Source organism: Eulemur rufifrons, chromosome 7 (assembly GCF_041146395.1).
Source record: "Eulemur rufifrons isolate Redbay chromosome 7, OSU_ERuf_1, whole genome shotgun sequence".
NCBI classification, from domain to species: Eukaryota; Metazoa; Chordata; class Mammalia; order Primates; family Lemuridae; genus Eulemur; species Eulemur rufifrons.
In genome coordinates this window covers 283262505-283331259 of record NC_090989.1, presented here as the reverse complement: position 1 = coordinate 283331259, position 68755 = coordinate 283262505, and the positions used below count along the sequence as shown (strand labels likewise).

The 68755-nt window shown below is 55.1% G+C and overlaps 3 protein-coding genes across 4 annotated transcripts; 2 read left to right on the top strand and 1 right to left on the bottom strand.

Moving 5' to 3' along the window:
• Positions 1-39714: 39714 nt before the first annotated feature.
• PPP1R26 (protein phosphatase 1 regulatory subunit 26) lies at positions 39715-45532 on the top strand. Its single transcript, XM_069477043.1, has 4 exons — positions 39715-39801; positions 40588-40724; positions 41090-44792; positions 45132-45532. Exons 3-4 carry the CDS (start codon positions 41152-41154, stop codon positions 45238-45240), a joined length of 3750 nt encoding a protein of 1249 aa, XP_069333144.1. The 5' UTR covers positions 39715-39801; positions 40588-40724; positions 41090-41151; the 3' UTR covers positions 45241-45532.
• A 5744-nt stretch (positions 45533-51276) lies between these two features.
• Positions 51277-54844, bottom strand: PIERCE1 (piercer of microtubule wall 1). Of its 2 annotated transcripts, none has more exons than XM_069474789.1 (3): positions 54691-54844; positions 53543-53621; positions 51277-51998 (listed from the first exon to the last, which is right to left on the bottom strand). In XM_069474789.1, the coding sequence occupies exons 1-3, from the start codon at positions 54831-54833 to the stop codon at positions 51810-51812; spliced, it is 411 nt and encodes a 136-aa protein (XP_069330890.1). In that variant the 5' UTR covers positions 54834-54844; the 3' UTR covers positions 51277-51809. The 2 variants fall into 2 exon arrangements, with proteins under 2 accessions (XP_069330890.1, XP_069330891.1); XM_069474790.1 differs by having other exon boundaries at positions 51831-51952.
• A 603-nt stretch (positions 54845-55447) lies between these two features.
• MRPS2 (mitochondrial ribosomal protein S2) lies at positions 55448-59255 on the top strand. The gene is made up of 4 exons (XM_069474788.1): positions 55448-55642; positions 55927-56049; positions 56926-57055; positions 58103-59255. The coding sequence occupies exons 1-4, from the start codon at positions 55600-55602 to the stop codon at positions 58770-58772; spliced, it is 966 nt and encodes a 321-aa protein (XP_069330889.1). The 5' UTR covers positions 55448-55599; the 3' UTR covers positions 58773-59255.
• The last annotated feature ends 9500 nt before the right edge of the window (positions 59256-68755 follow it).

The following is a 68755-nucleotide window of genomic DNA, read 5'->3' as shown; positions in this document are numbered from 1 at the left end:
CACCGAGTGTCCATCGATGGGTGGTGGATAAATAAAGCACGGTCCATCCACACAATGGAATGTTACTCAGCCCTAAAAAGGGAGGAAATTCTGACTCATGCTCCAACTCGGGGGAACCTTGAGGACGCTGTGCTCAGGGAAGTAAGCCAGTCACAAACGCAAACCACACGACCCCACTCACAAGCAGCCCCTAGAGAAGTCAGATCCATGGAGACAGGAAGTGGAACGGGGTTACCAAGGGGCTGGGGAGGGGGCAGGAGTCCGTGTTTCACGGGGACAGAGCGTCAGTTTGGGAAGATGGAAAGTTCTGGAGAGGAAGGGGGCGGTGGCTGCACAACAATGTGAGTGCACTTAACACCACTGAACTCTGCATGTGAAAACGGTCAAGGTGGCGAACTTCATGTTATGCGGGTTTTGCCACAATAGCGTGTGATTATTTTTACCAAAGTTCTCTACTGAGCACAGGCCAGGGCTGGCTGCCGCGTGTGTCCATCCGTTTCTGCCCGTGTTTTCTGCACGAAGGTGCATTACCTGAGTCGTAAACCAGCAGAGGCCGCTGGCCAGAGCGTTCAGTGTAACAGGGGGGGTGCAAGGAGCCAGACTGCCTGGAGACCCAAAGATGGACGTCGGGGGACTGACCCTGCCCAGGCCCACAGGTCAGCCTCGGAGCTGGGGTCAGGTCTATCTTGAGTGACCCGATGCGTGACTAAGCACTTGGAGAAGAAGCAGAAAAAATACTCTCTGGGGACCGAGAGGACAGCAAGGGTCAAGGTGCAGGGTCACTGGCCCTCCAGGCAGCCCCCCACCCCTCCACGCCCACACTGTGGGTGGAGCCACCAGGCACTGGCGCAGAGCCAGCAAATGGCCCCTGCTTGTTTGAGCAAGTGGGCTCCCAGGCCATCAATAAATGATGAGTGGTTGCCACGGCAACAGCCCCGGCCCATATTTCATCTCCCAGAGATTCAGACAAGCTCCAGCAATCCCGCAAAAGCCAGGCTGCAAAGGAAGGAGCGTCAACCTTGGCGTTAGCAAGACCACAGAGCTCTGCGTGGGGGGCCCGGAGAGACCGGGGTTTGGAGGGTAGAGAGGGATGGATGTGGGACAAGAGTGGTTACAGTTTGGGTCCAGCTCTGGGCTTTGACCCCTTGCAAGATGTGTCTGGTCGTGTCACGCGGCCCCTCCAAGCCTCAGTCGCTTCATCCGTAAAATGGAGACAGAAGTTGCACCTGCCCCTGCAGGTTCTCGTGCAAACGGAAAGTGATAGGATACGTAAAATGCTGGGCACATATACGCATTCAGTAAAGGTTACCTAATGTTGTTATTGTTTGTAAGGAGAATTAAATTATTAAAAAATCTCTTATGCATACGTATGAGAGAGAGAGAGAGAATTTGCTCACATGTTACCATTTCTGATGGTTTTATTCCATCTGCATTGTTTTCCTTCTTCCTGAAAGACATCTTTTAACATTCCTTGTACTGCAGGTGATGATGTATAATCCTTTCAGCTTTGCATACCTGAAAATTCTTTATTGAGCCTTCATTTTGGAAAGATATTTTCACTGGGTATAGAATCCTAGATTGACAGGGTTTTCTTCCCATGCTTTAAGATATGGCTCCATTGTCCTCTGATGGAAAAATCTGCTGTTGCCTTTGTTCCTCCGAATGTAATGTGTCTTTTCTTCTCTGACTTCTCCCAAGTCTTTCTCTGCATCACTGACTTTGAGCAACTTGCCTGTCACGTGCCTTTCTGTAGCTTTCTTCACGCTTCTTGTGCTTGGGGTTTGCGGAGCTTCCTGGATCTGTGGGTTTGTGGTTAGCAAATTTGGAAATTTATCAATCGTTATTTCTGCAAATATTTGCCTGCTCTCATCTCTCTTCTCCCTCTGGGAGGCCAACTGACCCCGTCTCGGGCTGCCTCACACCGTTCCTCCACTCTCTGACACACAGTTCACATGTTTGAGTCATTTTCTCTCCGTGTGTCACTTTGGGTGCCTCCTACTGCCGTCTGCAAGCTCACTCATCTTTTTCCGTGCGATGCCTGATCCAATCCAGTGCATTTTCCCCCCTAGACATTGTAGTTCTCATCTCCAGAAGTTTGATTCGGGTCTATTTTATAGTTTCCACACCTCTCCTTAATGTATTCTGTCTCCTCCAGCTTTTTGAACACATGGAACAGTTATAACAACTGTTTGAATATCTCTGCCTGCTAATTCTAACATCTGTGGGAGTTCTCAGCTGGTTTCAATCGATTGATTTTTCTTCACTTTATGAGTCATATTTTCTTGCCTTTTTGTTGAATTTTTTATGAAATGCCTAACATTGTGAAGTTCACTCTGTTGGGTGCTGAATATTTTTTGTTCATCTAAATATGCTGTAGCTCTGTTTGGAGATGAGTTTATTTTGAAACAGTTTGATCCTTTCAGGTCTTATTTTTCGGTTTTATTGTGCAGGACCAGAACCACGTTTAATCCAGGTTCGGCTATCCCTCAGTGCTGAGGCAAGACCCTTCTGTGTGCTCCCCCAGTGACTCACGAGCTTTTCCAGTCTGGCGGGGGGGGACAGACACGAGTCCTGGCTCAGCATTGGCTCTGAACGCTGTTCCCCCTGCTTTGCTCAGACGGCTGGTGCCCTCCTCCACCTCCGTGCTTTTCTCACACTCGGGCGGTGACGGGTACTCGGGCGAGTCCTCAAGGGCCCCCACAAACCCCCTCTGTGCTGCTTCGTCCGTGCAGCTCTCTCCTCCCCGGCACTCTGCCCTGCTCCGGACACCTCGGCCTCCCTGATGAGCACAGGGACGTCTGCCAGGTTCCTCCTGGTTCTCCCTCCCCGTGCCAAGGCCTCGAGACTCCCCAAAAGCAGTAAACTAGGGCGTGCAGAGGCTCAGCTCATTGTTTACACCTCTCAGAAGTCACTGTCCTTCATTGCCTGATATCCAGTGTCACGTGCTATGTCTGGATTTGGGGGACAAGGGGATCACTGAGGCTTTGGGCAGATTCCTGCTGGGACCACAAATGGTTCTGAGTTCCAAGTGTGGGACCACTGAGCCCCCAGAGCCGGCCCAAGCCCACCTCTGGGCTACACCGCCACGCCCAGTAGCATCACTGTCATCATCATCTATAGCTTAAGGAGAGAGGAGGATGACGTGGAAGGGGATCTCACCTCCACCGCGTCTTGTCTTCCAGCCTTGTGACCTGTTGGCAGGAAAGGCTGGTCCTCACCTCTTGGTGCTCTTGAGAAGGCGGAGGGTGCAGAGCCCACAAAGGCTCTCTGCAAACTCAAGTCAGCTCGCGCTAAGACCGCTCGGGGCAGCAGTGGCCAGGTGGGCCCGGAGCTCGGCGTGTCCAGATCCGTCAGAAGGAGGGAGGCCCACGAGGCAGCTGGAAATCCGTCCTGTGTCCTGGCAACGCCAGGCCCCGGGCCGGGGGAGGGAGGATGTGTGCCTGGGCAGTGATGAAGACGGGATGCTCAGCACACCCCGGGGGCTGCAATTATGCCTTTCTTCATCCTCGTTGTCATCATCGTTGCGCAGGGACTGCTGCTGGAGACGGCAGGAGACGGCCGCGGCCTGAGTTCTCGCCAGGGACCTGCTCGCCCTCCCTCCCGCGGGCGCCGCGGCACCAGGGCGAGGTGGGGGCTGTGTCTGGACAAAGGGCCCGGCACCTTCTCCCTGGTTCTGCTTCTCCTGTGTCTCCTCAGCTTCTCGAGCCCCAGGGGACACGAGCAGCCACTGGGTCTCTCTGACATTAATACAACATCCGCCGCAAGTCCAAGGAATGTTTCAAAGCCATATTTTACTACTAACAAGGGAGGCAGATGGCAGCACCTTCCGAGGAAGGATTTTCCAGGCATTTTATAAATCAAAGCAATAGAATAAAACAAATAGACCAGAGAGGGCTGCGAGGAGTCTGTTGAAGAAAGAGCTTCTCAGAGCACAGGGTGGGAGGCCAGGGCTCGAGGGGCCACTTGCAATGCGGGCCCCTCCAGTGCGACCCCCACCCCCTGTGCAGACTGTGAGGGCAGGATTAGGGTGAGGGTTGGGGGGAGCCTCTTCTCTCCCTCAGTTGGTAGTAACCGTGTCCCACGACCCACAGCCGGGCTATTCTCATCTCCGATTCCCAGATGAAGAAACTGAGGTCCCAGGAGCTCCAGGGATGTGTCCAAGGCCCCAAAAATCTCCCTCCCAGAGTCCAGCATCCCTGCTACCTCCTCTCCCTTGGATACTTAAACGCTCTGCCTGTCTGATGTGACTGTCACTTTGCCCACCCCAGACACTTGAAGACACTGGGAGTCTGGAAGCCGAGCCCCAGGCCAGCATGTGCCTCCCGTCCCTCCTCCCCTCTTCTCCTGCCCCCTCCCCTCACCCAGAAACCAGTTCCCCAAGCCCAAAATACTCCTCAGAGTGCAGAGCCTATGGGCCATCCTGGGAGGGAAGCTGGGTGCACACGTGTTAGGAAATCTTGTCCCCAACACACTGGAGGACACTGATTTTCTGTTTGTCCCCCCGTGTCACAGGATTAATGGCCAGTCCTCGGGCCCTGCCCCATCTCCTCCAAGACAGCCCTTAGAGATAAGACGGTTTCGACCTGGAACATCAGGACCAGCGGGGCCAGGAGACAGGGAACAAGAGGAGCCTGGCCAGCGGCCAGGAGGCGTCCTGTAGGCAGGACCTGCAGCCCAACTCCACACCGGCTCCTCCTCTGAGGGCCGGAGTCTCCCTCCACCTCTCTCCGAGAGGAAGGGGGTGGGGAGTGCCACGGCCCCTGCCCCATCCCACCAGCTCTTCAGTAGAGAGGAGAGAGGTGCCAAGGTGCCTGGATGACCCCACTGCCCCAGCCCCAGTGAGGCCAGCCTGCCCGCCGCCCACCCACGGTGGCAGCATCCGCAGGTGGGGACCAGAGGGGCACAGCCAGTTCTCACCCAAGTCAACACGCCTGGCCCGGGCAGTGAGGCCAGCGACTAATTGCCTTCCCAGGGAAGGTGTCTGTGCTTTGTATTATCTTTAATAAAGCTGTGAGTCTGAGCCTCTAATTATCACCTTCAATTATCTCCAGCAGGTCAGGCCGCCTTCCGGAGCCCTGACAGCACTGTCTTCTTCCTGCAAGAGGCTGGTCAGGAACTTCTGAGAACAGACCTCGAGTGGTCAGAGCAAGGAAAGGGGGAGAGAAAAGGGAGTCGGGAGGCGCGGGGTGCCCTGGGCAAGGCCTGCCCCCGTCTGGGCTGAGGGTCCTTTCTGTCCGCCAGACAGTCGTGCCCGACACCCGCCCCTTCTCCAGGGCTCCCAGCCCAGAGAGCCCCTTCTCCTCCCCTGCTTTCCCAGCCCATCCCAGCCCCAGTCAGACCACATGGGGGCCTCCTCAGGGCCCCCTGCACCACTCTGGGACTAGCCAGGCCCCCTCAGCCCTCCAACATCCAACCTGACCCCTGCCCGTGACACCTCACTCCTATCCCCAGGCCGCATGCTGTGCCCACAGCCCAGAGTGCCTGTCTTCCTGTCCCTTCCTCTGAATGCCTCCTGCAGAGCCTCCCCTTCCAGCTGAGCAGGGGTGCCCCAGGCCCCAGGGGTGCCCCACGGCCCCCAACACTCCCTCCATCCTCGAGGGCACCACCCTACTGGGCAATCATGCAATTTCATCCCTGTCCCCCACCGACTGTGAGCACCAGGAAGGCAGCAGAGGGTCTGCCGTGTTCACTGCAGCAAATACGACCCTGGCGATGTCTGTGACACTTCAGTTGTCACAGCTGAGGGGTGCTACCTCGGGGCACCAGGTGGGCAGAGGCCAGGATGCTGCACAAGCCCCTGTGACGCACAGGCCATCGCCTGACAACAAAGAACTATCCAGCCCCACATGGCCACGGTGCCAAGGCAGAGAAACCCGCCACGGCCCCCACCAGGCCCAGGGCCAGGCACACAGTAGGAGCTCAGGAAAGGTGCACGGGAGAATGACTGAAAATGGATTTCATTGCTAGCTTATGAGTGAACGATGCTTCCCAAGGTCAGGGAGGGATTGGCATGTATTTTAAGAACTCTCTCTCTCTCTCTCTCTCTCTCCCCCATACACACACAAACAAACATTGTTTGCAAAAGTAGCAAGTTTGGTCACTGTTCCCAGGCACATACCTCCCTGCACCATCCTGTCCTGCCCGGTGCCCACACCCCTGACCCAGGCCGGCCACACCCACCTGGCCGGTGCTTTCAACCCAGCAAGCCCTCGCACCTTCTGGCTGCACCTGGCCCTCGTCCCGAGGAGGAGGAGGCTGAGGGAGGCTTAGGCGCTCGAGGCACCGTCTCGGCCCTGCTCCTCACAGATTCTTGGTGTGGACGCGTCCCTGACTCTCAGTCCCCAGCGTCCACTGCTGTGAGGCAGCCCTGGGCCCTGCCTCGCCAACTCCTGGGATGGTCACAGGAACCGAACAAAACACTGAATACGGAAGCACCTCGTAAACTGTAAAGTGCTGTACCCCGGGAGGAGCGGCCCACTGGTCCTGTTGAGCTCACCAGGCCTCTCCCTTCTCTGCCAGAGCACGAGAGCACTGGGCACCTCGTGGGGCAGCAGTCCAGGGCCCACGTGTGCAACTGGCAACCGTGCTGGGAGCCAGGCAGCCCACGGGCTCCGTTGCTCGGAGAAGGGAAGGAACGAGGCAGATGGCTTGTGGGCAGGCTGGTGGCACCACCCCCATGTGGGCGGCCAGCACAGACTTCTCTGTGCTGTCTCCTCCGCACCGTATCTGGAGACGCCATGGCGAGAGCTGGTTTGGCCCAGAAGACTAGGCCTCAGGGTCTCAGCTTTGCCATCTGTCCCCCAGGAGTCCCCATCCCCTCCACAGGGCATGGCCCCTCTGTCCCTCTAAGCACCATGGAGCCCTCATCCCACCTTCCCCACATCGATGGATGCAGCCATGTTGCTTGTCTGTCATGCCAGCAGATGATGGCTCTGTGAGGGCAGAAACTGTATCTCACTCTCCCTTTCCAGCTCTCCCTCCCCACTCCCAGCCCTAGACTGGCGTATTTGAGCAGTTCAAGCAAAAACACTGGGAGGGAATGCATGGGTAGGTGGCTAGGGGGGTGGATGGATGGATGGATAGATGGATGCATGGATGACAGATGGATGCATGGGTGGATGGGTGGATGGATGGATAGTTGGGTGGGTGGATGGATAGATGGGTGGATGGATGGATGGATGGATGGGTGCATGGATGATGGATGGATGCATGGGTGGATGGGTGGATGGATGGATAGTTGGGTGGGTGGATGGATAGATGGGTGGATGGATGGATGGATGGGTGCATGGATGATGGATGGATGCATGGGTGGATGGATGGATGGATGAGTTGTGGATGAGTGGATGGACAGGTGGACATGCTTAGCACACAGGGGGAGGGATGGTGAAGAGTGCAGAGGAGCAGGAGGTGGACACAGGCAGGGCGTGGAGCAAGGCAGGCGGCCTGAGGACAGTGATTCCAGAGGGGAAGGACCACATGCCGTGCAGAGCCAAGAGCCCGGGGGATCCACCTGCAGGCACAGCCCTGCAGCCCCAGCAAGGTGCTGGCAGGGAAATCTCATCAGAAATAGAAACCGAGGCCTGAGCTGCTCGCAGCCCTGGCACTGCCACACCCCTGACAAAGCGCCTCACAGTCTGGCCACAGCCCTGGGCCACTCTGAGTGTAGAGTTTCCAAGGCTGAAGAAACCCTCGAGCCCAGAGCAGGACAGAGTCCTGCCTGGGATGACTCACGTGTCCCCTTTCTTCACCAGGTAAAATTCAAGGATCCAAATGCCAAGAACTTCCAAAAAACACCAAGATTGGGGCTGGGCTGCTCAGAACCACCCTCGGGGGGCTCGGCCAGTCCCCACAGCACCATCCCCCACCCCACCCCCCATCTTCCCTCCTCCCGTGGCCCTGCAAGTCCTGCCCATCGGAGCCCTACGTGACACTGTGTGTGAAGCCTCCCTGTCCTTGGACAAGAGTGCACAGCCCAGGAGCCCACCCTAGACGCAGGCGCTCCCCAACTGCCCAGTCGCCTGCTGAGTTCCACTCGCTGACTTGAGGGACTTGAACGGCCACCTGATGAAAGTGAACAGGCCAAGTCTTGGACCCTGAATGCTCCTGGAATCCTGGTGGCAGGAGGGAGGCCCAGGGATCGGCCAGCACCTCGAGCCCACTCGCAGAGCCTGCTGGTGCCTGGGACACACAGGCTCCCCTGACAGGCATACACCTGAGAGGCAGGTGGGGTCACCTCACATTTTACAGGTGAGGGAGCCAAGACCAGAGAGGTCCCGGCACCTGGCGCAGAGTGAGGCACAGCCAGTGCCTGCAGGACGGAGGTTGGGAAAATGGCCCCTCCCGATGCCCCCTCACTAGGGGTCAGGACTTTGCTGCCTTCTTGGCTCCAGTGGGCTGAGTGACCGCAGGCAGGTCCCTTCCCCTCTCCAAACCCCACCTTCGCCCTGTCTAAGGTGGAGGAGGGGAGACAAGCCCACCGCTGAGGCCCCTGGGAGCTGCGAGGGTGGAGGACTCTGCTCCTGGGCTGCCCCGCAGCTCCCCAAGGCCCATCCATTTCTGGAACTCTCTGAGCACGGGACTGGGTGTCCCAGGGGACAGCATCCCAGGAACCTTCCATGTGATAGAAAGAACAGGGCTGTTTTATGGAAAAGGATTGTGAGTTGGAGCCAGCTAAGGATTTCTTTGCTTGGTGACCCAGTTTCTCAAGGGGGATTTTTGTGTCAAGCCGAAACAAATTAAAATGCATTTGTCTTCATTCCGAAGGGGTCCAGCCCAGCAGAGAGGCAGGCACAGTCTGATTCCAGTATGCCCGGGGCCGGGTAATTTGCAGGGAGCAGCACATTTCTGGTTGGGGGACAGAGGGGTAGGTGCTCGGGATAGGGGCTGTGGCCCATCCCCAGGCCTGTCCCATCAGCTGGGAGCCCTGGTGTCACTCCCCAGGAGAGGCCGGCCCACACTCTGCCCACACGGTGAGGACCTTTGCTTCCTCGGAGCGCCTCGCCTGGGTGGCCTCCTCCACCCCCAGCGCAGGTGACGGCACACAGAGGGCCTGGCACATAGCATCCCAGACTAAGATGTTACCTGTGGTGGTAGTAAGACAGTGGCATTACGGCTCACATCTACGGAACATGACATGCCAGGCACGGGTTAAGCACTTCACGTGAATTAACTTGTTTCATTCTCGCGACAAATACGAATATCCGCATGCAGATGGGGACACTGAGGCACAGTGTGGCAGACCACACCAGGAGCTGTAGAGACTTTTTCATGCATTCATTCAACAAATACTTTTGTGCACCTGCTACAAGCCACATCCTGGGCTGGGGGGCTGGATTGGATGGACAAGGCAGACAGTCCCACGCTTGGGGGACGCACTGGGGGACGGGCACAACAACAGGGACACAAATAGCTTCATATCTACAGCAAGGCCACGGGACAGAAACCCGGCAGAGCAGATGGGCCAGGAGCAAAGCTTGTGTGGGGCCAGGAAGTGACCATTCAGCTGGGACCCAATGGCTGGAGATTCACCAGGCCTCTGCAGGGGCAGGGGGACAGCGTGTGCAAGGCCTCGGCACGCCAGGCCAGGGCCTTAGAGTGTCCCAACTCCACAAGGTCTTCTCCACAGGACAGGAGAGGACATCTCAGGCTTGCAGAGTCCTCCTGGCCACTGCGCAGAGGAGGGCCCCAAGGGGCACAGGAGAGGCAGGAGGTGGAGGATGGGGAGCGGCTTCTAGAGCTTGGAGGGACACCCCTGACCTGGACTGGGGTCACAGCATGACCAGACAGAAGAGGAAGCTGTGCTTGGAGTGCGCCAGGCGATGGGCTGGTTAGGGGCCCCCAGCGCCCTGCCCCTCCCTCAGCCCTCTCCCACCCCGGAAGCCGGGGAGCGATCCCCCTTGGCCACCAGCTGTGCGCTGAGTCCTGGGCTCAGTCTGCCGTCCTCGTGGCTTTGCCAGGGTCCTCACTGTGCACGGAGGGTGCTGGGGCCCCTCGGGATGAGCGGACTTTTCCTTGCTGGATGTGGTCACCCACAGATCAAACTCGGGGCCTGCCCTTCTCTCCCTGGAGCCACGGAGTGGCCTCCCCTGGGCCCTCACACTCCAGGTTTTCTTCCCGCGTGAGAACTTAGACTCAGCTTCAGACAGAAGCCGAGTGTCTGCTCGTCTGGCCCCTTTGCCACCACCCAGCCCCACCTCCCCAGCCGGGCCCACCCCAGGGTCTGCTCTCCCGGCCCCATCTCGGCCACCCTGCACCTCGGCCCAGCCCCTCGGATGAAACAGATGGCAGAGGTGGCCAACCAGGGCTGAGGGCACATGCGACCCACCATGCCCTGCCCAGTCGATGCATTTCAGGGCTCGGGGTGCAGGTGCCGAGTGTGCTCCCCTGGGAGGGACCCCAGACTGGGGCTGGAAGGACCTGCTGCCGACAGGCAGGGGCAGGTGCTGCAGGGGACGCCAAAGCCCCTGCCTGGCTGGGAGGAGGGAGCCTCCAGGAGCCCAGGGAGGGGCTTTGGGGTAGAGGGTTCAGGGCAGGCGAGGGGCGGGGGGGGAGGGGGGTCTTCCCCAGTGGCCTGGACAGGACCGAGCAGGAAGCTGAACCGCTGCTGTGAGGACTGACCTCCACTGGAGGGGAAGGCGAGGGGAGTGTCTGCAGACAGGGATGGGAGAGAGGGCAGAGGGGACCCAGTGCTGCTCCCAGGGCCCTGAGCTGGCACAGGAGAAAGACCCCCGGGAAAGAGCCCTCAGTGCCAGCTTCCTGGGGCTCAGGCTCGGTCTTCCTTCCACCCTCATGTCCACCCACCCACAAGTCCGAGCTCCGAACGCTCCTCTGAATGCAGAAAGAGCCCCCTTCCCGGCATCCACCTGGCTCATTCCCTCCTTCCTGCAGGAATATCACTCAGCCATCACCATGTACAATGACAGCAGCCCCCACCCAGGGACCCCCACCCTGGCCTGCTTTGGTTCCCCTCCCGGCCCCTTCCCGCCTCCGTGTGTTATCTGTCTGTGGTCGTTCGTTCTGGGCGTGGACTTGAATGACAGCTCCGAGGGGCGAGGACCCCCCTTCTTTGTTCACTGCCGCTTCCCCAGAACCCACCACCCCACACTCGAGGGGCATCTGCCGGAAGAGGGAATGAGCTACCAGAAAATGCCACCTGAGGTTCGGGGTGGGAAAGCGGATAGATACGTTTTCTCACGACCATGATGCCATCAATCCTGGTTGGCTGAGCCAGCCCACGGAAACCTGCCCGACAGGGACAGGGTGCGAGGCCAGCTGGGGTTTTGCTAGGAAAACACCCACCTGCGACCCAGCGGACCTGGGGCAGACCGGCTCCGTGTTCTTCCTGGAGGCCTGATGAGAGGGGACAAGTGGAACCACGCAACAAGCACCAACAGCGGGCGGGGTTCAGCTGAACTTTGTTGTCTAATTTCCCTATTTTTCACAATACAGGGAGATGCACACTTCTGCTTTTCTGTGGCTCGGACAATAACGGGGTCACTTTCCTACTCACTAAAGCACAGGAAGTGGAAGACGGGAGGAGGGGCAGGAGCTGGAGCCGCTTTGGGACGAAGGGCAAGGTTCCGAGGAACTGCCCACCCACGCAGGACAGAGAGGGCCGTGGGCGGTGTCGGGAGAAGCAGAGGGAAGCGAGCAGGCCTGAAAGGGCCGGCTCCTCGGGCAGCCTTGGGGCCGGCACCTGGAGAGCAGCTCAGCTGTTTGTAAGCCGACACTCGGGGGGCACCGACCCTGTGCCGGGCCATGTGCCAAGCCCTTTGCAAACACCAGTTTGCCTAATCCTGGTGACCACCCTACGAGGTGGGAACGGTGGCTAGCCCCATCCTACAGACACAGAAACTGAGGTGGGCAGAGACACTTACCCCGGGTCATGCAGCCTTGAGGTGGGGCTTTTCATCCTGGCTCCTTGGATGGGGGCAGCCCCTGCCCTCCCCCTCCTCAGCTGTGCAGGGAGCAGGGCCCCGTCCAGGGACGGGGCGGGCAGAGACCTCCCGGGTGGCATTTCCTGGTGGTCCCCCAGGCACCTTCCCACGGAATGTCCCCCAGGCCAGGCAGTCTGGGACACACGCCAGGCTCAGCCCTTTCTGCAGCCCCCAGGTTCAGGAGCACCCGCGGCCGGAAGCTCTCCCACCGAGAAGCACGATGAACTTCATCTGAGACGACGCTTCCCAGATTCATTCGATTGGATTTATTTTCTCCTTTCACGTCCCACCTATGAACATGCCGCAGAATAAGCGTTCTCAGGAGCACACTTGGGAAGCCGCCAACATGCACCTCGGAGCCAAAGACGGTGAGCTTTGCGCTCCCTGTCGGTCTTCCAAATCCCCGTCCCTCCCCGCAACCCAGTTCTGACACCCCCCGTCCTCACAACCTCCTTCCCCTGCAGCCCCTTCAGGGTTGGGATTTGTTATGTGAATGAGCCGCCCGCGCCCCACCCCTGAGTGGTCAGAACAGAGCCCTGCGGGACGGACTTTCCAGAAAAAGAGAGACCGGCTGTCTCCCCTCAAGCTAGTGACGGGAGGGGACTGCGAATGATTTAAGTGATGTCAAGAGAGAAAAGTCACTGGAGTTCCCTATTTCCCTCTTAGACTGAACGGGGGCCTCAGAAATTCCATGAACACAATTTTAAACTTGAACCTTTCACCCAGAGCTTCTCCCCCGTGAAGTCATTTCTCTCCTGCAAACTGGGACTTGGAAAATGACTCGGAATGGGAGGCAGCAGGCAGGGTTCCGGCCACACGGCCACCAGGTCACCGTGCAGCCTTGGGCCGGCCCTGCCCTCCCGTGACCAGCGTCCTCAGCTGTGGACCCGAGCTGGACACTGGGGAAACCCAGAAAAGCAGCTCCCAGCGGGGCCCCGAGAGGTGGGACAGCCAGTATTTCCTTGTGTGTTACGCTGTACTGAGTCTGCGCCCTAAGCAGGCATCGGGTGTGCCGAGGGTGGGGGTTGTGTCCAGTTGCCAACCGGACTCGGGCTTAGAAGCAGATGGCAGTCCCGGGACCAAGACACATCCATCTCTCGTTCACACATGGCTGCTGCCACTGTCACTTGTCCATAGGCTCATTCATGTGTGTATCTGTAACAAAATGAACTCCCCAGGCCCCAAATCCAAGAACAGAAGCACTAGTGTGTGCTCTCTCCGGTCCCACCTGCTGCGGCCCCCACCCTCCAGAGGGAAGCACAGCCTGGACCGTATGTTTATTGGACTGCTTTGACACGCAGACACAGTTTTATCACATAAATATGTACCGAAGTCACATATTGTTTTGTTTTAGTTGTGTTTCAGCTGAACCTGCGGCAGGTTGTGTTGGGGACTCGCCTTTCCCACTGAACTCCGCCGCTAAGCCCGCCCCTGCCTGGCTGTGTCTCCAGCGCACCTGTGCCCGCGGCCGTTGCTATTCCATCGTGTACACGCGTCCGCCCACCTTCCCGCGGGTGTACTTTGGGGCTTCTCTGGTTTTTTGCACAAACTGTGCTCCTGGGCATTTGTTCAAGAGCTTTTTGGGCCTTGGGGCCTGTGGATGTTCAACTTTACAACATGAGCCCACATTTTTCTGAAGCAGTTGCTCAAATTTACCCTTCCCAGGAACAGATGGTCCTACAGACCCCACTCCCATCCGTCACTGGGGGACACCGTGGACCAGATGAGGTCTGAGGGGGGCCCCTCCGTGACCCTCACCTGGCTCTCTGGCGTGCACCAAGGCCAAGCACCTCCTGCCGCGCTGTCAGCCCTCTGTCCTCCCTCTTCTCTGAGACACCTGCTGACGTCCTTTGTGGATTTCGCTGTTGGGTGGTGTGTCCCTTCCCTACTGGTCTGCAAGTGCTCTTCATCAGGCTGGCACCGATACCTGGCCAGGTGTCTGTGAGGACAACAGCTTCTCCCAGTTCATAGCTTGTCTTGTTGCTGTCTTGGATCTGTCTCTTAACGAACAGAAATTCTTAATTTTAATATCTTCACATTGAAATATTCCCCGGACGCCCCAGCAAACCCGGCGTCCCATGCTTGGGCTGTCCCGCCCAGGGGAGTGCAGCCGCGTTTTCGAAGGCAAGAAGAAACAGGGACATCCATCCCGATCATACATTAATATTGTATTAAGCTGATACAGCCAAAGTAGTGTCATTCCCGCATGGAACCAACATAAAAGTTATTAATGAGATGTTCTCGCGTTTGTTTTTCTACTCTCTTCAAAGTCAGGCATGGACTTGACACCTGAACAGCACACCCCGCCGGGCCCAGCGCGACCGGTGCTCAAGGGCAGCGCTGGGGCGACCCGCAGGAACGCGAGAACTGCCCTCCCACGCCCCCCACGGCCCCTCCACGGCCCTGCACGACCCCTCCCACTCCCCTCCCACGCCCCCTTCTCGCCCCTGCACAACCCCTCGCACGCCCCCTGCACACCCCTGCACGCCAGGGGGGTGATAGGAATAAGGAAACTGCGGGGGCACTTTGTGTAAAAGCAGCAGCCAGCGATCAGCACAGCACCGACCCCGGCGGTGGCGGGCTCCGGCCGCTCCCAGCGACGGCGACCCCCGCGCAGCCGGGTAAGTGCGCGCGCGCCCCCTGCCGGACACCGACCCGCGCCGCGCCTTCCGCGGGGACAGCCTGGCACCCAGCGGGCGCAGCCGGCATCGCCACCGGACCGGGACGCGGGCGCCAAAAACTCGGCCAACACAGAAACGTGTAATGCACTCGTCCTAACAATCATAATTAATGCAAAAATATCCACAGCGAGCAAAATATCAAACATTGGATGAAGAACGGATCTGACCCTGGCCTCCCCTGTCTCTGCCCTGGTGGTGGGGGTGGGCTTCTAGTCGTGGGGAAACCGAGGTACCTTGGCGGGGACTCTCAGCTGCCCAAGGTTCTTTCTGGAAGACGGTGCATGAAGCTCAGGCTGCCCTAACAAACGCCACGTGCAGGGGGGCTTAAAAAACAGGCATTGACCTCCCAGTTCCGGCCACTGCCGGCCAAGGCCCTGCCCCACGGGGTTGCAACACGGAGGTCGCCATGGCTTCTCCCGGCACCTGCGGCCAGGCAGGCCTCGTTTCTTGGGAGATTTCGCGAGAGGTTCTGGTCTCCTTTACTCCGTCTGTAGCTTTCTCCCTGGGAGGCATGACTAGCGCCAGGCTCAGGGACTTGGACACAGAGATGTCCCCTTTCACAGCCACTCCCTGCATTGACCGGTGGCTTCTCTTTAAAAAATAAATAAAAAGTGCCTTTCCAGAAGAATTGGAAACAGGTGTCCAAACAAAACTCTGCACCTGAGTGTCCACAACAGCACCGTTCACGGTAGCCAGCACGAGGAAGCAGACAGACGTCCACCACCAGGTGAATGGGGTCACAACAGTGGTCTGTCCGTACTGTGGAACACCATCCAGCCAGAAAAAGGAAAGAAATCCCAAGCCTTGAAAACATTATGCTCGGTGAAAGGAGCCACAGAAGGACACGTGCTGTGATTCCTTTTACATGCAATGCGAGAACAGGCAAATCCATGGGGACGGAAAGGAGATCAGTGGCTGCCAGCGGCTGTGGGGACGGGAACAGACAGCGCTGCCTATGGTGCAGGTTTCCTTACCGGGTGGTGACACCACCTTGGAACTATGGGGGTCGTGGCTGCACACCATTGTGCATGCACTAAGTGCCACTGACCTGTGCTCTGCAAAACGCCCATCAATCCACACTGAATATGTGCAGTTCCTATAAATCAATGATGCCTCAGTAAAGGTGCTTTAAAAATGGTTAATTTTATGTTATGTGAATTTTACCTCAATTTTTTAAAGAAGTGCTTTCATCCCTTGCAGGATGCCCTGTCTAGCAGGGACCCAAAGGTGAAGCTTGCAGCAGCTTTTTAGGGGAGCTCCAGTTACATGGGGGGACTTTGAAACTCAACGCTCATCCTAGTTCTTCACAGCTGGTCCCTCTGTCCCCCAGCCACAAAGGGGAGAGGTGAGCTCCTTCAGTCAGCACTTTTGCGTGAAGCTACCTTCCAGCCTTGAAGAACTGCCAGGGGAGCTGGGAAGGTCCTAGGTCTTAGGACTCAGGGTGGCAGTTCTAAAACACAGCCGCAAAGTCCTCAACCTTCTTCCCAGTGAGAGGTGGGGTCTCTGTCCCTCCCCCTGAACCCGGGCCGGCTGCGACTGCTTCCCCCAGCAGAGGCCAGCAGCAGTGGGGCCAGGTGTGCTCCAGGATGGTCAGCAGAGGCCGGGCAGCTCCACCTGGTACTCCTGGAATACCAGCTCCCTGGACCTTCCAACTCCGGAAGCTCCGTCTTGGAACCTGGCCACCAAGCTGGGAGAAGCCCAAGCCACGTGGGAGACCACTGCTCTGGTTGACAGTCCCCAGCAGGCCTGCCCTCATCACCCACACCTGTGATGGTCCAGCCTCAGGTCACCCCAGCCACTGGCACCTTCCCATTGTGACCCCAGACAGCATGGAACAGAACCAAAGCCACCCCACTGTACCCTGTGTGGATTCCAGACCCCCAGGCTCCACGAGCATGAACAGATAGTGGTGTTTCGTCTCACCCAAGCAAAGGTGGGATGGTTTGTTACACAGAAGTTGGTAACCAGATCAATAGGTTTTCTTATTTGACTGGTGGCTGTTCAATTGCTTCCAATTTGAACAACCTGATACGGATGCTGTTTTCTGCCTAAAATCTCATGTTTTACAAACTTTTGAGTCTAAGTTAATTTTAATGACCTGTGAGCTTGACCGCTGAGACTTGGTGTAGAGCTGTATTTTCAGGAAACATTGGGCCAGCTTCAAAGCTCTCATTGCTCAGAACTCTTTCAGGGTGGAAATGGGACCCAAACCTTCGTGTCCCCAGAAAGGAAGGCACCAGTAGGGTGGAGGCACCCTTGGGATCCAGAGCCCAAGGTGAGGTTATGGGACATTTCTGCCACCTTCCCACTCTCTCCGTCTCTCTCTCTTTCTCTTGCCTTCTCTCTCCCTCTCCCCCACCCCTGCTACCATCTGAACATACGTGTCCATCCAGAATTCATACATTGAGACTTACTTGGCAAGGTGATAGCATTAAGAGGTCGGGCCTTTAGCAGGCAGTTTAGTCATGCTCCCCCCATGGATGGGATTAGCAGCCCTATAAAAGGGCCGGAGGAAACTAGCTAGGCTCTTCCAGCAGCCATGCAAGGCACAGTGTCTGTCTCCTCCAGAGAACACAGAAACAAGGCACCGTCTTGGAAGCAGAAAGTAGCACTCAGCAGACGCCCAATCAGTGGCCCTGTGATCTTGGACTTCACAGCCTCCAGAGCTGTGAGTGGTAAATTCATGCTGTTCATAAATTACCCGGTCTGTGCTATTCTGTAGCAGCACAAACAGACAAACCACTCTCTCTTTCCGCCTCTCTCCCGGCCCCTGCTGCTGGCCTCGTTCCCACCTGCAGATGAGCCTCCTTCTCTCCTCTGGGCTCCAGGCTGACAGCATCCCAGGTCAACATGCCCCTCCTCAGTGTGTGACCCACACACATGTGCACACACACAGGAAACACTCTGTATAGTGAGACTTTTGGTCATAATTTTATTTCCCTTATAAGCTGCAACTGTATGAAGAATTTCCTGAAAATCTCCCCTGCTCACAGGCCACCATGTGCATAAACTAAATTAAATGCACTGTATCTCACAGCATCACTCAACTGTAGAGGTTTTATTTTGAAAACTAGTTGAAAAGTTCAGCGCTTTGTCATTTTTGCATCCACCAATTCAAAGATTAGCTTTTAGGCACTCAGGAGGAGCAATCCAGGTGGCCGTTTTCAGCGTGGGTGGGGGGACAGTCCTCTATTTAAATGAGTGTTTCTACAAAGCCCCTCCCGCCCCAGAATCATGCTCCTCACCACCAATGTGCTTGACGTGTGCTCACGGTCTCTCCCCTGCATGGCCGGGTTAGACAGCGGCAGGGGCTGGATGTGGGTGCTGGATTGGTCAGCTTTGCCGCAGTAACAAACACTCCCTGAGCGCCACCGGCACACAGACGCTCCCGTCTGATGGGCTGCAGCTCTGCCACTCCTCTGCTCATCGCCGAAGGAGCAGTCCCTAGTGGGGACATACCCGAGACAAAGTCTTCCTTACCATCTTTTAACACATGTAATTGAATAATCTTTTTACTTAACACCAGCTTCTGGTGGCTTCTGCTCAGACAGGCTGACATCTTGGTGCCCCCTTGACACTGGCCAAAGCTGGTCTCCGTTCAAGCCTGACAAGGGGGTCTCGGGTGTGCCCCACCTCAGGGAGAAGCTGCAAGCCGAGCATCAGTGATCAGCACAACGCCCTGCGGGGCTGGGCCGTGCACGAGTGCACACAGTCCACCGCAGACCCCACGGGGGTCACCAAGAGTGGCAGCTGGTGGGAAGGAAGTCGACGGCAGGGCTCTCTCCTGGGCTGTCGTCCCACCCGGGTGCTGCTCCGGAACCACACGGAAGGCTCGTGGCTCTTGGGATGTCTGAAGAGCAGCGCCCTGAGTCTTGGCGTGTGGGGCGATTGTGTGTGTGTGTTGGGGAGGGTGAGGAGAGCAGAGGGAGGACACGGGAACCGGGCTGGACTGGGATGAGGCGGGCGGCAGCCTCAGCCTTCCGTGACACTGGGGCTGCCTGGCGTGCCCAGGAGCTGAGGCAGGTGGGCAGATGGGCCCAGGACCCGCCAGAACCACATCAGTCCTTTGCACCCCAGCCGGACCCCTGGTGGTACCCCTGACTGAGACCCTGCTACCAAGGAAAACGGTCAGACCCCCGCCCACAAAGGCCCCCAAGGCCTCTCCGGCCTCCTTCCTGCCTCAGCCCTATTTCTTGAAGGGTGCAGAACTCTCTGAGAGACTCGCACACCCCAACAAGCAAACCCCCTGCTGACCGGAAGCTTCCCCCACCATCCCCCTGCGTTGCCAGTCTCCCTCAAGAGAAATGGCTGCCCATGGGTCCAGGGCTCCTCAGGCTGTGCCTTTCCAGAACCTTCTGTGATGGCCAGGCCTGTAAACGTGACCTCAAGATACCACATGTCCTGGCCTGACCCTCCTAATTTTCCTGTGTATGAAACTGCCTCTCTTTTATCCAGAGCATAGAAATTCATGGAATATTCTGTAAGGGCAACAGGGAGCCTTTCATTTCCAAATGGTGACTGGAAAATAATCATTTCTAGGTAGGATAGGAAATTGATTGCCCCGATCGGGCGTGGGATTGATGGGGAGGTGTGGTCATCAGACACCGGGGGCGGCGCCTTCCGTTTCTTCCACCCGGAGACGAGCGTGTCTGCTCCTTTCTCCAGCACTGCGGGAATGCCCGGCCGGGCCACCCCCATCCTGGTGGGCCTGGTCCCCACCCACACCTCCTGGGGAGGGCGTCACACACCACCCAAGTGAGGGACAGACTGTAGGGAGGCAGCGGGGACCACCCACCCGCTGCCTTCTCCCTCCTTGGTGCTCATTGTCCCCTGCTGGGGCGCTGGGGCCCTCACGGGTTGCTCCAAGCCAAGGTGTCAGGGAAGAGACTGTGGAAAGCTCTGTTCCTAGCAGTTCTCCCTGTCACCCCGTCACCTCGGCCGGCAAGGCCAAGACCCAGGCGCCAAGTTTTCATCCCTCCCTTTCTCAGCAGGCAGCAGGACTGGACTTTAACTCAGGTGAGGGGCTGTCCAGGCAAAAACACGTTTCCAGAGGAGACCGCCCACGTGCACAGACGCACACGCATGAACAGTTGTGCACATGCACGCGTGCACACGCACACCCATGCACATCTCCGCACGGCTGGTTTATGCCCGTCCCTCCCAGCTGGCCCTGGCCACGTTTTCAGCCCAGGCGTGGCCTCACTGTCGCTTTCTAACACATTCTGTGAGGAAGGCAGGCAGACTTGTAAAAAGACATCGAACAGAAGGAAATATTTGCAATAAGATGTAAAAATGGCTACACCAAAGAGCATTTTTAATTATTGCTTTAAAGCTGGAAAATGCCTTGGGAAGATGCAAATTTCGGGAGACTCGTGTTTTCTCCCTTTTCTTGCTGCAGTTATTTCTCCTCTCCACCAGGGAGGGACCCTGAGGCGTCGGCACCCTGTCTGTCCTCAGCTTCCTCCTGGCCCCCCCCCCCCCCCCCCCCCCCCCCCCGCCGGCTGAAAACAGCATAAACACCCCCATCAAAAAGCCGCTACCGGCTTTGAAAGGAAAAAGATGCAGCTACTCGGTGGGGGGTGATACTAAGCTACCTCAGCCTGCATTTCTCTCCTTTATTTATTCTACAGATATTTATCGAGCACATTCTGTGGGCCAGACGTGTGCATCCATCAAGTGAAGCTCGACTTCAGGCTGGAGCATTTAAACTAATTAATCCTCTGGCTGCCTAAGTCAGCCACGACAGAAAAGCGCCCACAGACGCTTGCCCGCGTCCCAGGATGCGCGGAGACGGTGTCTCAGCCGGGGTGGGGAGCCCTTTCCTTTAGGATAAACATGCTTTTACACAAAAATATAAAACCTTCTGTGTTTCTTTCTGCCAGAATTCCGAGCCCCGTCCCCTGTGCCAGAGAGTTAACTTAGCACAGGACGTCCCGCCTGCTGTAAATGACTACCGTGCTGTCACTGGTGCTGGGTAACTTCCTGTGGCGGGGACTGCCCGGCATTCTGGGATATTCAGCATCGCATCGTCCCTGGCCTCCACCTCCCAGATGCCAACAGACCCCCCCCCCACGGTGACAACCACAGATGTCCCCAGCCGTCACCACACATGCCCTGGACGGCAAGGTCACCTCCAGGGGAGAATCCCTGATTCGGAGGGCGTCATCTCTCTGGAGAGACCAACGTCTGTGTCACACGCCGGGAAGGTCTTTCGAAAGCGTTTGACGGAGCACGTTTGTTTGCTTCAGGGAACAGCCCCACCGAGCAGGACGGTTTTACGCGGACGTTTTCCAACGGCAGGTCTTGACAGACCTCCTCCCCTGTCCCACTTAGGCCTCATTTTCTCCGTAATTATTAGAAGTACTATTTCAGGTTTCTATTTTTGACGAAGCTTTGTCACTCCTGACACACTTTCAACCGCCTCTTCCACTACACGCGGTTTGAATGAATTTTCTGTGAGGGAAATTTCAAGGCAGAGCCTTTCATCTCGAATATAACAGGAAAGGGACCTGTTCCTATCAGAGAGAGCCGCTGAAAACCACAACCGCATAATTGCTTCAAAAAGAGAAGGCCCTGGAGGCTGCCGGGGGCGGGGGCTCCTCTCTGAAAGGCCGCCCTGGCGCGATAGCTCTTATCTGTGCCAGTCTCTCTGAGCCCTCTGCTGTCTGTGAGCTCTGCCCCCCGGAGCTGGCTGCCTCCCGGCTTCTCTGTCCGGCTGGTGGGTCCCTCAGCCAGGCAGTCTGGGGAGACACCCAGAGCCAGGGGCCCATGTCAACGGCAGAGATAACTGACGCTTGCACCCTTTCCTTCTGAGAAGTGTCAGAAAGGAAAATGATTATTTTCCCCTGGAGGCTTTTATACAAATAAGCATAATGCCAAGTGGCAAACACTGAAAAAATAAAGTGCCCAGTTCTTTTTTTTTTTTTTTAAGGAAAATCTGGTGAAATTTGTCCTCTTAGTTTACTCTACTGGAAGGATTTGTTTATTTGAACTTAGTAAATTATCACAAGATGCACAAGATGTGCTTTTTTTCTTTTTTTGAGAAAGGGTCTCATTCTGTCACCCAGGGCTGGAGTGCTGTGGTGTCATCATAGCCCACTGCAGCCTCAAACTCCTGGGCTCAGGCCATCCTCGTGTCTCACCCTCCCGACTAGCTGGGAGTACAGGCACGCACCACCACACATGGCTAATATTTTTGTGTTCTGCAGAGGCAGGGTCTGGCTCTTGCTCAGGCTGATCTCAAATTCCTGGCCTCAAGTGATCCTATCACCTCAGCCTCCCAAAATGCTAGGATTATAGGCATGAGCCACTGCACCCGGCCAAGATGTCCTTTTTTCCTCCAGCTCTACTGAAGTATAGTTGACAAATAAAAAGTATATATTCAAGAGGTGTGATGTGATGATCTGATATAGTATCCACTATGAAATGATTACCACAATCAGGCTAATTAACACATCCATCACACTTAGTAACCATTCGTGTGTGTGTGTGTGTTTGTGTGTGTGTGTGTGTGTAGAGGGGTGAGGACATTTCAGATCTACTCTCTTAGCAAATTCCAAGTATCCAGTAGAGAATTGTTAACTGTAGCCCTCATGCTATAGGTTACGTCCCCAGCCCTTATATATTTGTACCTGCAACTTTGTTCCCTTGGCCAACATCTCATTTCTCCCACTCCCAGTCTGTACCTTTTGTTAAGTTATAATGTTATGACAGATATTCCTAAAACCAAGATGGCCCCAAAATTTCTTTCCAGAGAAATGATTTTTGGCTTTAGCTGAAAGAATAAACATGAACAGAGTCTCCTAAGGGGATCATTGTGTTTTTCAAAACCTGAAATACTTACTAGAGAAGCATGAGCTTGGACTTGCTGCTACGAACAAGGCTGTGTAAATCTGAATTTGTGCCACCTAGAAATCATATCAAACAAAGAGAAATCTCTAATTCCGTATACAGTGGACAACAACTAACAGAAAACAAAATATAAAAGAATAGGAAGAACCTGGGAAAATGTATCTGTTATAGCATTAAATGCAAATGGGCCTCCTGGAAGACATTCTCCAAGTGAAATAAGCCAGACACAGAGACACAAATGCTGTGTGACCTCACTTGGATGTGGAATCTTAACAAGTCAAACTCACAAAAACTGAGGGCAGAGCAGTGGCTGACAAGGGCTGGGGGTGGAGGAAATAGGGGGATGCTGGTCCAAGGGGACAAACCTTCAGTGTCTGTGCATCTAATTTACAGCATAGGTCATGTGAGCGTGTTAATTAATTTGATTGTGACAATTATACACATACACATACATCAAATCATGTACACCTTGAATATATACATTCTTTATTTGCCAATTAAATAGTTAAATAAAAAACAAAACTAAAAATGTAAATGTGCTTAACTCATGTATTATAAGAAACATACTTTCAGATTTTCAGATCAAAAAGCAAAACCCAACTCTTTGCTATGCACAAGAAATACACCTAAAAAATTACTAGAAAAGATTGAAAATAGTCAGTAGTATATTGGAAAATCAAAAAAAAAAGCAACTAAAATTGGGTGTTAAAGGAGAGGGAGAGCAAAGATGCTAATTTTATCACTACTCACTGTTTTCTGCTAATAGAGAATATATAAAGAAAAAGAGAACCAAAGTTAGTAATATACAATGCAAACAACACAAACACAAAATCCCAACCTTCTTAAATAACACAGCTAAATATGATCTCAAATGGAGGAGGAAGAAATGAAGAAAAATGAAAATAAAAATATTTAGGCAAATACAGGTGAATATCGAATGTATAAGTCAAAAGTATAGAAAATACAGAAGAGAATGTAAGATTCATGGAGCACAGAGTGAAAAGTCCAACACACATTTCCCTGGGGTTCCAGAAGGGGAGGAGAGAGAATGGAAGGGCAGTGTTTGAAGAGGTAATGGTTGAGGAATTTGCAACACTGGTGAAAGACATCAGTCTGTAGATTCAAGAAGTCTTACCAATCCTAAGGAGAATAAAAAAATCTATAGTTAGGCATTCACTATAGTATAATCACTGAAAAACACCCCTAAAATAAAGAGAAATCTTAAGCACTCAAAGAAATAAACAATAGTTTGCCTACAAACCAGAATACAATAAAATGATCTCTCAGAAGTGCTAACAGAAAATAATAGCCAATACATAAATTATCAGATGGGTTGTGGGGTAGGAGAAGCTATATACTCTTTATAGGAAATAAACCTAAAGCTTAAGTGTACTGAAAAATTAAAAGTAAAAGAATGGGAAAAGATAGCATGTAAACACTAACTGAAAGAAAGTCGGTATAGTTATATTAATATTAGAAAAATAAACTTTAAAGCAAAAAACATTATTTGAGATAAAGAAAAACATTTCACATGGATAAAATCATGAATTTATCGAGAATATATTAATATAACAATTCTAAAGTGATAGAGAAAAACACTTCAGGCCCAGTGTAGTGGCTCATGCCTGTAATCCTAGCACTCTGGGAGGCCAAAGTGGGAGGATCACTTGAGCTCAGGAGTTCAAGACCAGCCTGAGTAACAGCGAAAACCTATGTCTACAAAAAAAAATAGAAAAATTAGCCAGGCGCAGTGGTGCAGGCCTGTAGTCCCAGCTACTCGGGAGGCAGGAGGATCGTTTAAGCCCAGGAGTTTGAGGTTGAAGTGACCTGTGATGATGCCACTGCACTCTTCCCAGAGTGACAGCGCAAGACCTTGTCTCAAAAAAAAAAAAAAAAAGAAAGAAAAACACTTCACATTGACAAAACCATCAATTTATCAAAAATATATAACAATTCTAAATTTTTATGTACCTAATAAAGTAGCCTCAAAATACATAAAGCAAATTAAAAAAAATAGACAAATCCACAATCATGGAAAATTTTAATATGTTCTCTGTCAGTAATGAACCAGAACAAGCAGACAGAAAAATGGCATAGATATAGAATATTTGAACAATATGGCCAACAAAATCATCTGAGATTTTATTACTACTAACAACTGCAGAGTGCATTTTCTTCTCAAATCCACCCAGAGCATTTACAAAAATTAACTGAGCCATAAAAAAAGCCTCAAAAAATTTCCAAGCTCTGACATCCTGCAGAGTGCGATCTTTGACTACAAGGAGTGCAGCAGATGGTGTTTTCCAAAAATGGCCACGACAACATTTCTGTTTCAAGGTGTTCCAGGACCTTGCCACTCCCCATGAAGAGAAGGAGTTTAATTCCCCTTCGTGGAACTTGGCAGGTCATATTATCTGCCTCAAGGACTAGAATCCAGTGGCACTGATGCTGCGTGACATCTGAGGCTGGGTCAAAAAGGTGATGCTGCCTCCATCTGACCCTCTCAGAAAGCACTTGCCCTCAGAGCTCAGTCACAATGTCGTGAGGAAGCTGAGGGCCCAGGGAGGCGTCTTACGGAGGTGTTCTGGTCCAGAGCCCCACCTAAGATCCCAGCTGAGAGACAACCATTTTATTTGCTCATCATTCTCTAAGTCAGCAACTTGGGCTGTGCTCAGCTGGGCTGTTCTTCTGCTGTTCTCAGCAGCAGTCTGCCCCCAACCCAGGTTTCTGGCTTAGGTGACAGTATGGGTGGGCGTACCTCAGTAGGAATGGTGACTGTTGGAGGAGAGATAGCTGGTTCTGTTGGGGCCATTTTCAGTCCCAGACACCTTACTTATTGATTTATTGATTATTCATTTTAATTATTGGGCATATAATAAGCAACTTATTCTTAGTTCCCAAGTGGCTCTTTTCTTGACGGACACTCCCACTTCTCCTTCTGGGGGTTGGCCTCTCCACCCCCTGCCCATCCTACAGCCCCGAGCACAGCTAATTCTAGCAGACACCTGACCCAAGGACACAAAACCATACACTGGTGTGCCAGCAGTGACTTGGGAGTCCAGCTCACAAAGATGATCCATGCCAGCTGAACTCCTCCCCTCAGAACTGAGCTTGAGCATCAGAAACAGAGCTGGGGGGGCCCTGGAGCCAAGCATTTGGGGTGCAACAAAATCTGGTGGCTGTGTTGTTTCCGCTGGCTGTGGGCCCTCAAGAGAAGCTGGTCTCTGGAGCAGAGCCCTGGGAGACTGGCCCAGAAAAGCAGCAAAATCCACCTCGGATGGAAGCTCCCACTACCCTCTGCCCCAGGTGCCTGCACAGGCAACCCTCGGGCCCTCTCCGGGAGAGACAGCCCTGTATCCCAAAACGGCAAACTCCCTGTCATTTGAGGCTGCTCAGACAGCTTTGTGTGCTTTCTTCTTCCTCCTTCTCCCAAATCAGTCAACCAGCAGGCCCCTGGGTCCCCTTCCTCCTCATCCCTCCTGCCTACCCTCTCTGTACCCAAATGGGACACCCTACTTCTCCTGAATGACCCTGGTGGTCTCCCAGTTGACTTGTGTCCACTTCTGTCACCACAGCAGCCAGCTAACCTTTCTAGAATACACACAAGAACATGTCACTCCTGCCCCAAATACACCCGGGTCACAGCCCATCCTCAAAGGGCTCATCCCTGGCTGGAACACATGGTCCACGTTCCACAGGATGTCTCCCCTGTGTCCATTGTCCTCTCTTCCCCACCCCGTGCCTCTGGGTTCCCTGATCTCTGGCCTCTGGCTGAGATCAGCCCATGGAGTCCCTGGCAGGAGATGAGAGGGTGGGAGGGAGGAAGGAGGTCATCCACCTCCCCAGCCATGCAGGGTGCTGGTTTGCGGAGCCGCCACACTCCCAGGCTGGAGGTGCTGACAGCCCCCCCCCCACTGGTTCTTGTAACCCTACTCCCAGCTTGGTAAATCATCCCCTCATTAGCCCCCTTATAAACACTCGCTGGAGAATTTAAATAAAATGTAGCCCTTTATGTATTAAAATGTAAATCTGTTTGGAAAGAATAAAAATGTGACATGGAGGGGAAAAACGTTTCTGCATCTATGCATCTCCACCCCCTCCTCCTCCTCCCCATGTCACCAAGCCAACACAGGTCTGCTGACCCGTCAGCACTGGGACTCCCTGAGACCCCTGGCTGGGATCATCAGGACCCAGAAGGTGGGACCAGGGGGCCTTGCTGTGCAGGGTGGGGATGTAGTGTGAGGTGGGGACTGGGAGCGGGGTGGAGATTGGGAGCCGGGTGGAGACTGGGTACAGGTGGGGACAGGGTGCAAGGTGGGGACAGGGTGCACAGTGGGGACTGGGCACAGGGTGGGATGGAGGCACCTCCACAGGGAGAACGTGGTTCCTTCAGAAAGGCTGAGCCACCGTCCCCGAGAGATCATCCATGACAACCCCAGCAGGGCTATGGAAGCCTGGAATGTCCTCAGAATGTTCACATCTTTCTCGGCAATGTAAGAAATGCCACCACTTGCCACTTCTCAGTATTTCTATCAGACGAGGGGGACGTAGTCACCAGCTTGTGTGCTGCTCATGCGTGAGTCTCTCTTGTCCACGTCTCTAAGATGTCATGGGAGAGAAGGCGGTGGGGAGAGCTCAGGGTCTGGGGCTTTCAGAACGGTTTAAAGAAGAAAGTTCCTCAGTGGAGAGCTGAGAAGCCAGCACGGCTAATATCCGATTATCACTTGGTACTTTCTGGAATAGGAATGAAAGAGACTCTGCTGAAAAGCCCTTTTAAGCACCATCTGTCTCCTGGAGTCCCAGTCTCCCCGAGCCTTGTAAAAAGAACCAATTAATTTACTTTACTGTCTGGCAGGGAGAGGGAGTCTCCTCCAGGTTGGGGCCAGGAAGCCTCCTCGCCTGCCGGCTGCTTCTCCCTGGGCTCTTCCTGCTTCCTGGCCCGGCTCCCCCAGGACAGAGAACTCCAGTGGGCCAGGCTGGGTCTCGCTGACTTGCCATCGTCAGCACCGGGCAGGGCCTGCCTGGCATGGCAGGTGCTGGAGAGGAACACGTGAGACAGAAGCCGAGAGAAACAGCCACCTGGGCTTGGGGACCGGCTGGATCTCTTCTTCCTGAGCCTGTTTTTTCATCTGCACAGGATGGCTAGATGGGCCCTGCCCCTCCCACTGGCATATTCTAGGGGTGGTGCTCTCTGAACAATACGTCTAAGAGCATGGGCACTTGGACCTAATGTTCTGGGATGCTTCTAGGGACTCGTGTCCTACAGCGCAAGAATGGCCTAATCCAAGAGGTCAGGACTGCCCAGGAAAGCCTAGAGTTTGTGGTTTCTGAAGGTCACAAAAGGACAGGAAGCAAGGTCCCTCTGGGTTGGATGGTCTACCGGGCTTCATGGGGGAGGGTCTCAAAGGTCCTGGTTCAGGCAACCTGGGATGGGGGGACACACACCAAGGGCAAGGAGAAGACACAACGCACCTCGTACTGTGGACTGCAGGTGACCTTCTCATAATGGAGATTGGAACACTCCCATCCCCCCAAAACTTCAGACCTGCTGCTCTGTAATCAATCCCCTCCTTACCCTCCTCCCACCGCCAGCTCTAAACAACCACTGATCTGTTTTCTACCATTAATCGCAAACGGATAATGATGATTCCAAGAAGCGCTATGGAATTTAGCCAATTATCCCTCAGCTTGTTCCTCTTAACTCACGGTATTTCTACATGAACGGGCCGAGACCGCCTTGCTAAACCTCCCCATCTCGTCCTTAAAAATCTGCCTTTAACTGCTCGGAGCAGCAGCTGTGCTTGTCCTCAGCCTTGGTCCAAATAATCTCTCTGCATTAACGTTGCCGCAGCTTCTTCCTTTAGGTCGACGTTTCTGTTAGCCTCCGAAAGTGATCACTTTGTTTCAGGGATTTTTTTTTTTTTCTTTTAAATCACAGTGAACTCATAGACTTAAATGTATCCGTGGGTTTCCGTGGACTGCAATTACTATCCTCACCGAAGCTCAAGCTGTCCCACCTCTGGCATGGGGGGAACCTCTTCAAGATTTACTCGTTAATTTTTATTTATTTTATTTTTCAGTGGCCAGCAGGAGGGCATCACAGCCTGCCTCTCCAGAGAAGGAAGGAGGCCAGAGGAGCCCTTAGCCGGCGCCTGTCGCGGGAGCACCAGCTCCGGGACAGAGGACCCCGATGCTTCAACCTTTCCCCAAACCAAGGCCTCGGGTGCCATGTTATTCTGTCCACTTGAGGCCTTCAACTGAGTCTCGATACCAGCGGCAGGAAAACTAGGTCATGTCAGGATAGAGACCACAGTATATTTATGAAATTTTTACAGTTTTTACTAAGGCAGGCTAAGAGTCCTGGGTCTGGGGCAGGACATCGTGAATGGAGCTGGCTCTGCTATCAGCCTGGCTAGAGCCCAGGGCCTCTGGGTCCCCAGGGACAGGCAGCCCAAGACACAGCTCTGTCTTCTCTCCAGCCCAGGAACAGGCATCAGTGCTTGGACAGTCCCCGAGAAGTTTCCTTCTCCCTTTTGAAGAGCAGGCCTGTTTTCCTCTGCTTACTTAAGGGGTTCTGGGTGGAATAGCTGGTCCCTGCCCCCTGTAAGTGTTCACTCTTCAGGTCTGTCAGCCTTAAGGGCCAGGTGGGGTCCTCTGCAGCCCACGCCGCTTCCTCTGCCCAACTCGGTGACCCTGTGGGGTTGGTTCTCAGACGGCTCTGGAGCAATGTTGGGAGTGTTCAGGGATGGCGCAGTGCTTTTGCTCACGCTAAGGGTTCTTTTTTATTTTATTTTATTTTTTATTTATTTATTTATTTTCTTGAGACAGAGTCTCACTCTATTGCCCGGGCTAGAGTGCTGTGGCGTCAGCCTCACTCACAGCAACCTCAAACTCCTGGGCTCAAGCAATCCTCCTGCCTCAGCCTCCCGAGTAGTTGGGACTACAGGCATGCGCCACCACGCCCGGCTAATTTTTTGTATATATTTTTAGTAGTCCTGCTAATTTCTTTCTATTTTTAGTAGAGACAGGGTCTCACTCTTGCTCAGGCTGGTCTAGAACTCCTCACCTTGAGTGATCCTCCCACCTCCACCTCCCAGAGTGCTGGATTCCAGGCTTGACCACTGCACCCGGCCCATGCTAAGGTTTCACTGCTCTCCCTTGACCTTGGGCTGAATCCTCGACTTTGTTTGCACAGGGTGTCATCTCCCTGAGAGGAGCCTGAAGGACCAAGGCCTGGCTTTTCCAGTCAGTTCTGGCTGGATTCTTTGGGGGAATTTTTACAACACATGCCCCACCCATTTCAATCACAAATACCCTGTTCTTGGTTCCACGCTAGAGCCCCCCCCTCCCCACAGTCTTCAGACAACGCTTAAAGTTACTCTCTCTGCAGCCCAGATATCAAGACCAGCTTTGGGGTCTTAAGAAGATCTAGCAGACTCACAAAGAGACTTCTTTTTTCTCCAGGTCCTAAGTGTAAGATTTTAAACAGCACTTTGTTCTTTTCCAGTGGCTCAGCCAAAGATATCAGGGAAAATTCTCAGAGCAGAAACCAGTTGTAAAACGTACTTTCTCTCTTTGGCATCACCGTTAAATGCCCTCGGTCTCTCCTTCAAGATTTCGGGTAGAGTTGCCTCTTCTTCCGTAGGCCAGGGACACAGGGAGGTTGTCCGCATTGTGAACTAAAATAAAATTTTAAGGCTCACCCCACATCGGCTGACTGAATGGACCCCCTCGTGGCCAAAGGAATATCTTAAAACTAAATTGTCTGCCAGGAGGAGGGAGGTCAGATATGCCTCATCATGCCCCCCTCCCTTCTTGGGGACATTCTTTGTAACCCATTAACAAGCCTAAGGGTATGCAAAACAAACCTACAGGCCCTCAATTTACACGACAAATCTATGTTTGGTGGCTTAACTCCGATAAACAGCAACTATGTCAAAACATTCCAAGCCTTTAGACAAAGCTTCAGGTCTTTAACCAACTACAAGCCAAAGAATCTTTAAACCCACCTATAACCTGTAAGCACCGCCCCTCCCCCCCCCGCCCCCCCCCCCCCCGGGCTTCGAGATGGCCCACCTTTTTGGGCTAAACCAATGTATGACTGTAACCTGTAACCTGTTACCTGTAACCCCTGTCTCCCTGAAATGTATAAAAACAAACTAACCCAGCCACAGCAAGTCCACTTGCTCAAGGCCTCTTGGGCATGGCTCCGGGTCATGGTCCTCAAATCTGGCTCAGAATAAATCTCTTTAAAATTATTTTACAGAGTTTGGCTTTTTTCCCTTGACAGTGTTCACTGCGACCCTCACCATGCCTGGCCATGGCCCTGTCGCCATGGAGACCGCAATCGTGCCAGCATGTTCTGCTACAGTTTTTAAGAGCAGGGGTGCCTGCTTGGCACAGAGTTTGTACTGCACTCCGGTCCTTTCTTATCCTTGGTGACAGAGGCTGCAGATAACAGCAGTGGCCTGGGACCCCTCCCAAGGCCTGACCAGCTGCTGCCCTCTTTCCCCCCACCCAGAGGATCCGCCCCTGAGCCTGTCTGCTGTCCTAACACTCATTTCCCTGAATGTCCCCTTGCATGCCGAGCAGACCAGAAAACACAAAGTCCCTACTGTGCTGGTGCGTCGTGGAAGTGATCCAGAGCATTCTCAGGCTGTCTGTGAGAGGATTACACGAGCACAGGGAAAGGTCACCTCTGTCCAACTGTTAACCAGATGGCTGGTCACCCAGCTCAGTTACTTGGATAAAACCTCAGGAGTCAAAGTTCTTTAACCCGGCTTCCACGGCGCTAAGAAAAGAGCCATGTGTCGGGTTTACATTCATCTTACTGTCAACCTCCCTCTGCCTTTCAGTAGCCTGACTGAGCAAACCGCTGGCCTTAGGCTAGGAATGTAGATGTTAAGTTCTACAGTTGCTGCTACGGAAACGAGCAGAGGATTAGGGTTAGGGTTAGGGGCTTTGTCTCCAAGGGTTTCGCCTCCGGGCCCCACACCAGCCCTTCCCAGGCACACGCCATCTCCACGGGGCCTGGCAGGGGCAGCTCACCCTGGGTTTTGCCCTGCACCCTGCGGTCGGGGCAGGTCGGCATGTGAGCAACCACACCGTACTGCCCAGGCCTGAAGGCCAGGCACACTCACGGGTCACACTCCAGGGAGTGAAACAAAACACGCTGATCAAAACCTCTAAAAGAGGAAAATTAAAAGCCAAACTCCCAGGGGAAAGCTGCCTCTGACTTTCTGATTCAAGGGAGGAAAAAACAAACCCACCCCCTCCTCAGGCTCCTACTCCCCCGGTTACTCCCTCACCCTCGGTTTCTGGCTGTCCCCGCACTTGGCCAGGCGAGCTGCCATAGGAAGGGGTCTCCCCCCACACCGGACCCCACGTCAGCAGACAGACCCCCGAGGGTCGCTGAGCGTGGCAAAGGGAGCCGGCCCTAAGGTGCAGTGTGGTGCTGGCCACACACAAAAGCTCCGTGCCACCTCCCTCCCTCCCCCGTGTGGCCCTGGCCTCCAAGCTCTCAGGGTGCCGGGAACAGGGGCAGCAGACCTCGCCACCTCCTTTCCCATCTGCCCGTTCGTGACACGGCTGAGAGGAAAGTGGGCAGACACTGTGCCCGGGCTCGTCCCGGGGCAATACCGTGGGGCTGTGGTGGGGAGCACCTCCGAGGGTCGCCTCGGTTCGAGGTGAGACTGCGCCTTCCGGAGTGCAGACGGGCCTGGACACTCGGTGGGCCGGCTCCGGGGGTCATTCTTCCCCGCCTTCACCCCGAGGCGGCCTTTGAGGGCGCGGAGGTCCAGCCCTCGGCGCATCCCTGCTTTTCTCTAATGGCGCCACGCGAATGGCTGCACAAAATACTGTAAATCTCCACCAGGCTTTGAGATGCCCTCTACCTCCCCGCTTCTCAGAATAAGGTGATTCAGGACATCCGCAGACTGTGATACAAAAATATAAAATGTCCTATATTGCTTTTCCAAAATTCAGAGAATGTGCATTAGCTTCCCTCTTCTTTCTGCCAAATGCTAACTGAAATAGAATAATTTCCATGGATCTAGGGGAAATTTTTGAGACCCAAGAAAAGTGTGAACTTTCTCGTTTTCGCTCCGAGCCACATTCCTTTACCGAGAGTGTGGAAACTTCCCCGTGGGAAGTTTTGCCAGAATCTATTTCCTCCTTCACGTTGGCCATCATCTTAATCCTGATTGTTAAAATTCTACTTCAGATTTTTATAGCTAAGTCTTAAAGTCTTATGACTTCTGACACATTTTCAGCAGCCCCTTCTACCCAATACAGTTTGGATAAAATTTCTTAAGAAGATTTAACAAGTTAACTAAAGTACGGAGGCAGCGAGCTCCTGCCAGTTTCTGAAGTAAAAGATTCCAGGAGCTGCTTCAAACGCAAGAGTCCCGGATGGTTTGTGGTGGACACAGGGCAGCTGCCCCGGCCTCCCTCAAAGCAGGGACGCTTGGTGGTCCCCTCCGCCAGGAGTGCAGCCTGCTGCCAGCACACAGCTGAGATCCCTGCCCCGGCCCAAAGGACACTCCTGGGCCAAGGTCACCTCCCCCCAGGGGCAGCCCATGCCCAGCAGCGGTGCAGGGGTGTAAAGGCCCAGCCCCTCTCCTCAACGGGGCCATCTGAGGGGCCGCCCCTGCTCCAGAGCCCCCCAGGGGTTAGCTGAGGCCGCCGCTACGACCACATGACAGCCCAGCTGCCCCTGCCCAGTCCTGTCCCAAGGGTGCCCAAGCCCCACCCGCCTCTCCTCAGGTCTGTGAGGAGGGGATCAGGTCTCAGAGGCCATCTGCGTCTGGGACATCTCACCTCCTCGTCTCACCTCCTCTGGTCGTTGCTGCTTTTGCCTTTTCTCTCTCTGTTATTCCTGCCTTTGAAGAGGGGACCAGCCGTCCTGCTCCACTGGTCCCAGCCTCCCCTGAGGTGTTCCCCAAGTCCCCTTACACCCAGGTTCCACCAGGCCCTCCTGTTTGAGGACAGGAGCAAACTCAGGAAAAACGTCCAATAAGAACAACGGCCTTTGCCCAACTTATTTTCTGCAAAGAATCAGAGAGAGAAAATCATTTTTCTCTCAGATCCTGAATTGGAAAGTATCCTGCTCTTTCTTGAATAAATCTGAGGTGATGTGTCCTCGTTTTCCGTTTATGATGCACACTGGGCCCTCCTGAATAATTCTGTCTCAGGAGGCTTATTTTCTGCTCTAGCTTAAAATGCCACCTTATAAATAGATCACCATAAAGTCAAGTTGTCCCCTGAAATTGTAAGTAATAAATTGGGTAAAATTCATGCCAGGAAAATTCTAAGAACCTAACACTCAAGAAATGAAACTGAATAAGGCCATTCAAAGAAGTCATTTCTGAGGTAAAAGGTTTGAAAAATTGTTTTGCAGAAACAGAATTTCCAAAGATTGAATCAGTGAGTTCCCTGGACCTGCACAGAGCGGGCTGTCTCCCTTTCTGGGCTGCGGGTGAAGGGGCGCCAGCTCCCCATCTGTGGTGGTCTCTCACCCACACACAGGTGAGTGTGTCTACGACTGCATTTGCATTCACGAATATTCACGCATGCCTGTTAAATATTTTTTATGAGTTGACTTATGTATATATGAGAGTAAAGCCTGTGATTAAAAAATTTAAACACTGTAAGCTGGGCACAGTGGCTGATGCCTGCAATCCTGGCTCTTTGGGAGACCAAGGTGGGAGGATCGCTTGAGCCCAGGAATTGGCGACCAGCCTAGGCAACACAGCGACAGCCCATGTCTACAAAATATTAAAAAGTTAGCCTGTAGTCCCAGCTACTCGGGAGGCTGAGGCAGGAGGATAGCCTGAGCCTAGGAGTTTGAGGCTGTGACCCATGATGACATCACTGCACTCTAGCCTGGGAAACAGAGCAAGACCTTGTCTCAAAAAAAAAAACTCAATGGTACAAAGGAAGACAACACAAACAACAAAACGTCCCCTATCCCCTGCCCGCCTTCTCTCAGGCCACTCCCCCGCAGTGACCACACGCCCCCTGGCACCTGTGCCTGCGTTCTGCCAAGCGGTCGGTCATTCTGCCACCCTCCCACTCAGCTTTTTAAAAGTGTGCCTGGACAAATGCACGAGCATAACGTGAGGACAAATTCCTAAGTGTTGTCACTGCACAAATGTTACCTACATTTACATTTAACAGACACAGCAGGGATGGCCTCCCAGAGGGGGCACCGAGTGCCCTCCCGCCAAAGGGGTCTGGGGTGCCTGCACAGGACTGTCAAGCTTCCTCATGTGTGGGGGAAAATGGTGCCTTCTTTCATTTGAGTTTCTTTAATTATGAGAGTGTCGTTCATTCTGGAAAGGAAAATAGGAACAGAGGGACCTCTTGCTTTCTCATTAGCACAGACGGTGGCCTCCAGCAGGCCGTCAGCCGCCTCTCCCCGGAAGTCTCTCCACTCCACATGGACAGGGACCACGAGGAGGTCCCAGCAGATTCTCTGTGCCCTTTACAGGGGACCACACAGAGGCCCAGAGGGGAGCAATGGCCGCACGGGACCCAGAGCCCCTAATGTAAGATGCCAAGCCGACTGCCCTTGTCCCTGTCCCCACCGCCCTCCCACCCAGAGACAGCAGAGTGACCAACTGTCATCCTGGGAGCATCAGCCCCAGGCTGAGTGGAAAGATGCTAGGAGCCCCCTCTTCCTCTGTGGCAGAGGAGTCTACTGTAAAGACAGATGGACGGTAACCTGGGGGGCCCATCCTGGGAGACACGGAAACTGCACGGTTAGGAGCCCGACCAGAGGGGAGTCCCCAACGCCAAAGCCAGCTCATGACCAGAGAGCTCTGACAAAGACAGATGCCTCTTCCTGTTCCTCGAAGGAAGACCTCACAAGGTGCAAGTGAGGCCTCCTAAAAGTTAAAAAAAAAAAAAAAAAATCAAACAACCAACATCTGAAGGTCAATAGCTTCAAAAAGAACTAAAGAAAGTGCTCTCCCTTTTGAGAAACTGTTTATTACCCGCCACGCACACTGGCCTCAGAATCCCACAGAAAGCCTTAGGTCACATTCCTCCATGGCTCCGATGGTTCACCTGATTTTGAAATTCAGGCATTAAACTGGTGAATGCTTATGAAATCTCAGAGTGGTAGAAGCTGTCCCAGGCCTTACCCCAAAGCCAGAAATCATAAAAGAAAAGCTGACAGATTTAGCTACGGAAGAATTTAAAACTTGTGTGTAGAAAACAAATAAAAAACTAAATCCAAAATCAAAAGAAAAATGACAAGCTGGGGAAAATAAATGCAATGTACACGAGTATATGGCAGAGACGGGCTAAATACCTTCATATAAAAAGCTCTTAGAATCCAGGGAAAAGACACACAGCCCAATAGAAAAATAAAAAACAGGCAAAGAACCCATACAGGCAATTTTCCAAATGGCCAATCATAACACTGTGGTCAACATCGCCAGTAGTCAAAGAAATTAAAACTGAAGTGATGAAAAGGCTTGCTTTACCTATCAGATTGCCAAAGACAAAATGGCCTGACACCACCACAGCTGTCCGGAAAACAGACACACTCACCCGCCAGCGCAGGACAGCAAATTGGCCCCACGGTTCTGGGGGCATCTTGGCAAAAGGCGTCACGGTCTTTGGCCCCACACTCTCCTGTCGGGATCTTGAGCCTAAGGAAATAAATGCTCAGAGCAGCTCCAAGGACACAGCACCAAAGAGGTTCGCCACACCACTGCTTTAAAAACCGTGAAGAAACATGCCAAAATGTTAATAGTCATATCTCTGGGAGATTACATTATTAATTAGATCATTTTCCCCAAATTTTGGTAATGAAAGGGTATTACTTTATAATGAGGAAAAAAAAAGTTTATTGGAAAAAAACCAAGGCATTAAAATAATGTTTTAATGGGTTTCTTGACCCCAAAGTTGGCCCCCAAATTCCCCAGGCTGGTAAGACTGGAAATAAACATCCCCCTTCCCCTCTGGAGAAAAAGGAAGTCTCAGTTTTTGACCCTGTCAAGGCTCTGACACTTTCTAGACAGGAAACCAGCCCCCAGTTCCTCAGCAGACACCCCGCATCAGAAAACCAAGAGGCCAACAACACAGGTCCGAGTCCTGCCTGCGGTCAGCCCCTGCCACAGTGGGCGAGGGGGGGCAGGGATATGTCTGGCTTGTTCACTGCCAGTCGCAGCATCCTGAGCAGCACCTGGGATGCCACCAGCCTTGGGCACATCTCTCTCCACTGTTAAAAACAAAAACAAAACAAAACAAAAAACTGGAAAGATTTCCAAGGTCAGTGAACAGCAGAGACAGAAACAGAACCTGACCTACGGCCCAGGGCACGTTCCTAGAAAACAGTACCCCTCCCCCCCACCTGTTCACCCGCGTTCCCCCAGCCTCCGGGCCCATGGGCATGCTTCCCATGTGGCCCTGCCGCTCGACCGCCACTCTCAGCCCCAGGACCCTTGGCTCTGAGTTTGGATGAGGCAGGGAGCTCAGACACACATTTGCATCAACAAATCCGGAGCCAAAGGCCGCTAAGGCCGGGGCGGCACGTGAGCGTGGGGACTCGGGGGGACTCTCAGGGGCGCGGGCAGGCCCGGTTCCACCCGAGCTCCGCGCCCGCTGCAGGCAAGGAGCTCCACCTCGGCGGCGCGGCGCGTCCTGGCCCCGCGGCCCTGCGAGCGCTTTCCCACGGCCACGCCCCCGCGGGCCAGCTTCCCAGCCCCGGGGACCCGCTGCTCCCCGAGGGCCCGGCCGCGGCGCGAAATCGCGGGGCCCGGGCCAGACGCGCTGCGGGAAGCGGGGAGCAGGGAGCGGGGAGCGGGGAGCGGGGCCAGGGCCGGGCCCGCGCAGGGCAGGGCGCAGCCTCGGCCGCCTCCCGGGGCGGGCGCTCGGGCCCTCGGCGGCGCGGCGGCAGGTGGGCGCGCTCTCGCGGGCGGGGGTCCGGCCGGGCCGCGCGCCTCCCCCGGAACTCGGCCGTGCCATTCCCATGATGCCCAGCCACCGGGCACGGCTTCCGGAGCGCGGCCGCCGCCGCCGGCGCCCGGTAGGTCGCGGGGAGGGGGTGGCCCGGGGGGGTCGCCCCGCCTCCCGCCCCGCCCCTCCCGCGCGTCTCTTGGCGCAGCCCGGGCGCGGGGCGCGGGGCGGCGGCGCGCGGGGAGGCGGGGGCCCGGCCGGACGCCCCGCGGCCCCCTCCCCGCGCCCGGGCCAAGGGCGGAGCGCGCCGGCCCCACCGCCTCCCGGCCCGCCCCCGGCCCGCCGCCTCCTCCCCCGGGACGCGGGGCGGGGCCGGCGCGGCGGGCGGCGGGGCCGGGCCGGCCAGGCGGAGGTGAGCGGACGCGGGAGGGGGCCGGGCCGGGGGCGGTGCGCCGTGCAGGCCGCGGCAGGCCGGCGACACGGGGTCCCCGGGGAAGGGGCGCCGCGGCGGGCGGGGACAGGTCGGCCTGGCGCAGGGGCTGGTCCCTGACCCGGGAGGGGGTCGCGGTCTCCGGAGGCGTCTCCCGGCTCCCGCCTCCGCACGCGTTCCTCGAGCACCGGCGGGGCGCGCGCCGGCCCAGGTGAGGCGCAGGTGAGGGCCCGCGGCGGGGGAGCCTCCGGCCTGCTCTCGGACGGTCGCTGCCCTTCGAGAAAGGCCGACGGCCTGGCGGGTCTCTGCACTGCCGCTCACGCCCTGCGCCAGGCGGAGCTTCCGGGAGGGTCGCAGAGCTCCCAGGCCCCAAGCTCCCAAGTCCGGGCATCCCAGAAAAATAGCGCCGGGGGTCGGAAGGCGGGCTTGGAGGCCTGACCTCTTCCCCGGGGAGGTATTCGCGCTCACCTGGCCGAGGACCAGGTTGCTGCTCCGGTGCTGGGGTGAACGCCCCCGCAGGGAGATGAGCCCCCCTCGCACTCCAGGATGTGAGTAGCCCGTCTTCAGGAGTGGAAGCTGAGAGCGGGGGCAGCTGTGAGGGTCTCACCTTGCCAGTCTGCAGACACAGGAAAGGCGTTACAGCTTTGCTGGAGAAGCTTGTGATATTGTAAAATCTCAGCTTCTGGCAGGCTAGGAACTGAATTCTAGCCCACGCCCACTTCAGGTTGGCTGGAGAGGGCCCTCCTCCCTCCTGGACCGCTGCTCCTCCTCCCTGGCATGCAGACCCTGGCCTCCCCTCACCCTGGGGGGGAACCCCCATCTGGGAGGTAAGAACACGAGCTGAACTGCTTTTTGGTAAATGGAGAAATGTATCTGGGGGCATTTCTCGAAGGTGACCATGCTGTTAAGGTGACGAGGGTTTGAGTGTGGTTTTGTTCTCCTCAGGAGGTTGGTGTGGAGACTGAGAAGATGCCCAGGTGCCCTCCACCACTTAAATTGTTGTAGCACCTTGTGGCTTTGGGATACAGATGCTAGGTGTCCCCACAGCCATTCTCAAGACCTTATTCTGGAGGCCCTCTGGGTGCAGGACAGCAGTTTGACAAAGCCTGAGCCCCTGGCGTGGGCCCACACTTCAGTACAGTGTAGGGGAGTTTTCCAGAATGATTGACCTCATGTAGTTGATTGTTTCAAAGCTGCAATCTGTCTCTGGGACACTCTCCCCCCCACCCCATTTTTTAATCTCATTCTCGGGCTAAGTAATTTGATAGTTGAAAAAACTGTTCACTAGAAGTCCAGCCTCTGTCTGCAGTCATTTAAAGGCTGTAAACGTGTTTAATGGAGATGAGAGTGTTACTCCTCAGGGGAGCTCCCTCCCCGCAACTTTGCCACCCAATGTGAAAATCGGTTCTTGTTTGCCCCGGGCCTCTTTTTAAGGTAGTGTGGCTGCTTAAAGAGTTAATAGTCTCGATTTAGGCTCTTCACAGCCCAAGGCTCATGCAAATGTTTTGTAGTTTCTGTAATTTTGCCGAGGCAATTTGAATAATTAAGGTGAGCAGGGTCCTCTAGCTGGTGGAAGAGCCCCTCCCCTCCACTGCAGGTGACTTCCTGGAGGAAGTCACAGCTGTGGCCGGTTGCCTGATTCTGAGAACTGGTGAGCTTCGCATACCCCACCCCCACCCCATCGTTTCAGCATCAGATCTGCTGTCCAGGATACCTGTAAATTAGCTGTGGTTAAATATATTTGGTCTCAGGGTAAGACTATATGCTTTCAAAATTTATCTTTGAGCCCTTAAGCTAATGATATTTCTTGCCAAAAAAATATGAACTTCACCTCCAGCCTCTAATTAGATGCCTCTGATTCTCTTTAATTCTGCTAGTCAAAAGTCTTTTTAAAAAGCAGGCAAAGGACACTTTGGTGTGTAAGTGGAGCGATGAAGACCTAAGCCCTGCAGCGTTTGGAACATCACAGTGAACCTGGATTCGAAGAGAATTTCAAGTAATTGCAATAAATTCTTCCATCTTAGTTTTGCTTTTAGAACACAAATTGGTAATAGCAAATGACTTGCTTCTGAATTTGTCACACCCTCTGGTTAACTGCTGGTTCCACCGTTAGGGCATACCTGTGTCTGGGTGGCATGGTGACACCAGATTGTGTGCCTGCCAGAAAGGAAGCTCTGGGTTAAGTGGAGAACACTCCTGGTAGAGAAGGACCCGCAACAGCGGCAAAGCAAGCGCACAGGCCAGTGGCAGCCCACCCACTGAGGTCCCAAGGGTGGCAGTAGCCTCACTATTGCTGAGGGGACTTCAGTTTCCTGTGTCCATAGCCTTGCAGGGCTCTCCTCTTGCATTTGAACTGCTTTCCACTCCAATTTGGGGGGATAGGTGGGAGGGGATCCAAGCAACGTGTTAAGAATTATCGGCTGTATGACATACTTTTCTGTGTGCCGTGTTTATGTTCCTCCTGCAGTGGCGGTCCTCGGGCCTGGCCTACAAGGGCTGTTTGTGAACAGGTCTTGAGAATGTTCCCAAGACTAGCTCAGCGGTTCTCCTGAGCAGCCACACCTGGCTGTGATACGGAAGCACAGGATGAAAGGGGCACATGACTGTGTTTGGGACAACTTCTATGTTAGTTAGCTAAAAAATAATGCTACGGCCCCATGAGACCATCTGGCAAATAGACATTCCACACTTTAACATGAAAAGGCTTTAGTAAAAACATGTCTTTCAGATGTTTGGGGAAATAATTTCTGAGTTGCTCACATCGTGCAACTTTTTATTCCAGGAGCTTGTTGGTCTTTTGAAGAATGAACCTACCCGCGAAGTCTTGCTAATGCTGGATTCATAGTAGTCGTTCTTTTTGACCTACGAAGAAGCGTTTGCAGACTTCATCTCATGGGCACTGCTTGGCAACCTTTCGAGGTAAATCAAACCTCTGTTCTCCTCTCACAGAGAAGGTGGAAGGAAGCCCAGACTAAGAAAGGCAGGGACAGGGAGGTGACGGGTGTGTAGACACAGTGCTGGGTGGCATGGGACATTTCCTTACTGAATCTGTACAGCAGCCCTGGGCGGAAAGGAGTAAACTGTCCATTTTATGTCTGAGTAAACTGAGGCCCAGGAAGCATGAGTAACTTGCCCAGGGATGCCCAACTAGCTGGACGGCGGGTTCTTACCCACTGTCTCGGCTCCGTAACCCCAGCATGCTGTTCCTCCGTGGCCTCACACAGTGTTAACGATCAAGCTGATTCATTAGACGCATCATGCCCATGTGCTTTCTCTCCTCCCAGGATGTGACACCAGCAGCATAGGAAAGCATTGCCTCTCTGTGCGTCCCTCCCCGCCTGCTAGAATGTTTCTCATGAACGCCCCTCCAGTGGTTGCTCTCCAGTCCAAATGGGAGGCCTTTGGCCCACCGGGGAGCTTTAGGTTTCCCGGGTGCTTCTCGGAGTCGAAAGAGGGCGTCGAGAGAGCTTCCGTGAGTGCCAAAGTGCAGATGATCATCAGCTCGCTGCAGCGCGACGAGGCTGCTCTGGGCATGAACCATGAGCGCGCGCCATCGAGAAGCCAGAGGGCAGAGAGATGCCGAGACGCCAGGCTGGCCGCCAGTCCCACCACATGCAAAGAGCAGCCTCCATTTGCTGCCTGTGGTCTTGCCACTAATTTTGACCCCATGGGGGAGGAGGAGGCTGCAGGCTTTGGTCCCTTGGCCCTGGATTCGGACAGTGACGATTCAGTGGACCGAGACATCGAAGAGGCCATCCAGGAGTATCTGAAGGCGAAGAGCGGAGCCACACAGCCCGTGTCCGGCGGGTCCCAGCCTGGTGGGGCCCAGCCTTCCGGGGCCACAGGTGGGGGCAGTAGATGCAAACCAGAACCTGCTCACAGCAGCATCCCAACTGCCCTGTGTGCCCCAAAACTTGCACCTGGCTCAGGTGGTGTCCCTGGCATCCAAGTGGGAGCTAGCAAGGACCAAGGCTCTGCCTCCCCTGTTAGCGTGAGCAGCGACGACTCCTTTGAACAGAGCATCAGAGCAGAAATAGAGCAGTTTCTGAATGAGAAAAGACAGCATGAAACCCAAAAGTGTGACGGGTCTGTGGATAAAAAACTAGATCCAAATGGAAATTCAGCCAAATCACCATTTAAATCCAGCAAAGAGCCGACCATTAAGGGGGCGCATCGGCAAGATCTGGCAGGAGCCTATAAGGAGTTTGTGTTCCGCAAACCCCCCAGGTTAGCCAAGGCGAACACACAGCCCAGGAGCCTCAGGTCTAAGGTCACGGCCGGGCCAGAGAGCGTGGGCAGCACAAAGCCAGCAGCCCCCAAGGCAGCCGCCCCCTGCCGCCCTGCAGAAGCCACACAGAGTAAAAGCGGGGTTAAGAGGAACGTTGGCGCCACAAGGCGGGGAAAGCGAGTCAGGAGCGCGGCCCTGGTGCCCGAGGCGTCTGACTCCAGCAGCGACGACGGCATCGAGGCGGCCATCCAGCTATACCAGCTGGAGAAGACGAGGAAGGAGGCCGGCGGGGACCCGCCTCAGAGAGCCCAGCGCCGGGAGGAAAAGAGGCCCGACCCGCCCTCGGACAGCACAAGCAGCGCCACGAAAAGTGCCTTGCCCGACACCCACAGGAAAACACCAAGCAAGAGGAAGCCAGTGGCCACGAAGCCTACAGACCCCAGCCCGGGGGACCTTGACGCTGACCCTCCCTCCACGCTACCGAAGGAAACCAAAGCTCCCCCCGCGGTAAGCACAGCTTCCAGAAGCGAGTTTGTGGAACGGTCCTCATGCCGGGCAGACACGTCCGCTGAGCTGATGTGTGCCGAGGCGATCCTGGACATTTCCAAGACGATCCTGCCAGCCCCCGTGGAGGACGGTGACAGGTCACTGTCTGCGAGCCCACTCTTCTACTCCCCCAACGTGCCTTCCTGCTCTGGCGGCGACAGCAGCTCTGTGGACAGTGATGACAGCATAGAGCAGGAAATCCGGACATTTCTGGCCCTCAAGGCGCAGTCAGGGAGCTTGCTGGCCAGGGCCGAAAGCGGCCCTCAGGCCACACAGGGCCCGCTGGAACCACCAGGCCCCAACAGCCAGACTGGTGGCCCCAGGGCCCCTGTCCCTAAGACACCAGGCCTGTCGCTGAGCTGCAGAAGGAAACGTAGAGGCGGCGGCCACACTTTAAGGCCATCCACACCCAAGAAGACGAGGGACGTGGTGAAAGAGGGTGGCCAGGATGCTGACCACAGCGCGGGGAAAGCAGAGTCCGGCTACAGCGGACAAGACCTGCCCGGCCAGGGCAAAGCCAGTGAGGCCCCCGGGAGGGAAGGCCAGGCCACGGCGCCCGGTGCTGCACACATGCCACAGGGCCACCGCAAGACAGTCGAGACGAAGGGTGTGGATGAAAAAGAGAGCTCTGAGGACAAGAGCAGCTCACTGGACAGCGACGAGGACCTCGACACGGCCATTAAAGACTTGTTAAGGTCCAAGCGAAAGCTTAAGAAGAGGTGCAAGGACCCCAGGGCTGTGTGCAAGAAGAAGGTCAGGTTCAGCACCACCGAGACGCAGTTCTTGGATAAGCTAGGTGGGTTCCGGAGAGACTGGAAAGACAAAAACCCGCAAGTGCTGAAAAGCTGCCTCTCCAAGTCCAAGAGAGACAGCGGAGAGAGCCCTGTGAAAAAACCTCTGAGCGTCTTTGGCGGTGTGACAGAGAGAGCCAAGCCGGAGGGTGCTGGGGACCAGGATGTGGCCCCGGCCTTCCAGTTAAGGAGAAATGCCGCCGAAGGGACTCTGCTCCCGGGTGATCACCAGGGCCCAGCTCCCTGCCCCAGCTCCCCGTCCGATGACAGCAGTTCCGTGGACAGCGACGATAGCATCGAACTAGAGATTAGGAAGTTTTTGGCAGAAAAGGCCAAGGAGTCAGTGAGCAGTTCGGAAATTCAAGCAGAGGGTCCCACCGCTCTCGGCACAGGCGGCCCAGCCAGGCCAGAGGGGCCGTGCAGGAAGGAGCCGGCCGTGCAGCCCGGCATGTGCACTCGGAGCCAGAGGGCCAAGGGGGCCCCCCAGCCGGCCCAAGGACTGCGGGGCACAGAGAGAGCTGGAGCCCAGAGTGCAGCCAGCCTCTTCAGCCAGGGCGGGAAGGGCCCTGCTGCTCCAGCCAGATGTGACCTGGTGCTGCCCAGGAGCACTGGTGGAAATGTCTCTGCCAAGGGGTCTCCAGCGAGTAGGAGAAACGTTTATGTCCACAAAGACCAGAGCCCGCGCGGGGCAGAGCCTGCTGCTGCCGAAAGTGCTTTTGGTCAGCTGCCCAGCTGTGCCAAAGCCAGCACCGAGGCGGGAGGGGCCGGGGGGACCTTTCATGTGAGTTACGGGAGCCGGAGCCTCCTGACTCCCAGCTCGGGAGCCGAGAGGGACACTCGGCCCCAGGCTGACCTCACCCTCCCTTGGAGCGACTTTGCCCACCAGAGCAGGCTGCCCAGCCCTTGGGCGCTGAACTCGGATGGCAGAGACTCGGTGTGGAGAGGGGCCCTGGGGAGTGAGAGAGAGAAGGGGCCTGAGGGTCCCCCCAGGGGCCCCCCCAGCCTGCCCTTTGCGGGCTTCTCCCCTTTGATGTCCACCCAGCTTTTCCACTTTGGAAAGAGTGTGCCCTGGGGCGCCAAGCCCGCCGGCCTCTTCAGCCCCCACCCGGGGCTGCCTCTACAGGGCCCGTCCTTCTCGGCCTTCCGGGAGGCCCAGGCCGGGCCCAGCCCTGTGTTCGGGAGCCCACACCTGCTGGTGAAGGACAGCGGGCCCTGGCCCTGCAGGAAGGCGCAGGCGGGGCTCGATTTGCACGACAGGAGGAGCTCGGGCCCGGAGGAAAACATTTTAGACCTGAGGTATCGACGAAGGGACAGGGATGACCAGGACCAGGAGGCCCTGGGCAGTGACGCCAGTGACTTCAGTGACACCTCCATGGAGGATGGTGGTGGCCGCTCAGTAGTGAAGGGCAAAGCCCTCAAGTTGTGAGTAAGCTTCCTGGGTTTTGTCGCATTTGTGGAAAGCGGTGTGTACGTGCGTGTATCTGTGCGTGGGCTTAGGTGATGCTTGGGAGCAAAGGCAGAGAAAATGGAGTCTGTATACATAGCCTTGTATATATGTACACTAACACGAAACGATGTTTTTATTTAACAGATGTGTCCTGGTAAATTTGATTTTTGTAGCTTTTTGTAAATTATTTAAAGTGCTGTAAAAAATATTTTTGGAAAATATTGTCGTTGACTTTTGTAGGGCGTTCCTAACTGCAGTTTTCTGTGGTCTGCTTACAAGTCTTAGATTAGCAAACATTTGGTTCTTCATCACAGCCAGGTTCAGAGAGACTCTGAGAGTGACGCTTGCTGGCTGGGAAGACGTCCAGCTGTACCTGCAGTTCGAGCTGAGGAAGGCAGCGGTCACCTCCCTGGGAATCGCTGAAATGCCCAAAGGTGTCTATTGGGAAGCTCCTGGGACAGCACTTTTTGTACAAAAGACCCCCCACCGCAGTCCCTTGAGGCCAGAGCTTGTCTTCTGAAAACTGCAGTCAAAGCCTTCAGTTGGGAAAATGTTTCGAAGCACAACGGCGGCAGCAGGCGGGCTGGGCCGCCCCGCTGGGTGCAGAAGCCGGGCACAGCCCTGCAGCCATAGCTCTGCCGCTCGGCCCTGAGCCCCAGTCGGCAATGTCTGTTCAGTCACTAGATGATTCTAACGTCTAAATAAACCTTTTTATATGGGAGTTCCCGTTCTTCATTTTTAATCCTGTTTCTGAATTTCTCTTTTCTTGATTTATGCACACAAATAAGCATTGCTTAGAGTTGTGTTAGTTTTGGTCCCCAAACACCTTGGGACTGATAGGCAAAGCCTGGTGACTGGGAATAAACCTCCCATAGCTGCCCGCAGGAATTGGAGCCCAGTCCGAGGGATGCCCAGACGACAGAGCCAAGCTTTGGTGGCTTTCTGTGCACCTCCCTCCCTGGGGCAGAATGGGAAGGGACTTTTTCCTACACCGAGGCTTGGTAAGAGGCAGTGGCCTCTGGTCCTCGCACTTAGGCTGAGCAGTGCTGCCTGACATCCTGTGCCTTCTGCTCTGAGGTCACCTCGGTGCCCATGGCTGCTCTAGAGACAGAAGCTGTGCCGGGCACTGATGGGTCACAACGTTTACATTGTGATTGTCCAGCAAACTGTCATCGGTTGCCTGAGTTTACGAGTCAACGTCCTGATTTAGCTGTGAACAGCGTTTATTGTGTAGCTGAATTCTGTTGGTATTCCAACACAAACGATTGCCCACACGTGCACCTGGGTTTTAGCAGTAATTTGCTTCTGTACCCAGATGTGGGCACGTGCCACCCAACATCCACAGTCGGCATCTCCGGGGTTGGGAGCTGTGACAATCGGGCCCCGCACGCCCCATGACTGTCCAGTGCCCTCTTGCTGTCATTTGGTGTCATCACTGTGGCATATTCATACACTTAAGTGCTTCTGGGAAAAACAATTCCATGTAATCCATGCTTTAATTTTTTAAAGAGTGCTTTTAACCCTCAAAAAGAAAAATCGGCTTGTTTTGTATATAAGAACTGTTTTTTTTTTAATACTAATAAATCAGCCACTATCCGTGAGTCAGTTTATGGAGTTTGTGTTCTGCAGAGTCTCCGAGTGGAGTCTCTGCGGGGTGTTGGCAGGAGAACCCCGTCGTTCTGGGGCCTTCATGGGCAAGAGCCTTGACTGCAGCGAGTTTAGTGCCCTGCCCCACACACCCACCACTGGGAGGCCACGTCCCCTCTCTGTCCCCCAGACCTAGGACCCTTCACACCTTCCCCCGTCTTCCCGCATCCTCCGCACCAACGCTCCACACAGCACTGCAGGCCAGAGCCGCTGCCGCCCCAGGAAGGACGACCTCCCAAAGTGGAGGGACATGGCACCCGTAACACTCATCAGCTCTGGTTAGCATGTTCCACACATACACGCACGTAGGGCGTTCTGTCGACATACAAAGCAGTTGGCACACGGCCTATCGGCCTCTGGGCACTGGGGGTTATTCACTTACGAAGGAGAACACCCCGGGATCTCCCTTCCTCTTTACGGGACACTTGGTCCGTTTTCAGTTTCTGTAAAGAGAATGGTGTGTCCCTGGTGGGGAGGACTCTGAAACTGCCCAGAATGGCCCTGTACTGATGCCCTAGGGGTTGGGCTTTGTTGCCACCAGGGGAGGCTTGTTTAAAGTAACCAAAGGGCCCTCCTGACAAGGTTAAAACAGGCCCATTAGTGTGGAGCCCTACCTGGAGCACGTAGGGGTTTCCTCCAGCCTTTGTTCTCATGCTGATTGAAATTGTCCCTGAACCTCCTCTTTTCCTGCTTCCAGCAATAACTTGGTACCTGTAAGAATCGGTTGAAGAATGATCCCGTTTGCACGTTCCTTGTTTTCTCAGACTGGACGTAAACCTGGATGCACTGGTGAGTGCGTCCCCCGAACTGCCCGTGTGCCGTGTGGCCTGAAAGCTCTTGCTTCTGAACCCCACGCTGCCCTGTTTGTTTTAGGGAAGAGGCCAAGGCCCACTGTTCCCAGGTTCCACCTGTGGGAGGGGGCTGCAGACAGCAGTTGTCCGGGAGGGGTGGCTGCCTGTGTGTCTGCAGCCGTCTCCTGGTGCCCCTGCGAGTCCAGGCCTGACAGTGCAGCTGTGTCACCGGAATACATCCCCAGAGTCGCTGCTGGATAAACAAATGTGTGCCCACCCTGCAGACTCTCGGGTGGACAGTGTGTTACTAAATCAAGCTCTTTGCAAAGCCGTAAGTATTACGACTGTCCATAAAAAAGAAGAGGTCTTCATAAATTCGAAGGAAATTTTCTTACAAAGGGTCATAACCTGCAGGCTGGGAAGCGGACCTCCAGCCCAAACCTGAGGCAGGCACTTTGAGAGAGGAAGCATGGAACAGAAGTTTTTATGTTGAATGGGTTGGCCGAGTATACATATTAATATTTAACAGGTTGTAGGAGGAGTATGAATATTTACAAGGCAGAGTCCTAAAGCATGTGTATTGAACAAACGTGTCTTATGTTTACTTTGGAGTGGAGACTAATATTTAGATGCATTAAAATTAGGGCCTACATGTCAAAAGGTGAAGCAGGGACATGAAGGCACTCCGCAGCCTCCACAAACCAGCCAGCGCCAGCCCACGGTCGCGCTCTCTTATCAGGAGAAAGTTACTAAAATCAGTTTCTTGCGCAGTCAAAGCTGTGGAACCGGGGGGTGTCAGCGTCTGGCGGTGGAGCTGCAATTGTTTCAACATCGCTATCTGCAGGCCAGGGCTTACTTAGCTGCTAGAGAAAAAGAAAAGCCCGGTGGCAGTTAGAACATAGTTTATTCTTTAAATGTAGGGGTGCGTGACTTAACCCTGGCCTCACATGGCCTTAGGTCCTCTTTATAATTTGCCACAAAGGGTTCGTTCCATCAGTCTCGTGATCTCTAATGTCTGTCGGTTGCTGTGTCTGGACTGCAAAAGGGACGGGTATGACCGGACACGTCCAACCTCCCGTCCCGTCCTGGCCAGAAACTCAGTTTTTAAGGTTCCTCTGGGGTCCCTTGGCCAAGAGTGGGTCCTGGGTCTGTATAATCGGTTGGTGGGAGGTGGTTAGGATTTTCTTTCTAATTCTTAAGACCTAGCAGAGTCACACCTAAAGAGCTCCTCTCCCTTCCTAGGGAGCGGGGCCAGGGGTCCATTTCACTTAATGCAAAGAGTGGAGAGAGGCCAGGTTTTAAGAGGTGTCTAGTCTTCTGGGGTAGGTCCTCCTGGGGTCAGAGCACCCCTAAAGTCCTAGTAGAATAGGAATGGGGACGGGGCAAAGGACACAGCCCTGGCAGTTAGTGTTTGATACTCTCCACCCAAGTCTCCGCATAGGGGAGAGGGTCTTCCTATGGGAGGAGTCACCCTTATTTTATCTGTTGCTCAGAATTTGGGTGGTCAGACAGCAGGTTTGCCCAGCTTGAGATATGTTTGCATTGGAAAATCAGGCAAGAAATCTAAATAGTAGCACTTTATCTGCTGGTATGAAAACATAGAAGGTATTGTTCTCTCAACACCGCCCAAAAAATTAATGAAAGGGCTTGTTTAAAAGGGGAGGGTGAACAGCCCAAAACCCATGACCAGTATCTGCAAATAACCACCAGGTTTATACCCAGGCATGGCTGCTGGAGGGCCTGGGGGACATACTACATTATTTGCGAAATCTTCAAGGCTTCTGGTATTTTGTGTACTGAGTATGAGATTTTTTTTCAATGTCAACATATTTTCTATGTATTTGAAACCATTTTTTCTAACTGACCATAATTAAACGATAAAGGGTTACTAAACAAATACAGAAATATGAATGAAAATATACATCTAAAGTAAGAAATTACTAGTTTTAAAACAACCCAGCAGCTAAAATAATGATCAATAAAGTGATACAAAACTTTTTTAACTTTTAATCTCCAAGTGGAATAAAAAGGCCAAATAAAGCAAAGACCTACTCATGACATGAAGAAAGATTTTCAGAAATCTCTGTGCCTTTGTTCTATTTTTTGTTTGTTTGTTTTTTGTTTTGTTTGTTTGTTTGTTTTTAGACAGAGTCTTGCTCTATTGCCCGGGCTGGAATGCAGTGGCATCGTCACAGCTTGCTGCAACCTCAAACTCCTGAGGCCCATGCGATCCTCCCACCTCGGCCTCCCAGAGTGCTGGGATCACAGGCATGAGCCACCACATCCAGCCATTTTCTCTTTTCAAATGTCTATGAAAACTGATTTGTTGCCCTAAATGTTTGGATCACCTCTTCTGTAGTCGTTCTGATTCAATTTGAGATTTTGAAAGAACACAGTACAAAGATGAGAATGATTTCTGTCATTTTCTTTTCATTTTTCAACCATCCATTTTGTATGCTATAATCCCCAACAGAAAAACTCTATTTTTTCTCAGCATGCAAAAATTTCAGTTTGGAAATATGTGAGAAAGATGAACGTCTCAGAATTTATAATCACTGGAGTTCCTATATGACTCGTGCAAACATGTAGAAAGTTAGGGCCCAGCCCGTGGGGTCAGATGCGGCTGGGCTCGTGCCTCCCAGGACACCCCCAAGGTGGTTCAAGCCCAGGGCCCGCCCTCGGCACTTCCCTTGGGCCCTAATTTTCCCATCTGAAAATAGAGGCACGTTAGTCAGAACTGGCCCAGGTGTGAGGATCAGACGAGGGAACTACGCCAAAGCCCTTTGAAAACTGTGCGAGGGCAGAGAAATAGAGAGGCCGCGCGTGGCACATGCCAGGATGCGGGATTGGGAGCCTGAGCTGGAAACACAGTTACCGAATTTTCAGGAAGAGGGACATGTACGTTAATATCAAGTGTCTGGGTTTTTCATCTTTTCAGAGACTTACTCTATTTAGAATAAATGTATGGAGTGTAACTTTGCATTAAGTCGCCAGCAGCTGTTACAGAAACAGCATTTTATTGGACACAACCGATTCAAGTATTTCAGCGCCCAACCGTGATGCCAGAACCAAGTCCGAGAGGCCCCTGCATGGCCACACGTTCTGTTTGTTGATTGGTGACCCCACCCTGGGCCCCGATACCACCCTCAGCCCAGAATCAGGGATGACGCGGTCTGGTGACAGCAGCACCGGTGTCCGGCAGTTCTGGGTTGGGGGAGAGCAGTCGTTTGGGCTGATGGCTTCATCCTGCCCTGGACTCGCTAACTGGCCTTTCAAAACCAGCTGCCAAGGAAGGAATTCATTCTTTTCAGTGTGTTTACAAACTGGGTTAATGAGGCATTCTTTTTCCGTCTCAACAGAGGCAAACACAGAGGGGTTATTGGCATTTTGGCATTTTGAATGAAAGATTGTAAAAACCTATTTTCAAAGTTCAATGTCTGGAGCCTCCGCGGATTTTCCAGCTGGGGAGGAAGACGTCACATAGATCTTGGCTGCAGGGTCAGCTTCGCATCTTCTTTATTAAACATATTGATTTTTTTTCTGGAAGCCATTTCCATTCCAAATTAGACATTAAGAATGTTGCCAAAATGTTTACTCCTGTGTATTAACAATAAAAAATTTATAATGAAGAAATAAACAGTCATGATGTTTAACTTCTTCCCTAATTCATGAGTAGAATCCCCAAGGATAGAATATAAATGAGGTATCATCGATGGCATGTACGAATGAGTTCTTCTAGTTTTGACACTTTCCAAATTTCCTATAATGAGCACATCTTGCTCTCATAAAGCAAAAAAAATCTATGCCTGAAAGATATATCCCGTCGCAGGTAACATTTGTTTTTTACGGAGGGCCCTGGAACTCACAGTAAACACCGATTTAGTACTAAATACAGACGAAAATCCTCTTAACGTAGTTAATACCTTCACCTTAGAAAAATACAAGTGATTCCTTGCCTGCTTTTTTTTTTTAACTTTTTATTGAAATTTAAAAATAAACATAGAGACCCCCATGTCCCCATGACCCGTCATCATCAACAGTGAATGGCATTTGCCAACCTTGTTCCTGCCCCTGATGGGGGACTCGGGGTGTGTATGTGGGCTGGGTGGTAGACAGCCATGCCTGCCGCCCCAGCCCTCAACCACACCCCAGCAGGGCATCCCCTGCCACGCTGCAGATCTCAGGGTGCTTTAGGACAGGTGATCCGCCCGTAACTGGTGAAGCGTACAAGGTAGCTCCCAAACGAAGACAGCCGGGGGACTTCACCAGCGTTCCTGGCGTTCCGACCAAGATCTGGGTCCTGGGAAGCCACAGCCCTGCTCCGTCACTACAAATGTCAGATGAGACAGGAATTCAGGACATGACGTTTTTAATGGAAAGTCAACATTAGCATCTTTTCCATGTACATCTTAGATATAAAATAGAGAAAGCAGGACTTCATGGCCCCGTTTGCATATTTTTCTATTCCAGGGAGGAAAAATATTTTCAGGGAAAGCAGCAAAGTCCGTTCCTTTACAATCAGGCAAACTGTCAACCATCAGGGACAATGATTCCTCAATCGCAGATGGATGGCTTGCTGACATTGTAACTGGGGTGGAAGTTGAGCCGGTCAAAGGAGGTAATATAGTTGTCGGGGCCAGTCACAAGGCTTTTCTCCATGTACACATTGAAAGTATTGTTCCGGAACATTCCAGAGGCTGCAAGTTCTCTGGAAAATTTATGCGTATTTGGATAAAATACTTTCTAGAAGAGAAAGGGAACACTAGGATTAATGATGCATGATATTAGTAACACTCAAGCAATCAACTGGATATTTTTGGAAGAAAAATAAGAGTTTTTAAGAAAATGCAGAGAAGCCAGGGTGGCCAAGACAGCCTTGTTTGCCCCAGACCATCCCAATTTATGCTGAACATCTGGGATTAACTATTCATAGTGTCCCCTTTCACTATCATGTGGCTAGCAAGATCAAATACAGGGCCTCCTAGTGTGGCATTTCCATGCCTGGATGTGTTGTGAGCATTAACTTGGGGGTCATGCCTGGAGTGGCCCCCAGGTCTGCTTTTCCTAACTGTGCTACTCTGGGCAAGTTACCGGACCTCTCTGAACTCCAGTTTTCTCTTCTGTAGAACAGAAATATCTCCATTACAGTATCAGAGAATAATTTCCTTCAGTGCATTTTTTAAAATGCAAAGCGCTTTTATTTTCTGTTCCCACCCGGAAGGTAAACAGCAATAGCTGCTCGCCGAGTCCAGCTTCCACACTTGGTCCTGAAACCGGAAAACAGGTTCCAGATGGAGGAGAAACCTCCTTGGAAACGTGCCCACGAGCTCTCTCATGCTCACATCCCACTGCCTGGTGACACCAGGGACTAGAAGGCCCCCACAGTTTACAGCAGGAACATTTTTCAATGGCCGTTTCTAAAAGTGAAAACGTCTGGACCCTGTGAGTGTGCTGGCCTTTTCCCCAGAAACACCTGGTTCCCAGGAAACACTCAGCATCACCCGATTCTCGGAGAGTGACCCGCCAAGCTCCAGAAGCTGTTTAGAGGAATAACCACCCAAGAGCGCTCTCACTCACGCAACGCAACTAAATAAGCATTACCAGATCTTTTAAAATGATGAATATTTTGGAAAAAAAAAAGAAAACCCACAACATTCTCACCCCAAAGTGGGTGGCCCTAGTGTCTAGTGTCCCGGGTGGCAGGGGATGGTATGGTGGTCCATCCGGCCCTTCACCTGGACATACCGGGGGACTGGGGGGGCTCCAGGAGGGTGACCCTGGAGTGTAAGGTCAAGCTCAAACAGGGGCTGGGCTCCCCCTGAGGTGCACGAGTCGCTCTGCCCACCAACGTGCCTTCCAGCAGTGTGCTGCGGCTGGCCCCACTGCCTCTAGGGTCACAAGATAACATCTCACAAAATAAAGTGTAATTCCAGAAAGGAGTTCTTCTTCATTTAGTTGCCTAAACCTGATTGCCTTGAGGTGCAAGGGATGGCTGTGCGCATGCGTGAGTGTTGTGTGCACGGCTGGGTGTGGGACTCGGGCGACGTTGTGAACAAGCCTACATGCACTTTTCTCATCATACAGTTCACTCCTAAAGTCATTCACTCATTCATTTCTACCCTGGCCTGTGCCAAAATGATTTGAGGTGCCTCCCTCCCTCTTTGTGACATCGGAACCCACCTGCCCCCTCCTCTCCAGATGTGGATGTGCCGACCTATCGAGAACTCCGGGTCTTTAGCCTCTCCTCAGAGACGCCCGTCCCATGTCCTGCCTTGCTCCCCACTTACGGGCATCTCGTGCACGGTGGGGGCTCTGCTCCCATACGTCTGGTTGCTGGTCCTATACAGTGAGGCAGCCTTCTTGGTCCTGGCAGATGAGAAACACTCTATTTTCCATTCATTTATTCTAATTCTGCCCAAACCACCCTCTTAAAGAATCTGGTTAATGGGGCTTCATTGGAAATGGCCCCAAGGGAAGAGTGCTGTGCCCACGCTGGTGCTGCAGCCTTGAACACCGGCTCTGGTAGAGCAGGGCTGACCGTCCTGGCAGGCACCGCCGCCCTGGCCCCTGGCTCACCACTGTCCCTTCTCCTCCCAAGGCGAGCTAAAGCCCTAAGGAGCACTCTGCCGGCAAACGCTTATCCTCCGCCCTGGCAGGGCCTTGGCACACGCCGTCACTTCCTGGGTAGGTCAGTCAACCTGTCGGGAGCCCAGGCTCAGCCTCCAGATCCTGCCACCCAGGGGGTCGCTTCACCTCCAAACCCCCACGCTTGCTGAGGCCACGCTTCTATGCGGAGCGGATCAAGAAGCTAAGGTGGCGGCAGGGTGTGACACTGCCCCTACCTGAGAGTAGTACTGTCTCACTCAGCTCACACCACCATGTCCCGGGCAAGTTGTTCTCTTTCTGCATCCCAGCTGCTTCTACTGGAGAGCAAGGATACTAACAGACCCTACCCTATAGGACCCTTGAGGGGACGACATGCAAAAGTGCAGGGCAGGGTGGCGCTCACACCTGCCTGGTCGCAATCAAGGGTTTCTTATTATATTCTTAGAGTTTGCAATGCCCTGTGACAGCCTGTAGCTGTCTCAGCAGCACGATGATGGAGGTGTCACTGTGTTCACATCTTGCAGAGGAGCTCAGGCTAGAAAGGAGAGGATACTCACCTGGTCACATTGTGAGACTGAGACCAGAACTGGGTTTCTGACTTCCACTGGGGTCACCCCACTGCCCTGACCTGCACTGACCCCACCATTCATTTGTGGGTAATGACCGCACAGCCCCAGGGGACCACTCGTTCCTTCTGCCATCTGTGGCCAGGACCGTGGGCGTCCTGGGGGGTCTCTCACACGGTCATCCACTGAGCGCCGGGGCCAGCTGGAGCAGCGACCTCTTTCCTGCTGGAGACCTCAGACTCTGACGGCTCCACCTTCCTCACCTGTAGCCCCGGAACCACGCCGGGTTGTTGAACCTGACCGGCAGGTCCTCGCTCACGCGGTAGTAGTCGCTGGTTTTCTCCGGGGGGGGCTTGGCCTCCAGCTGCACAGGCTCTGGGCACTCTTCCGGGCTTTCCACGGACATTTTGCCTTGGGCAGCCCGGGCGCGACGTCGGCCTGCGTCCCGTCGCTAAGCGACGGCCTGGTCACCTGGCCCGGAGGACGCGGTCCCTAGAGGCGGGGCGCCGCGCGGCCGGGGCGGGCCCGGGGGCAGGTCCGAGCCTTCGGCCATGGCTGCCGCGGGGAGGTCCCGAGCTCCCAGCCCCGCGGGTCCCGGCGGGCGCGGAGTCACAGTCACCCAGGACGCCCCCACTCCCCCAGTGGAGGGGGGCGGACTCGGGCAGAAGAAGCCCCAGGTCCTGGGACGGCACCAGCAAAGTGACAGGGTTTAAGGGCCCCAAGTCCGCAAGGATTGGACGCTTACTGTGTACGCCAGGGCAGCTTCCGGACCCTGTGACTTCACGCCCCCGACATCCCGAGCCTAAACTTAGCCCCAAGATTTTGCTAACTTCGTGGAACCCTCCTACCAAAGATTGTGTAAACATAAAACGATTTGGGGGAGCGAGAGGCTGCGCTGGGCTAGAGGCGGAGCTGGCGTGGCGGGAGGGGAGGGTCCCGGCACGTCTGCAGGAGGCGCCCCCGGGAGGGCAAAGTCCTGGGAGAGGAAGACTGGCGCGAGGACGTGCGGACCTGCCCCGCCGGACCCCCGCTGAGAGGACCCCGCCGCGCCGGGCACAGCGCGCAGTGGCTCCTCCGGGCCTGCAGGCGGCGGTGTGGCCCCACGCGCGGCGGAAGGGGAGGCCGCTCGGTCGAGCCCCGGGAGGGAGGTGGCCCCGCCCCGCGTCCCCACCATGGCGCCCGCCAGCGCCGCGCTGCCCCGGCTACTGGGTGTGGGTGAGTGCGCGCCCGGGGGACCCTGGGGCGGGGGCACGGAAGGACGCGAGGACATGGCGGGAGGGGGACGACGGGGGCCCGGAGGAGGTGCCGGGACGTGGGGAGGAGGCGGGGACTGGAGGGAAGGCGAGGGCCTAGAGGCACGGGGACGTGGGGGGACCCGGGGACCCGGAAGGGTTTGGGAACGGTGGGCAGCCTACCCCCAGGCCTGGCCGCGCTCTGGACTGGCCGCGCTGGGAAGCCCGGTCTGGGCGCGGCGCCAGGAGTCTCTGCTGTCTCCGCAGGTGCCTGGCCCCGGTCACGCTGGCTGGGTTTCCTGAAGGCGACCCCCGGGCCGGTTCGCCCGAGCTGCAGGACGCTTGGAAGCTCCCCAACCCTTGCAGTCAGCGAGCCCGAGGACAGCAGCGGTAACTTTGGGCCCCGCAGCCGACTAACGGGGTGTGGGATGGGCTGGGTAGAGTTGCCAGCCGCCAGGAGTCCTGAGTGCCCCTTAGTTAGACGTGAGCCCTGGAGGTCCTGGGCCCCAGGAGGGATGGGGCAGCGGGCCTCGGTCCTCCTCGGCCCTCCTTGGCATTTTCCAGCTTCCACTGGCACCTGGCGGGTATTGTCCCAGCACGCAGTGCCCCCACCATGCTGGGCACTGCTCGTGGGGAAGGCAGAGCCCCACACTTAAAGCAGGGCTTTATAGTCACTCTGTGTCACACAGGTGGGCCACCCCAGTCTGGCCCCACCCACTGCCAAGCTCTTGCTGGTGCAGCTCGGTGTCCGTGAACTTCCCTGAAGGGGGCTGAGGCCAGCGCCTCTTTAGAGGGCTGGGTGTGAGAGGAGTGGCCGTCCAGGGGTTAACATAGGACTTCGCTCCCTGGGAAGTGTCACTGGACCACTGAGACACAGCCCTGAGCTCGCCCCTCTGTGAGCACCAGGCCTGGAGCCCCCTCCAGCTTGCTGGACTCCCGGTGGCTGGGTACCTGAGACCGAGTGCTAGACTTAGAGGCCAGAAAGACCTCAGACCCCAGCGGCCCTCTCCTCTTGGCCTCTGCTTTCCGAGTCAGGAGGCCGAGGGCTGGGGTTGACCCAGTTCACCCAGGAGCAAAGTCAGGGGCCGAACCTGGCTCCAGCCCCCAGTTTCCTGGAATGGCCCCCTGGCTCCCAGGTCTTTAATGGGGCTTGGGGCATCTTCGGCTGCTGGGCTTTGCTCCTCCCTCCCCCCAGCTGTGTCATAGGAGGTCACAGGAGTGGTCTGGGTGGGAAACCGCAGTGTCCTCTTCTCCCCACTGCCACAGAGTTCAATGACAAGATTCTGAACGAGCCCCTCAAGCATTCAGACTTCTTCCGTGTCAAGGAACTGTTTTCTGTCAAAAGTCTCTTCGATGCCCGAGTGCATCTGGGGCACAAAGCCGGCTGTCGGCACAGGTAGGTGACATCTGGCGAGCCTGTCCCGGTGGTGGTTCTCAGGACGGCTTGGGACCTCCTGCCTTGGGTCTTGGGCCACTTTTGAGCTGGCCTCTGTCAGTCTTGTTTAAGTGAGTACAGCTGCCCCCTCCAAATGGAAGCACTGAGCCCCACAGCAGGGCTGGCATTACCCTCCAGACCTGGCTGGGCTGCTGTGTGCCTGGCGTGGGGCTCACAGCCCTAAGCAGGGACGGACTTGTGGGGTCGAAGGGCTTCAGAGACCCAAGACCAAGGGTGGGGCCTGTTGAGGTGGAGGGCTGTGAGGTTGGCCATATTCGGCTGGTCAGGAGGGGAGGGCATGGTTCTCTGTTGAGGACCAAGATGTGACCTTGGCAAGATGGCGGTCATCCTTGGTAAGCAGTCAGTTGAGAGGAAGGGACACAGCCCACTGGGAGTGGACTGGAGGTGAGGACCTGGGAACCATTAGTGTGGACCACTCACCTGCCAGGCGCTGAGGCACAGCCATCTCTTGTGCCCACTGTTCCTCGGCCCAGGCCAGCATCGGTCCTGTGCCGTTGGGGTTCCCCTTCCAGGCATGGCAGGCTCCTGCCCTGATACCTTCGATGCTTTGGGTCCAGAGTGCCACCCTCCCCCTGTTCTGGTCCCCTAGCCCAACCCCAGAGGGGCCTTGTCCATAAGGCCTCGAGTGACAAGCAGCGTCTGCATGTGCCATGTTGGATATACTGTCCTGTCGCTGTCATGTTTAAATGTCCAGTCCTTCGTGTGGCATCAGTTCTGTCAGGATTCCTGCAGGAAGCAGTGGAGGGTTGGAGGGGTTAAGCTGAGTGCCCAACACACGTAGGTGGCCCCACACCCTGTGCCCCCAGACGTCACGCCTGGGCAGGGGTCCTCACTGTTGTCTGTCCATGTGGGGAGTATTTCAAATTGAGCCTCCCAGCTGTAGTGCCCCTGCAGAGGAGCCCGTGTCCCTGGTGGGCGTCTGTGCAAGGTCAGGGTGGTGGAATTGGTGTAGCCCTCATCACCCTTGCCTGGCTGGGTCTCCGGCAGGTTTATGGAGCCATACATTTTCGGGAGTCGCCTGGACCAGGACATCATTGACCTGGAGCAGACAGCCGTGCACCTCCAGCTGGCCTTGAATTTCACCGCCCACGTGGCCTACCGCAAGGGCATCATCTTGTTTGTGAGCCGCAACCGGCAGTTCTCACACCTGATCGAGAACATGGCCCGTGACTGTGGCGAGTACGCCCACACCCGCTACTTCAAGGGCGGCCTGCTGACCAACGCGCCCCTCCTCTTCGGCCCCACGGTCCGCCTGCCGGACCTCATCGTCTTCCTGCACACGCTCAACAACGTCTTCGAGCCCCACGTGGCCGTGAGAGACGCAGCCAAGATGAACATCCCCACCGTGGGCATCGTGGACACCAACTGCAACCCCTGCCTCATCACCTACCCCGTCCCTGGCAACGACGACTCGCCCCCGGCCGTGCAGCTCTACTGCAGGCTCTTCCGGACGGCCATCAGCAGGGCCAAGGAGAAGCGGAGGCAGGTCGAGGTCCTGCATCGGCTGCAGGGACAGCAGGCGGCCGGGGGCCAGGGGCCAGACCAACCCAAAGACCCCCAGGGCGGGCCTGAGCTGCTGTCCTCCCAGACCAAAGCATGGCCAAGCCCGCCTGCGCTGGGCGTCCCCTCCCCAGCCCTGGGTCCCCAGCATTCCTAGTCCTGGGCATCTGGGTCCTTGTTGTGGGTGACAGTACTCAGCTGTTCCACCACAGCCATCCAGGTTCCACTCCAGACCCAGGGCCGAGTCGGCCATCGGTGTTTTTTCTGTGAAGAGCAGACCACAGAGGGCACGTGACGTGTCCGACACAGCTACTTCCCTGCGGTTAGGCCTCGGGCCGGACGCCCCACCGCTGGTGTGGCCCACCCGTGGGAAGACACAGCTCTCCCTGTAATCTGAGCAGTCCAAGCTTGCGCCCAGCCGGCAGACCTTTGTTAGGGAGGTTGCCTGCCCGCTCAGTGTTTCCTAGTCCAGGTACCCTGGGCTGGGCTGCTTTCCTGCCTGCCTCCAGGGGCTGTCTGTGATGTGATGTTGCAGGCAAACCTCTCAGAAGCTCCCAGCTGGGTTGAGACAGGCCTGGCCAGACAGATGGTTTGATTCCAGCAGAAATAAAACCTAGATTTGGGCAAAATTTGACTCGGAGCTTTGAGTTCTGCCACGCTTGGCTTTGCCTTCATTGGTGTAACGTTCATCAGACACCCATCGGGGCCCCAGGGAGCAGACAAGAAGTGTCCGTATCCTGGGGGGACTGGACAGATGGTGTCTGGGAGGCGACTTGATGAGGGCGGCAGACGTGCCAGTTGCTGCACCTTCTCCAGCACCGGACTCACGACGAGCCCCCCAGCCAGGCGGTAGCAGAGCCTTCATGGAAACAGGCTTGGTGTGGCCCCGGAGTGTTGAGGACAGACTGAGGGGTACTTGCTGACAAGACACTTAGTGTTCCCTCGTGTGTAAGGACCCAGTTGTGTGCCTGGGATAGGCTGCAGCTGTCCTCTCTCAGGTCTCCTCGTGCTGCTTAGGTGACCACCCCCAGGAGCCTGTCCCTGGGGAGCACCTGGGCAGCAGGGTTGGCGGGACCTCCAGGCGGGGCCCTCGTGTGGCCGGGGGGTGTGGAGCCTGTGCCGGCCGCGACCTGCCCTGCAGGGGCAGCAAGCGAGGAGGTGGGGAGGTTGGAGTCCGGTGTGTGCTCACTTCTCAGTGCAGGGTTGGGTACGGTGAGGTCCTCGGCGGTGCCGGAGGTGCCTGGGTTCAGGATCCGGAAGGTCCGGGAACCATGCTGCAGTGTGGACTTGCCCGCTGGCCAGCGTGGCCTTCATTTGCAAAGCTGACATCTGAAGGTGCAGCTTTCCAGGCGGGTAAACTGAGGGCTCGCTCCAGGGCTCTCCCCTGGCAATGCTCTTGGGATGTGCACGCGCAGCACCCCTGAGCTGGGCCTCTGGTCCACCGAGCTAGGAGCCAAGGCCCTGCAGTCGGACAGCAGTTAGACTCAGGAAGAGCTTACTGCTTGGTGCTTCCGACAGGCAATGCTAGAACTTGAACTGGGCCTGCCCCGAGAGAGGCCCTTGAAGCCGAGGGTCCAAGCCCACCCATAGAAGCAGGCCTGGCACAGACCTTCCCTACCAAGCCACTCAGGGCACGGCCTGGGCAGGGCCAGGAGAGGCGGTGGGGCACAGGCGCACATGAGGGGTGGAGGTTAGCTCTGCTTTCTTGTCTTGGGTTTAGGGACTGGGTGGAGGGGAGCAGCCTGGGGAATGATCGACAAACCAGGGGTGCCCTGCGAGGACGGGTGGACAGTCAGGGCCGCAGACCCTGGCAGGCTCCCGGGAGCCCCATTGCTGCCCCATACGCTGCCCCTTGGGATCTGGGCTGGTGGCTGCCTGGCCCCGCCCTCCATCTGCTGAGGGTTCCCCTGGCCCCGGCACTGGACATGGCCAGTGAGGCCCCACTGAGGGACAACTAAGGAGTTTCTATGGGGCGCCTTCTGTGCTCCCATCTCTGGGGGTCCCAGGACGAGGGTGGGGCAGCGGGTGGCCCAGCCGAGTGTGTGACCCAGCAGACACCAGTGAGCCAGACCACTTCAGGAGCAGGGAGTGACAGGGAAGGAGCAGATTGATGGGGACAGAGACTGGGTGGGGGCTGCTTCTGAGCGATGGGGGAGCCAGCTGTGGGCTCAGAGGGCTCTGGGCGAAACGGGGAGAGGACTGAGGCAGGGACGGCCTCCAAATCCCCCCCCCCCAGGAGGTGAACACAATGCGTGTGTTTGTTTTCAAAGACTGACAAGTTGATCTTAAAATTCATGAGATGCCAAAACAGTCTTGCCAAAGAACAAAGTTGGAGGACTCACGCTTCCCATTTCAGAACTTGCTAGAGAGCTGCGCCCGCCTGGCACGAGGATAAGCACGTCCGTCTGTGCCCTGAGTCGGAGCCCAGTCCCGAGCCCTGCACTTACGGGCCACTGCTTTTGACAAGGGGCCAAGTGGTTCGTTAGGGTAATAAATGCCGCTGGGATAATTGCATATCCTCATGAAAAGATTTATTCAGACCTCACAGAGTACCAAAGAATTAACTCAAAATGATCATAAATCTACATGTTAGAGCCCAAACTACAAACCTTCCAGAAGAAAACATAGAAAATCTTCATGACTTTGAGTTTGTCAGAGTTCTTAGATACATCACCAAAAGCATAACCCATAAAAAAAGATTGTACTTCATCAAAATTTAAAACTTTTGTGATTCACATAACACCATTACGAAAGCAAAAGAGCCAGAAGGGATTCTGCCCGTAACTGAGGCAAAGGAGGGAGAGAGAACTTAAACACATCCGTAAAGAGCGGCCCGGCTGTTGGGAGCGGGGCAGAGTTCAGGTTGAAGGTCCTCACTGGGGAATGACAGCTTAGTCCCCGTCCAGTTCCGGGATGGTGTCTGCAGTACCACATAGCATCTCACCCTTCCCAACAAGCGGAAGGAAGGGAGGGAGGTCTAGAGATCCCTTAATTAACTCTATGTGAGCAAACGGTTTCAAAATCTTTCTGAGACAAACTTCTAAGTCCTAGGATAAAATTATCACTTAGCTTTGTCGCCTTGCAAAACGCTGCTGATCGGTGAAATGCCCTCCTGAGGGGATGCAGCTTTTGATACGTGAACTAACGTGTTCACATATTCCTTCAAGGCAAAGCCCGGCAAAACTGAAATCTTGTATGTCTCTATAGGGCAACAGGGAGGGAGGGAGGGGAGAGAGGATCCCCTGAGAATGGGGACGAAGAGAAAGCTCTGGCCCCTTGGGCCTACAGAAGGGCCGTGTTGGACTGACCCTTGGAAGGTACTGGGCTGGCCTGGTCCCCCGTCTGGCAGTCGGTGCCGGGGGCTTTGAGCTGGCGACCAGCTTCACTTCCTCACGGCCAAGCCAGCTGAAGCCAGCGTGCACAGATGTCACTGTTGGCTCCCCACGAGCACAGTGACCTGCACAATGGCCTGATACCCCTTCCCCATAGAACGGCCGAGCTGGCGAGGCCAGCATGCACGCGGTGTTGATGTTGGCTTCCACGGGCACGGTGACCTGCACAATTATTTGGGGTGAGGACTTAAGCGTTCTGAGACGAGTGTGGTTTGCCTCTGATGTTTTAAAGGTCAGTTGCTACAGGTCTAAAGATCTATCCAGTTGCTTTGCCAAGGCGCCTCGTTCTCCGTAGCTGGAAATCAGCAGTGGTGCTGCCTCTGACGGTGGCCGGTGGCCAGGGTGGCCGTCCCGAGGCCTCATGCCTCCCCTGACCTCTCGCTGTCCAGCACCGTGCTCTCCATGACAGTCACAGCAGCTGTCACTCCCCTTCCCCTGACACCCACATCCCCCTAGCTGTCACTGTCCCATCCACAGCATGGCTGGCTCAGACACACGTGGCACCCATGCCAGGCACGATGCTCGGCCGTCCACTGCTGAGTCAGCCTGGCCACGTGTCGGCCCACGTGGCCAGAGTCCAGGGTCAGACAGGTGTCCCTGATGTCGTCGAGGACCTGGGTGCCTCCTGTCTCTCTCCCTGAGGGTCCCCAGGGTTGGCTCATCCCCACAGGGGCTCCTGCTGGGTTCTCAGGTGCCCTCTGCGTGTTTCTCCTCCGGTCTCCCTGGCCCATTCCGGAGCAATCGCAGACCAGAGGGACGGTCACCTTTGCTCAGTCCGACTCACCCCGGAGCTGAGAGGACGGCCATGGTCCACCAGGACGCGGTCTGTGTGGGGACTGGAGGGAGGGGCTGGGTGTCAGGTCAGCCGCACACGGTGCCTCCAGCGTCCCCGACGGCCCCGACTTCCTGCGAGAACAGCGTCCCAGTGTGCACACCTGTCCAAGTACTGCTGGGGGCCAGTGTCACTGTGGTCTGTGAGCTGCCCAGAGCCCCCCAAAAGTGTACGATGCATACACGGCAGAGACCAGCTGCCCTGAAGGACGCTGTGGGGCCAGAGATTAAGTGGGAAGCAAATGAGATGGGGAGAATTGTCCCCAAATTAATTAAATACCCAACGGCAGCCCCGTGAAGGCCTTAAAGAGTTTTTTTAGGGCGGGGGTGGTGACATTATAGACAATTTGTATTTTTTCTTGTTTTTTTAGGGGGCGGGGAAAAGGGAACTGGATACAGAGGTTTCTGAATTTTTTTCTTAAAAATGTAAAATTATCTGTAATACAAATACATTGTGCTCTCCTCAGTGCCAATAGCCTTTCTGATGTGGTCACACAAATGATCAAGGCAATGCAGAAAACTCAGAAGCAGGAGTTAAACACGCTCACGTGTTTCCCCCACACAAAGGGCGGCCTCTGCATCAGCTCCCTGGTTCCTGGTGGGGACGTTTGACCGACAGTCACAACTGCAGGTCAGGGATGGAGAGCAGAAGGAGGAGAGAGATGGGGACATTTGAGGAGGGGGCTCTTCAGGCCCCCCAGCCGGGCGTGGGCCTGGGGCAGCGGGGCAGGGGCTCCCCCAGCACGTCTCAGCCCGAGGCCGTGAGGGACCCTCTGCACACAGGGCACCGGCAGGGTCGAGGGGAGACGGGGCTTCTGTGTGGCACCGGCTGTGAGTCTGGGGTCCGTGCCAGCCTCTGAGCGAGCTTGGCCCCTTCTCGCCACTCCAGCCTGGCCTCCCTCTCCTGGGGGAGGGGCACAGGACAGCAGCCCCCGGCGAGAGCGTAAGCCTGGCACAGTCTATGGCAGCATCTCCGAGCCCTGTCACCTGGACGGACCCTCCAAATCAAACAGCTGCACAAACGTTAGCGTCAAGCCCCACCCCAGGGAGGGGCTTCCTGGTGCTCACCTGGGCCAGGGCAGGTGCTAGGTGCAGGGACAGCAGGATGGGCCCCCACCCCCACGTGGCTCATGGGCTGAAGGCCCCACCGTGGGCGTCTTCCGCCTCACACGGAGCAGCTGCCTGTGTGGTGGGCGGGGACTGGAGCTGGGAGACCCGGTTCTGCCTGGCTGGGACTCAGTTTCCCAGGAGGTGACCCAGACAGGTTCGTGCTGCTCCCCTCCCAGTGGCCCCTGGCTTGGGACTTCCTCCCTCATGCTCCCCTCTCTCCTCATTCCTGGGGTCTTCGGGAAAGTGTGTCCTGTAGGAGGTTTGGAGGCTGTTCCCGGGCTGGGCCTCACGTCCCGGCTCCCCCACCCCCAGCTGCACGGGGAGGGTGTCTGGTCCTCCAGGAAGACGAGCTGGGCTGAGGGCTCCTGTGCTCCCCGTGCCGTGTCCCCTTCCCCTGCTGGCTCGTGGCCTGTGCTGGCCAAGGCCGTTCTGCCAGGACCCCACGCTGGCCGTGGCTGCCCAGCGCTTCGCCCTCCGCCCTCCGGGGACCAGCCTGGGGAGTGAGGGTGTCGAGGGCCCGGGAGGGGCTCCCCGGACAGGGAGAGGATGGGAAGGTCGGCAGTGCTTCCCCAGGAGGCCACGTCCATGGCGTCAGCTTGGCAGCCGGGTGGGGGACGCGGGTCCAGGTGGCCTCCAGGCACGTTCCCATTTGTGTGACATTCATCATGACATGGTGCAAGCTGAGGTACAAAGAGGTTCTGTGCTCAGATAAGCCGGGCCTCGGAGGAACTCAAGGAGAAGAAAGAGCCGGAACACAAACACAGCGCGACCTTTCACGGGACCAGCCCCCCTGCCCCACCTGGGCTCCCGTGGCCAAGTGCGGATCCGCTCACGCCCCCTGCGAGCCCCTGCTGAGCCCTCGAAGGGCGGGCGAGCCCAGGCCGTGGGAAGAGACCACGACTGTCCAAATGACCGAGCTCCTTCAGGACAGGCACCACCGCCTGTGTCGGGGACATGCAGGGATGGCCGCGGCTGGCCTGGCCAAAGAGTTCCCCTAGGCCGGACCGTCAGGGCCCCTTCCTCCCCCAGGAAGTGGCATCGTGCTGGGCTCTGAAGGACGACAGAGGCTGGACGGACCCAGGGGACAGGCACAAAAGGCCATGCAGGGCTAAAGCACACACAACGGGGTCCACTCCCGGGGCCCCCGGGGCCAGTGAGGAAACAGGATGCTGGGGGTGGCTGTCGCAGACGGGAACCTGGGACGCGGTGTTTGGGAGCCTCGGCCCCCTTGGCAAAGAAAGCACCGAGTTCGCAGTGGAACTGCGGGTCACATCGGCGGCCCTGGGCCTTCATTTCCGTCATGTGTAAAATGCAGAGGGCAGGGCAGGTGGCAGCAAGTCCCTCAGTGTCCACCCTGTGGCTTCCTCTGTCACCCGTGGAGATGACGTGTCTGACACTCCTGCATCCGTGCAGGTGGCTCTGCTAGAAAACAGGCAGAAAGGAAATCATCGCACCCGACAGAGTGACTCCCTCGGAACGGGGGGATCATGGGTGACTGTCCCTCCTCTGCCAGCACCCAAGACGTGCGTGTCATTCCAACCTGTGCTGAGGAGCAGCCTCACGAGGGCGCTGTGTCTGCACAGGAGGAGTCACTCGCTTTCCGCGTTTGGACGCCAGGCCGAGGGCTGCTCACCTTCCACGGCCACACGAACGCTCTGCCTGTGTCCCCTGGGTGGCTGTAGGGTGGCTTCAGGGCCAGCAGAGTCCAAGCATCCTGACTGTCGCCTGGTCGGCGGGACCGGCAGTGGGCAGAGGCCGCCAGGCCCCCGAGGAAGGACAACGCCCCAGGGACAGGGGAGGCTCTGCCCACGGCCCACGGGGGTCTCCGGCCCCCGCCTCCCGCTGTGCTTGCCGTGGGGCATCCACTTCTCAAACTCCCTCAAAAATAGTATGAAAGTAACTTGTAGAAACGGCAAGAATCCAAATAAAAGCCTACATAGCGCACAGCACCCCCCCTCTCTCGCGTCCTTGCAGGTCCCAGCACAGCCGGCCCTTCCCGGGTGGGCTCCTCCCAGCTGAGTCTCCGCACCCAGAGAACAAGCCGGGACCGTGGACGCCCTCGCGCCCTCGCCTGGCTCTGGGAAACGTCCTCGTTGTTATTTCTCTGCTTCGGATTATTTTAAAAGGAAATGAACTTACAGATACAGCCAGGAATGAATGGATTTTGTGGGGCTCAAAATTTGTGTAAAATTTGGTGACCACTTTAAACAATAATACAAATTACAAACCCTATCTAGGTAGGAAAATAAACATTTGGAGTGAGAAGGAAATCACAAAAGCTCACACGTTAAAAAGTTGGTCTCTCCTGAATGAGCAGTAGCTAAATAATAAAAATCCCTGATAACTGCAGTAAACACCACCAAATGGGGGGAAAATACATAAAATTTGATTAATTACCACCTGGCAAAAGTCTGTAAAACGTCTTCCTATATCTTGTGCTGCTACTCCTTAATTAACACTTCCTATGGAATTGATTTTATACTATTTCCTATAAACAGGATATTAAAATAATTCAGACTTTCCTCTAGCATGGAGTTCAAAGTTGCTGCATAAAACACGCCCTTGCCGTGGTCCTGCTGTGGGCTTTTGCCCGGCAAACAAGAAATCTGGTCATTTCTACTTTGGGTGATTACCTTGGAAAAAGTGTAAAACCGCAGGGGCTTTCGTGCGTGTTTCATGACCAAGCACATTGCGGACAGAGAGGACGCCCGTTCTGACGGACGTCCACCGTCACGCACAGCGGGCGTCGGGGAACTGACCACAGACAAGTCTCTGGCTTCACACAGAACAAAACTCCTTTCCCCTTCACTTCCCGCCGACTGGCCTTCACGCCCCGCTGTGATCTGCAGCCCCGCGTCCTTCAGTCACGATACCAGGGGCAGGGGCGCAGGCAGGAATATTCCTGACATTCGGGGCCACCCCGGGAAGGCCAGGAGCCCGGCCCCATGCCAGAGGGGCTGTGCGCGTCCACAGGCCCCGCCAGATGCAAACTAGCCCGCGGCCCTGCCAGCGCCACTGTGACTGGCTGCTGATGTGAACACCTCGGTTCTTGTCTCCTCGAGATCGAAGGATGAAAGCAAGGGACAGTTTTGAAGCGGCAAGCAGAAAAGTTTATTGCAGCGAAAGTTCACCCTTACGGGGATTAAGAGCGGGCACGTGTTCGAGCGGACTGTGGCACTGAAGTCTCCGCGTCATCCCTTTTCCTCTCGTCTGGCCTCTCCTCCTTCCCGACGTTGCCTCTTCTTTTTTCTTGACCGGTGGGGACATTGTCTCCTTCCTGCTGTCGGGCGGGGGAGTTTTCCACCTTATATGGTTAGGCCCAGATGTGTCACCGGGGCCGGGGAAAGCAAACTGTAATGTACAGTGTGCCCTGTGCTGTTTGTGTTATGTTTCTTGTGACAGCTGTGGTTGCCCTTGTCTTGTTATTGTCACGGTGTGTCCTACTGAGCATCCCGGCTGTGCACCCTGCAGTTCTGCACTTCCTCTGCTCTTACTCTCCTACCCACGCTAACGCCAAGGAACAAGACGGCTTTGGCCAATTGTACAGAATCCTATGACCGTGGGAGCTCCGGCTTGTGCGTGGACAGGGCCCATGCAGGGACATTTTAGGGTCCATGGGGGACAGCAGAACGGCCATGTCCCAGGGCAGACCGCCTTCAGCCTCGCCAGCCGGTGCCCGTTGCTCTGCAGGGCAGCTGCCCCAGTGGGGGGGGATTCGTGTCACAGCTCAGCTCAGACTGTGGGATGTGTCCGTCCCCCAGGGCTCCCAGATCCATCTTTTTAGCAGCTCTTCCCGTCTGCACTGCCGTCCGGGTTTCCTCTCCCGCTGGCTGCCTTTTCATGTCCTTCGCCCACTTCCCCTGCCCCTGTCTGTGTCTGAATCTCTAGAACTGTGCAGCTGTGCGCATGGCGAGGATTCCCTCCAGCCCGGCTCGTCTTCTGCCTCTATGAGACATAACTTTAGGACTCACCTCTAGGTCAAAAGGTATTATCCCATATTTTCTTTTACAGGTTTTTAAAGTTTTCCTTTTCATATTTTAAGCCTGTTAATCTACCTGGTATTAATTGTGTGCTGGTGGGGTAGGGAGATAAATTGATATTAATACATCTTTTTCTTATGAATAAAAAGTTCCATTTATTTAATATTTTCCCCATCAATGTCTTCACCACCTGTGCTGTGCCCCTACTTTTCCAGTTCTGTTTCCTGTCTGTTTCTGGGCTCTCTCTCTCTCTCTCTCTCCTGTTCTGTTGATCTGTTTAGCCCCAAGATAGAACCTCACTCTCTTGGTCACAATGACTCATCCAAGAGTGCCAGGACCCACAAGGCCGTGTGCTCCATTTTTCCCCAGGTGGAATGCAGTGGCGTCATCATAGCTCCCAGCAACTTCGAACTCCCGGGCTCAAGCCGTCCTCCCACCTCGCCCTGCCAGAGTGCTAGGATTACAGGCATGAACCACCGTGCCTGGGCGAGTATTTATTTTTTTGATAGATTGTGTTTATGTTGGCTCCCTTTTTACTCAACTGATGCAAAAACATTATACTTTTGTCTAATAGGCTTCTTTTGTTTTTAAAATTTATTTATTACACCTGTTCACCCAGCTCTCGTTTCCCTTTCCCCAGGGATCACTGCTCTCATGGGCTTAATGTGCATCTTTCTGTTTGTATGAACCCCTGCAAATGAGTATAGTTTTGTTCTTATGCATTTAGCACTCTTTAAATATCCACTAAAATAGAAATTTCTACCCCACCTCATTTTAAAAAATGAGCCATTAGTGTTTTTCGAGTCCACAGTTAATTACCTCTGCTG

What these genes read in the sequence shown, in the direction of transcription:
- PIERCE1 (XM_069474789.1), bottom strand. Translation starts at nt 54,833, where the DNA reads ATGTCCGTGGAAAGCCCGGAAGAGTGCCCAGAGCCTGTGCAGCTGGAG. An exon ending in GCGTGGTTCCGGGGCTACAG is followed by an intron (nt 53,622 to 54,690) that starts GTGAGGAAGGTG and finishes CTCATCTGCCAG; the next exon opens with GACCAAGAAGGCTGCCTCAC. An exon ending in CCACCGTGCACGAGATGCCC is followed by an intron (nt 51,999 to 53,542) that starts GTAAGTGGGGAG and finishes TTTCTCTTCTAG; the next exon opens with AAAGTATTTTATCCAAATAC.
- PPP1R26 (XM_069477043.1), top strand. Translation starts at nt 41,152, where the DNA reads ATGTTTCTCATGAACGCCCCTCCAGTGGTTGCTCTCCAGTCCAAATGG. An exon ending in AAGGGCAAAGCCCTCAAGTT is followed by an intron (nt 44,793 to 45,131) that starts GTGAGTAAGCTT and finishes TCTTCATCACAG; the next exon opens with CCAGGTTCAGAGAGACTCTG.
- MRPS2 (XM_069474788.1), top strand. Translation starts at nt 55,600, where the DNA reads ATGGCGCCCGCCAGCGCCGCGCTGCCCCGGCTACTGGGTGTGG. An exon ending in GCCCCGGCTACTGGGTGTGG is followed by an intron (nt 55,643 to 55,926) that starts GTGAGTGCGCGC and finishes CTGTCTCCGCAG; the next exon opens with GTGCCTGGCCCCGGTCACGC. An exon ending in AAAGCCGGCTGTCGGCACAG is followed by an intron (nt 57,056 to 58,102) that starts GTAGGTGACATC and finishes GGTCTCCGGCAG; the next exon opens with GTTTATGGAGCCATACATTT.